This window comes from Balaenoptera borealis, assembly GCF_965194805.1.
Source record: "Balaenoptera borealis genome assembly, chromosome: 4".
Lineage (NCBI taxonomy): Eukaryota > Metazoa > Chordata > Mammalia > Artiodactyla > Balaenopteridae > Balaenoptera > Balaenoptera borealis.
Genome location: NC_138861.1, coordinates 113,551,328 through 113,622,106, shown reverse-complemented (window position 1 = coordinate 113,622,106; position 70,779 = coordinate 113,551,328). Strand labels below are relative to the sequence as shown.

The 70,779-nt window shown below is 51.1% G+C and overlaps 1 protein-coding gene and 2 long non-coding RNA genes across 4 annotated transcripts; 2 read left to right on the top strand and 1 right to left on the bottom strand.

Moving 5' to 3' along the window:
• Window positions 1–27,133: 27,133 nt before the first annotated feature.
• Window positions 27,134–42,514, top strand: LOC309627745. Its single transcript, XR_014243937.1, has 2 exons — window positions 27,134–30,670; window positions 31,628–42,514. It is a non-coding gene; the product is annotated as an uncharacterized lncRNA (long non-coding RNA).
• Window positions 42,515–51,731: 9,217 nt separating this feature from the next.
• On the top strand, window positions 51,732–68,747 carry LOC309628327. Of its 2 annotated transcripts, XR_014244422.1 has the most exons (4): window positions 51,732–52,064; window positions 65,082–65,292; window positions 66,220–66,320; window positions 66,844–68,747. It is a non-coding gene; the product is annotated as an uncharacterized lncRNA (long non-coding RNA). The 2 variants fall into 2 exon arrangements; XR_014244423.1 differs by having other exon boundaries at window positions 65,082–66,320.
• On the bottom strand, window positions 54,550–59,562 carry MSX1 (msh homeobox 1). The gene is made up of 2 exons (XM_082390966.1): window positions 58,843–59,562; window positions 54,550–56,498 (listed from the first exon to the last, which is right to left on the bottom strand). Exons 1-2 carry the CDS (start codon window positions 59,309–59,311, stop codon window positions 56,056–56,058), a joined length of 912 nt encoding a protein of 303 aa, XP_082247092.1. The 5' UTR covers window positions 59,312–59,562; the 3' UTR covers window positions 54,550–56,055.
• Window positions 68,748–70,779: the final 2,032 nt, after the last annotated feature.

Sequence of the window (70,779 nt, the reverse complement as noted above, 5' to 3'; positions counted from 1 at the left end):
CTCTTTTTACAGTGCATGTGCGCACACATACACACACACACACACACACACACACACACACACACACACACACAGCAAAAGCATTTGCTTTTTGTTAAGGCTGTGAGGACACAAAGATTAACCAGAGGTGAGATGTGCCTGGGACCCCCACTGGTCTCACAGGAGCCGATGTCTTCTGTGGATCTCCATTATTGGACCCCGTCCTAGAGATTCAAGGGCTCATCTGGTTGCTGAATCCCAGAACCTTGGCAACACAAAGGTCAACACTCCCCAAAGCCTGTGACTCCCGGGAAGTCACATTTCCCTACAATTTCCTGTGTATGTGTCTGCCTTGTACAATTCATTGTATTGAATGAATGAATAGGTTGATCAATGAATCAAAGGATGAAAGAATCAAGGAAAGGGTATCAAGCTGGAGTAACTCAAGCTACTATCAAGCTAGAGTTTGCTCCCCCTGCAGCAGGGCCTGGTGGGCATGCAATTTGTTGGTATTGAAGCATGGGCCCTGAGACCCTCTTGGTCCTTGTTGCCTCATGCTGATCTAGGATGGGTAGCCAGACCAATCATGTCAGACTCTAGCTTTTCACAGGCTGTTGGGTGGACAGGCAAGAGCATGGGCTTCAGGGCCAGTCAGATTGGGTTCCAATCCCAGCAGTCCTCTACTTTCTGTGACTCTGGGCAAATCACTTATTCCTTCTAAGACTCTTTAGCACATCTGTAAAATTGTGAGAAGATACCTTGTGGGATTCTAAAGAAGTATTTCATATAATGTATATTTTTAAATTGGCAGTTCCTGGCAGTGATGGTTATCCTTATTTTCATCCATCCCCTAGATGCACACAGAAATCTTAAGGCAGCCACAACAGCAGGAAATAGCTTTCAAGGTCATAAGAGCTTTCATCTGTGCTACTTGGCCTCTGAGATGTTTTCATAGACTAGCGTGAGTGACTGACAGGAGAGAAGTACAGCAAAGGACAGAACACTGGACAAGCTTCACTGAACTTAGCTGAGTCCAGATCTCTCCCCGCTCCCTGTTTCCATTAAAAGCAATGTTGCTCCCCACTTCCCAGGCCCCTTCACTGCCCTCCCATTGCCCCATTCTGTGCCCTCAGCTACCATGTCCTGGTGGTTTCGTTTTCATGTATTCATTCACCAAACACTGACTGAGAGCCTACTGTATGCCTGGCACTGTGCTGGCCACTATAGGTCTTTGGAGAACAAGAGAGAGGTCCCTGCCCTCTTACAGTCTGGTGGAAGAAGACAGACCCTAAACAAACACATACCAAATACACATTTCACTACATATCGTGGTCAGCGTTCCGAGGAGACAGGATGGAGAAGGGGGTGAGTACAAAACATCAACAGGTGGGAGGAGAGAAAGCCCTCCTGAGAAAGGAGTTGAGATTTAATTAGAGATAGAATTAGAAGGATCTGGCCAGGCAAAAGAACATGAGAAGGGCTTCCATGGCAGAGGAAACAGCACATGCAAAGGCCCTGAGGTAGGAACAAGTTTCGTGGGTGTGGCTGGACTATAGCAAGCAAGGCAGAGATGGCATAACAGGAGCTCACATTTACTGAGCACTTAGCGCTCTTCTAAGGGTTCCAGATGTACCGACTCATTTAATCCTCACAACAATTCCATGAGAGAGCTAGTATTATCTTTTATCATCATTTTGCAGATAGAGAAGCTGAGATCCAGAGAAGTTAGGTGGCTAGCCCATGGCCACCCAGATAATCAGTCATTGAGCCTGGATTCAGTCTCAGGCAGCCTTGCTCCAAAGCCCTGCCTGACCCACTGAGCTGCCTTCCACAGAGGAGGTTGCAGAAGCAGCCAGGGGACACTAGAGGCCACATTATGGAGTCAGTTTTCCTTTAAAACAGCTCTTGTCTTTGTTCCTTAGATTTGAATTCTAATTCTCCTAATTGCTAAGTGGCTGGTCTTGGACAAATTCCTCAACCAGCCTTTATTTCATTGTACATCTATCTATTGTATACCTACCAGGTGCCGGATACACTACAGGGGTAGGAGAAGAAACAGTGATGAGCAAAAGCAGGGGTGGACCTGCCATCAGATACTCACAGTCTACTTTGAGAAAGAGGCTAATCAAATAGTCAAACAGAGATAAGGGTTCTGGGGGCAGAAGCACAGTCCCGGGAAAAGCTGTAACAAGGGTCCAGTCTGGGCTAGGAGGCAGGAATGCTTTCCCTAAGGAATCTGCACACGAGCTGAGTCTGGTAGGATAAGTAGGAAATATCCAGGTGAAGTAGGAGGTTGAGGTGGAAATTGGGCTGCCAGATAAAATACAGAACACCCAGTTAAATTTGAATTTCACATAAACGACAAATAATGTTTAGCATAAGTATGTTCCAAGTATACATATGGCGCTCAATAAAGTTTAGGTGCCACCAAGCTACCTCCTCCTATTCCTTCTCTTCTTCCTCTCCACCATCATTTTCTCCCTCTCCTTTTTGACTGCATCCAACCAATTCTAAATCCTGTCAGTAGCCCCTTGCAATTTCCCCCTAACTGCCTCCATTTAAGAAAGGAGTGGCTGAGGTCATGGAAGCAACCTGAATGCCCATCGACAGATGAATGGATAAAGAAGATGTGGTACATATATATACAATGGGATATTACTCAGCCATAAAAAGGAACAAAATTGGGTCATTTGTAGAGACATGGATGAATCTAGAGACTGTCATACAAAGTGAAGTAAGTCAGAATGAGAAAAACAAATATCGTATATTAACGCATATATGTGGAACCTAGAAAAATGGTACAGATGAACCGGCTTGCAGGGCAGAAATAGAGACACAGATGTAGAGAACATACATATGGACACCAAGGGGGGAAAGCCACAGCAGGTGGTGGTGGTGGTGTGATGAATTGGGAGATTGGGATTGACATATATACACTAATATGTATAAAATGGATAACTAATAAGAACCTGCTGTATAAAAAAATAAATAAAATAAAATTCAAAAAAAAAAAAAAGACAGGAGTGGCTGGATTCTGATAATGATTCTGACAAAAAAAACCCCTAGAAGCGAGGATTTTGTCTGGTGTCAGCTTAAGCTATTCCATTACAATGTTCATGCTAGTAAGTATGATATTATACACCCATATTAAAAGACAATGACTCATGAGTAAAAATAGCTGCTACACACAGGGAACTCTACTCAATACTCTGTAATGACCTATATGGGAAAAGAATCTAAAAAAGAGTGGATATATGTATATGTATAACTGAATCACTTTGCTGTACACCTGAAACTAACACAACATTGTAAATCAACTATACCCCAATAAAAAAATTTAAGAAATAAATAAATAATAGGAGCGTGGGTAGATCATGAAGAACATACAAGAAGGGTGTGAACTACTTTATTGTTTTTCATGATTAAACCAAAATTGTTTGCATGTGAAAAAAAACCAGGTGCTACAGAAAGACCATACATTATCAGGTATGGGGTCAGTTACTGCTCAGTTACTTGAGCAGAGGCTCAGGATAAGCATTTCTTTCTCTCTCACATATGCCGGTTAGCCAGGCAGCTACAAGTCTGCAGGGACCCAAGCTTCTCCTAGCTTGTTGTTGGATCATCTCTATGATGTTGCTTTATCATCTGCCTCTGATCTTTCCAACATCTGACAAATTTGTAGGTCTATTTCTATTGTCTTTTATCTCTGTGGGTTATCCCTTGTGGAGTCTTGTTTGGTTATGTTCATTAAATGAATGAACAAATGTTTCTGCTGAGTCCACCAGCACCACGCTTACGTTTGAATCAGTGGGAAGGGAAGAAAGGATGCTGAAGAGGGTACAGCCCTCCCCTGAAGGGCACAGCTCAGAGCTTGTACAAATCACACTCACACCTTTTGAACAAAAATACTTAGTCAAATAGCCACAGCTAGCAGCAAATCTGAGAAATGTAGTCTTCACTTTGAGGGTGGTCGCGGCTCGGCCAAAACGTCAGGCTTCTCCTACCATAGAAAGAGAGGAGAATGGATATTGGAATACACCAGTGGTTTGCCAAGAGCCAAGACTCAGAAGCCACTCAAAATAGACTCAGCTGGCACGTCCTTCCGCTTGGGCTCTGTTCTAGCTACAAAGAATGAGGATACAGGGGCCTTGGAACCAGGGTGGCTGGGAAGACAGAGGTGCTGGGGAGTAGCAAAACACAGAAACAGGTCTTAGGCTAATTAGGACAAGCAGCTAAATGTGATGTTTCATGCCAGCCACAATGAAAGAGCAAGTTTTCCACTGCAGTTGCTCATAAATTCAAAACAGCTTCCATGAAGGAGAAACAGCTTGAAAAACTTCTGTGAATATAAATGTATTCACAGAAGATATGTACACACACACACACACACACACACACACACACACACACACGCAGAGAGAGAGAGAGAGACAGAGACAGAGAGAGCGAGCGAGAGAGCGAACAGCTTAGCCCAGGCCTGGAAGAACACCAGAGATAGATTATGTCACATAATGAAGGACAACAGTTGATGTTAATGAGAAAAGTTACCACATTGTACTTGTATGTTTGGAGTTCTTTTAAAACTGGTCCTTATTTTATGTCTGTATTTATGTCTGCCAATTATTGAGTCGCTGAACGTTTGTGTTGCTGCTTAAATGAAAGCAAACCCATGTGTGATCTCGCCTCTCATTCACGCCGTGAAGCCTTCGTGGGTCCCGCTCTCTGCCAGGCAAGGCTCCAGGCCAGGCAAGGAGGCAGCTGTTGCAAAGACTCAGCTTTCTCCTTCACGATGTGTGCACAGCCCCTGGAGACGTATAACCATTAGGCCTACCGACCCATTCACAGCAGCGCCGCAGGGCTAAAGGCATTCTGGAACCTTCCACCATTGTGATCTTATAAGAAAAAGGGACTCTGGGGAAAGACAGTCTTGGGTTCAAGTTCTTCCTCCCCATCTTCCCACTGCATGGCCTTGCGTATGGGCTTCACCCTGACTGTGAGGACCTCATGCGGGCTGGAAGCTAGCAGCTGGCATGGTGTAGATGCGAGAGCAACGGGCTTGGGAACCAGTTGGACTCAGCTTTAATCTTGGCTCTGACTCCTCTGGGGTGACCAACTGTCCTGGTTTGCCCAGAATGGAAGGTTTCCAGGGATGTGGAAATCTTCGTGCTAAAACCAGGACCATCCCGGGCCAATCGGGAGAGTTGGTCACCTTCTTACCAGACAGGTGACCCTGGGTAAGGGACACAACCCCTCTGAGCCTCAATTTCCTTGCGTATAAAAATGGGAATGATGGTGTCTGCCTTACAGGGGAGCTGGAGAGAACAGAAAGGGTGCCTTGTGCAAAGTAACCATCATCGTTACTATTAAGAGTATTCACCACTCCACCCCTACCCACTACTGAATTCGGTGTTGAGGCAGCTCCGGTGTGTCTTTCTGGCCCTGCCTAGGCCCCGCCCCTCCTGGTACTCTTGGGGTCTCAGGTGTGTGAGGCCCCGACCTCCCCCTCTCCCACAGGCATTGCACTCTGGGAGGGAGGGTATGTGCGTTTTGTAAATAAACATATTTGCCCTTGGGGGAAAAAAAAGAGTATTCATTTCTCCCCTCATGGACTCCTATTTTATCATGACCAAGGCCCTAAGTTTACCAGGAGGGTTCGCACAGCTCTGCCAGCCCATCTTAAAGCAGCCAAAGTGAAGGACTTTCTCCCTGATGCATTGTTTCTCCAGGGAGGGGTCCGGGAAGGCTTGCAGCCCCTGAAGTCCCCCAAATCCTGGATCTGGGCCCTCCTGTCCCACCGGCAGGGCTGAGGCCTCAGGTCAGTTATAAACCTTCCCTCTGGCCATTGTTACAGCCATTGATGGGCTCTGCAGCTCCAAGACAACCCCAAGTGTGACCTTGTCCAACCTCATCTTAACTGCACTCAAAAGTCCTTCCTAAAATTAACTACCAAGAAAAAAAGAAGGCCAGATACAGGCTGGTGTTTCTTTATCAAAAGAAAATAAAATTCACCATTCATTCCAAGTAAAATTGCTTCACAACCCAATGATTTCATCTGGTCTCCCAAGCTCCCAGAAGGAGCTGGAAGTCCTTAGGACACCGCTAACTGCAGTGCCCCAGTCCTGTCCCAGACAGGTGCGAATATGCAGGAATGTGGAAGCTTCTCCAGCCTTCTCAGTTCCATCACAAATGACTACCTTCCTGCTTTCCAGGCCCAGCTCTCCAGACCTTTAGAATGGGAAATATGCAACGTTGATTGCAAATTAGATCAGTTTGTGGAGACAGAGAGGGTGGCTCTAAAGGAAAAATGCCAGAGCATTCTTTTTTCCTTCTTATGCATATTGATTCTGTGGGAAGCTTATCTTGGAGCTAAACCTGTGCTCTGGTTCCTCTGCTGAAGGAAGTTTTAGATACAGAGCTATCAGACTCAAGCCATCTTCTTTCTAGAAGTTACTGGAAGGTGCCCCAGCCACCAGGGGCCACCTGAACCATGACAAGGTGGCAGCCCCTGCCCCAGGAGTGATTACAGACACAGAACATGCAGAGGCTTTCAGGAGACCATCTTCCTGAGCCCCTCCCAGGAGCCAGCCTCCTCTTCCTTGTGTCTCATGGACCAGAAAGTCATCCCAGGTCCATGCCTAAACCAATCACAGGCAAGGGGCCCGGGGCACCATGATTGATTTAGATCAACCAAGACCCCAGCCCTGAGGCTGGGCTGGCGGCAGCCTCCCTTGAAGCCCATGATGGCTGGAGAAGGTTCTGCTGGGGACAGAGGAAGTTGGTGGATAGAGAGCAATGACAGCAAACAGCTCTCTGATGCTCGCCAAGGCCAGGCATGGTTTTTTCCTCTATTACCTCCTGTCACCCTCACACAGCCTATGAGGTGGCATAGCAGTCACTCTCAGCATCCGGCCTGCACCCCGTCATCTGGCCCTGGAGTCCCCTGGCTTCCTGCATCTGTGCCTAAGCGTGTTCTCTGGGCAGGTAGGGCATCGGTGGCCCACACATAGACAGGCAGGAAGTTCTGGGGCATTAACACCCTGAGAGCAACTCACAGTTGGTAGACAAACACCAGTTAGGTTCCTGGCCCCCTTGTGGGGTGACTCTGGGTGTGTTCTGCACCCTCTCTCAGAGGTTCTGGGGGATCCTCCCTCCTTTACCCCCTTCCCCATCCTTCCTGGGTTATCACCAAGTTATTGAATCTAATCTATGAGTTGAGGGTCTGCTTTGGGGGATCCCAACGTAATTACTGGGCAAATTCACTACTGCCCCTATTTTATGTTCGGGGGCCACCAGATTTGGGGATCCATCTCGATTGCAGAGGTGACAAGTATGGTGGCGTTTCATTCCTAAGTGCTCTCCACTGCATCACATTGGGAAAGTGTGCCCACCTTAACCACTCCCCTTTTCAACCCCATGAATGGACTCGGGGACTTGTCACAGCTTAGTGCTGCCATTGCTAAGTAACCACGGCAGAGAGATAGCATCCCCTGCACGAGTCCACGATCTCTCACAGACCAGGAAGCCCCTGCCCGCCCATCATCTCCTTTGGGCCTCACACCACCCTATGAGATGGGCAGGGGTATTTCTTTCCTACTGTCCTGCCCCTGGGGACATAGAGACCTTGGGATGTCAAGTGACTTCTCCAAGGCTACACAGCTAGGAGGTGGCAGAGCTGGGACTGGAATGCAAGTCCCCATCTTCATCATGATGGGCCCTCTAAGTGGCAATGGCGTGACAGCCCATCACAATGAGAGACCAATCCCGGAGGAAATTCTAGCAGGAATAGAGAACCCCACTCATGAAGACTCAACAGTGATGAATGACTTCCAAAACCTTGAGTCAGTTTCAGGGAAGGCAGCCTCCTTCAACCAGCCAAGTCAGAAGGAGCAGCCCAGCTGCCAGGGAAGCCAGGCCAGGTCAGATTCCATAACATCCTTGGAAAATGGGAAGGCCACAGTCTCAGCTGGCATGGCCAGTGATATGGAGGGAGTCTCAGCCTCATGGTGGGTCCTGAGCCAGCATTCCATGGTTGCATCCTTTGGGGAGAACTTTGCACCAATCTGATGGGACCATGCCCCACCCCGTCCCCACAAAAAAAGTACAGTTTAGTCAAGAAGAAATGGGATGTGCAGGCTTCTGGAAGGTTGGAGCTGGCAGGGCCCTTGAAATCAGCCAAGGCCGAGGGTCAAGACTCTTATTCATTGATAAGGAAAATGGGGGCCCAGAGAGGGTGAGTAACCCGAGGGCCCATCTCTCCATGGATCAGAGAAAGCCAGGGCTCAGATTCACACGTCCTGGCTCCTAGCCCGCTGCCTCTTCTCTACTACTCATTTCGCATTTAAGAGGAAAATAATTATTTCTCACGCTTGAGCTATTTGGTCTTCACCGCATCCCTATGAGGATGGCAGAGAAGGGACTATCTCTCCATTTCCTAAGAGGGGAAACTGAAGTCCAGAGTCACTGCAGAGATCACCCAGGGACAATTAGGACCCTCATGGCAACGAAGGATGCTGGGATGGTGGGCAGACAAAGAAGAGAAAGAAGTGGAGACTGATCAAACATGGGTCCCTAATCTACGCTGACCTGGGCTGGGGGTCCCAGAAGTCTAACTCACAGGGTCCTAAGAGCCTGGCAATCTTTTAGGGAGAAGAGTCTGACTTGGACAAATCAACCACTTTAGTTTTCAGTTTCCAGGGAACCAACCTGGTTCCCATTTCCAGAACTCCAACCTTTGGTGTATCTTTGAGTAACTTAAAACAATTAACCCTGAAGAATCTTAGAAGATGTTCGTCAGCAATTCCCACCACCTGCTCCCATATCCTCTGCCGACCTCACTCTCATGCCTCCCTACAAATGCACGCACAACAGGAACTCAAAGAGAAAAGCTGGCAAAAGATTTCATCAGCTGAAATATCACAGTGACTTTCTCAGGCCTCTTTCCAATTGCACCTCTCTCTTCTCTCTCACCATGACAATCTGCATAATAAATTATAGCAGGAAGCCATGTTCAATGTTCTTTGATGGTCCAAGGTTTTCAGCTGGTAGCTGAGCCGGGCTGGATTTGGGTCTTCTCAGAGCCAGGGGTCCTTGGTTGGAAAGTGAGGCCTGATAGGGTCTGGGCAAAAGATTGAGGGTAGCAGCTTTGTTCTCCTAACTGGGAGGCCATTGTTGCCCCATCTCCAAGAGTCCTTCATTTAGTCTCTCAAAAAGTGTCAGAGGACACCCCCTACAGGTCCACCCCAGTGATGCAGGAATTCCCTGAGGTGCCGGGGCTCACAGCCAGAGAGAAAACCAGAGGTGGGCACAGAGCAGGGACATGGGGGCCCTGGTGGGGGATGTATGTCCTCGTCTCACTGGGGCACAGGGGAGGCTCAGCTAAAAACATCTGGGGGGCAGGTGAGGTCATGGAAGGCTTCTCAGAGGAGGTGATTTGAGCTGAGGAATGTCACTTGCCTGGGTTGATGGGAGGCCAAAATCTCACCCTGTCACCTCCTGCCACAAGAGGAAGATGAGGAGTTAGCCAGCTGAAGAACGTGGGGACACATTTGAAGGGAACAACGTCAACAAAAGCACAGAGGTGTGCTTGATGGGAAGTGCCATGTCTATTCCAGAGCCTAGAATGTTCTAGAATTCTAGGGCTTGGAATGTTCTTAGAGTTCTAGAGCCTAGAATGTTCTGGATTTCCAGGGTCTAGAATGTTCTAGGGCCTGGAATGTTCTAGAGTTCTAGGGCCTAGAATGTTGGGGGAAAGTATGGTGAGAGAGGGGCTGGAGAGGGTGCTAGGGACCAGGTGGGGTCTTTTGAGGAACTTAGATGTCCTCACACTGTGGCCAGTGGGAATGGGGTGACAGATGAGGAGGGCAGATGGACGGCACGGATGGAGAGACTGAGGCACCGTGGAGCACCAGTGTTACAGGGCACCCCCTCTGTGCTGTTCTAGGCACTGTCCCTGCCTGCTCTCACTCAGTCTTCCCACAGGCCTGGGAGGTGGGTTCTGCTGTTACCCGCTCTTTTGTAGATGGGGAGATGGGGCTTAGAGGAACAAGTCTATCCATGCACCCAGAGCTTGGAGCTGGCCACCCAGAGCCCACCACCTGGACATGGACCTGGTGCCCTGCAGGCTCTCCCCTCAGACTCACCCCACCCTGCAACCCAGTTTTAACCTGGCTCTAAATGGACACATTCCTTACTTGCTTCCCAAACTCCCATCAGCCTCTGACAACAACAAGAAGAAAAAGGCCCAGAGGATCTGATGCATGCTGTGAGGGGGTGCCAAGTTCTTAATGTTACTCAGCTGTGCAGAGGGGTTGGCCAGGGACCTGGCCCGGGCAACCAGAGGCGCCATGATTCAGATGGGCTGGACAGGGGCGAGTGAGTCAGGGCCTGAGCACCCAAGCAGCCCATCTGACCGTGAGCTCCCTGTAGGCAAGGAGGGAGCTTTCTGGACGCCTGGCCCACAGTGGGTGCCCCGACAGGCTGGGTGGCTGCCATTTCTGCCACGCTCTCAGTACCTTATAAAAGGCACTCACCATCCACAGCCCCCACCCCCCGCCTCGCTTTCAGCCCTGGTTCTTTCTGCCCTCTGAGAGCTTCCCATCCTGGCTGTTCACCTTGGGTCCTCTCTGGACAGTTCTGAGTGGCAATTGGCAGGCAAGACTTGGTGCAAGAACTCAACGTTCCTTTGAATGAGGTAAATCCAGGCGAAGCTGCTCAGGGAGTTGGATTCTCAAGGACGTCCATCTCCCAGGACCTCTGGGACACCAGGGCCTGGAGAACGAGGCCTTCCTCTTTAGCAAGACGGGCTCCCCAGAGCCTCCGAGGTAATCCGATGAAGGGAGTACATCTGAGCCCTCACCCAGATCCTTCCCTTCAGCTCCACTAGTTTTCGAGCCCCATGATGTTTGCACATCGTTCACCTGGGTTCCTCTAAGCACAGGGAGCAGACGTGCTCCAGAGCATGGATATCACGTGGTCCTGCCCTCAGTCCCTCAGGGGGGCCCCAGCTCAGAGGCCCAGGGAAGCACACGGGGACAGGGGCTGCCACAGCCCAGAACACCTGAGGATGGAGAAACTAACTCTTAGCAGTTTGTTCCCTGGGGAAGGGGACCCGGGGAAGGGGACCCAGGGAAGGGCCTGCCGGGAAGCAGGTGGAGCTGCGGCAGGAGGAGCCGGAAGCAGGAAGCAGGAAGCAGGAAGCAGGAAGCTTGTGAGGCAGAGGTGGGAGCAGGGGGCATCTAGGCTCCAGGACAGGGCCGGAGGCATGATGTGCTTACAGACCTAGATCCATGGTAGCCACCGCAGACACCCCTTCAGGTTGGCCCAGCCCTGCTTCTTCCCTCTCTGGTCACAGCCCAGGTCACGGGAGGGGCGTGGGATGTCCTGACTAGTGCCTGACCTTCTGGACCGAAGTGACATGTCCAAGGCAGAGCTCTCAACCCAGCTGAGCCGACCGCAGTCCTTCCCTAGGATTTATCAGGTGGGAGTGAGAGAACAGATTCTTTTTTCTCTCAGATCTCAGGGTCCCAGGGCCGTGTCTCCCCCAGTGACCGCAGTGGAAGAAAATAGACATACGAGAGACCCGGAAATAGACCCCGGAGAGAAATAGATACACAAGGTTAAGAAAGAGAGACCTGGGGTTTCTGGTCGTGGCTATCCCTTCCCCAGTCCCTACTCTGCTCTTCCTGTAACTGATGCCTTGAGCCAACAATGTTCCTCTTGGACTTAATTAAACTGGTTGAGTTTGGTTTCTGGCACCTGCAACCAAAACACAGTCTCACACCCAACAACCAGCCAGGATCCAGTTCCTGAAACGATGTGACCTTGTTGGTCTCCCCCAAGGCACCTTCAGGACTGGGACTGAACCCCAGCCCAGCAGGGACCTCATACATGGTAGTCCGCCTATCTGCTGGTCTTTCTCTGCCCCCTCCGCAAACCCAAGATGGTAAGCTTAGAGGGCAGAGCCCAACCCATTGGAGGGGGAACGTTTTGTTGCATTTATTAATTAATCTGGGTGGCCCATGTTGCCCAACCCAGTAGGGAACATGGCTTCAGGGATTCCAGAAGGTGGCAATGACCAAAATCAGGAGGCTGGCAGCATCTGGTTCAGCTCTGAGTAGATGTAAGGCCAGAGGATAGGACAGGACTGACAGCACGGTGCAGGACCTGTGGGGGCAGGTGGGGACGGGTGAGGGCAGGGCACTGAGGACGGGCAAATACATGTCTATTCACTTATTTAACAAATACTTTTGAGGGCCTACTATATGCAGGGACTGTTGTGGGCATGGAGGATACCGTGTTGAGTGACAGGTGCCGTCCTGCCCTCATAAAGTTTACGTTATGACGAGGAAGCAAACAATGAAAAAATAAGCAAATAAACCTATCCTGTGGCTAATGGTGACAAGGGTTTTGAAGATAAAGCTGTGAAGAAGGTGGGTTTTAGATGGGGGGGGAGGCGGTCAGGGTGGACCTTTAAGCAAAGATATGACTGAAGAGAGAAGGGAGGTATGCCTCCAGCCTTACCCCAACCTTGCCAGGTAGGACGTCCTGTCCCCACGGGACAGATGAAGGAGCTGATGACCAGGGGGTTCTGAGAAGAGCCCTGGGTTCCACAGCTTGCGTGGAGGGATGCAGGATTCAAACCCAAGCTCACCTGACTTCAAAATGCGAATCTCAGGTCTTCACAGATGCAGGTCAGGGGTCCAGGCTCACAGAGACGGGCGAGGTGGCAGATCTGTGGGTAAGCAGGTGCCGAGGGGCACTCCAGTCCCCCTGCTGACCAATCACCGGGAGCCTGATGGGGTCCCACCATGCAGGAGCAGAGGGAACCCCCGCTCTATCAGGCGGCATCCAGCTCAGCAATGCCCTCATCCCTCTGCTGACGGTGATGCATCGAGCAGGAATCACACATCAGAAATGGCTGGAGTCCTGGCTCTCCAGGGACCCAGAACGTGTGATGGGCAAAAGCACACCTTTTCTCTGCCCTGCCCCAGTGAGCATGCACAGAAGGTGTTAGCTACTGTTCCACCTTGAACTGGAAATGGGGGAGAGACAAGTTTCTGGAGCTGCGTAAGGGTATCTCAGTCTTGGACAAGACAGGACAAGAGCTGTCCAAGAGGTCAAGGAGATCTTGGAATGGGGTGGCTAAAAGGGCAGCACTGACCCTGCCTCAGCAGGCAGTAGGTTCCAGACTGGAGCTGAGATCACTGATGGAAGCCTCTGGATGCCTGGGTTGAGAATGCCTGGCGTGGATGGGCAGTGCACAGCCTCACACCGCAGGGACAGGTGAGGGTGGCGGCATCCGAGAACACAGAAGTGTTGTCCTAGCTTCTCTGTGGGTCTGGGGGCAGCTCCCCGTGGCCCGTGTCACTCAGTGAACGGACAGGGGTCAGACATGCTGCCAACTTGGGGAAACCAGAAACCTGAAATTGGCAACCCTTCCCCATACCCAGTGGACCCTGTCACTGGGGAGACACTGGCAGTAAAACCCCAATAAGACAAGTGGGGCTCAGTCCCAGCGCAGCCTCAGACCCCACTGCACATCTGTCGGCAAATCATTTCTGAGCCTCTCCTTTCTTACAGAAACAGGGTGATCCTGAGGGCCTTGGCAGGGCTGTCGTGGAGCTCACAGGGGGCACTGGCTGAGGGACACTGGAAGTGAAGGGAGGGATCTTCATTGTTAAACACACGGAAACAGAGCCCAGATTCCTGAAGATCACTCTGGAGACTTGGGGGGCTGGCTTCTCCAGCTGGATGCCTGGGAAATGCTGACCTGACGTGAAACGTGAGTCCTTGGTGTGGACTCAGAGAAGGGTGGGTCCTACAAGGGTCATGGCCCACAGAGTCCCAGACCCAGTTGGGACAGCAGCGTGTGCCTTGAAAGAATGTCCAGCTGCGGCAGGACCTGCATGGTGGTCCCAGCTCTGGGGACTTTGGGGAAGTCACTTCTCCTCGCTGGCTCTTGTTCCCCCACCTTTCCTGTGGCCACATGACAGACTCCAAGGCCCAGACGGGAACATCAAGGACAAAGGGGGCCTGGGGTATAAGACGAAGGAGTAGGGCTGGTAAGCACACCACCCTCATGTAAACGGGCAGGTAGCTCTGGTCCAGCCTCTCGCAGCCAAGCAGAAGTGTAGGACCAATGGTACCAATGCTTTTTCAAAAGAAGCCTGGAATTCAGATTTTTATGTGATGGCTCCAAATTTTAAGTATTGGCAACTAAGTCAGTTTTTTTTTTGTTTGTAGAAAACACCATTTGGTCCAAACTAGACATATATTTGGGAGTTGACCCATAGCCTGCATCATTCAAGGGCCTGTGCATCCCAGCTTCTGTGTGGTGTCAGCCAGTGCGGGGCTCTGGCAGCGGTTGGTGGGGGGAGGAAGAAAAGGAGAGGGAAGTTGTTTTCCGATGACCAGGTTGCAATTCAAACAGCTCCAGGGACTGGGCAAGTTCCAGCAGTGACTGACACCAGGGCGGCCCCTAGTCCATGGCTACAGCTTTTGCCAGGCTCCAATGCTCCTGCGTCCTCCCCTTGTCTCTTCAGACCGGAAGGAGACAATGATTGCCTGAATTACTATTGCCAGGAGCCTGTATATCGCTGCCAGTGTCCTTAACCCTGCCCACAGCTCTGTACATGGCCCTTCATTAAAACAACTGAATGGGCTTTTTTCAGTGGAATTCTGCTTCCTGCAGAAACCTGGCTGTACATAATATTATATTCATTTACTAAAACATCTTGCAGGTTCCCAGAGGAAGGAGGAAAAAAGCTGGATGCAAATCTATGCTCTTCCCTAACTGCTTGTCACATAATCGTTCCATGCCTCAGTTTCCTCATTTGTCACTTCAGAGGGCTAATGGACCAATGATGACTCATGATATTGTCAAAAGCCTCCAGCCAAGGTGGCTGGGCAACGCGGCTTGCTTTGAGCCTGAATTTAAACAAGGTAGTATCTGCACGGTGATGCCGATTTCTGGAAGTGAATGGCCAGTGATCTGCAGACAGTGACTGTCATTTCTGAGCAAGCCCTTGGCACTCTGTGTCCCCCTCCTGCTCCACCACCACCTTCGATCCTTCCACCCTGGGCCAGCCCTCCCACTTGATGGGCAGGCTTGAGAGGTGGGGAGAAAGGGACTGGTTTTCCTGAGGCCAAGGGTCAGATCCCAGCTTGGCCGCCCGCTCTCTGTAGGATCAAGGGCAAGTCCCTTTCTGTCTCTGGCCTGTTTCCACATTTACATAAGAGCGTTTGTCCTTGAGCTTCTGTGGTTTCTACCAGCTTCCCCCCGTCAGGGGTCTATGGTGATTCCTACGTCTACAAGCCCAATGAAAGTTCTTCCACACACCCTCGAAGACACCGTGTCATAATTAAGCATAAAAATTAGGAATTCCAAGCTAAGCTTTCCTGAATCGTGTGGGTAGAAGAAATGTTTAAATCTCCTTTCTTGGCTGAGCCTTTGCAAGGGAAGCGTTTCCAAATGTTTGGCCCAGTCCCCTTGCCTGCACCTCCCCCTGACTGCCTGTCCTCAGGAGGAAGGCCCCAAAGATAAGGGGGGAGGGCCAGACCTCGACCAACCAGGAGGCTGCCCGGCTGACCGCAGATGACCCATTGGCTGGGCCTCCCCAACACCTGGATGATTGTGATTCTGGACTTCCTTTGGGCCAGATGTGTTTGGCAGTCGCTCACCGTCAATCAGGGGGTTTGGGTTTGGAAAACTGGAGATCTGCAAACAAAGGCAAGAGTGAGAAGGGCGAGGCCTGGTTAGAAAATGTTGAAATTCATCCTGGTTTCTTTCCAGCCAAAAGAACAGGCTGTTCCCTGGGTTCCCGGGAACCATGGGGGAGAGAGGAAGTAGGGCCTGACAGCCGATGGAAGTCGCATGGCCGCCATTTTGTAAAACTAGACCTGCTCACCCAGAGGAGCAGAATCTGAGTGAGATGGTACAGGGGAGAGACCAGAGCTTTGGGATCAGACCACCCTGGGTTTGGAACCCTACTAGTTTGTTACCTACTAGTTGGGTAATTTGGGCAAGTTACCTAGTCTTCTTGGCTCCCACTGGAAACGGAGACAGTAATACTTGTCTCACAGAGTCAGTGGGAGGATTAACAAAGACCAACTTGGATGGCTGTACAAATGGACAGGTTGTCCATACATCATTACCACCATATAATAGAACTCTAGGGCCACCACACAATAGTATCAGAAGCCTGTTGAGAGAAAAACAAAGCGCGGATGGAAGAGTTCCTGGAGACTTAGCATCTATCCATTCTCCTTAATACTCTAAATTGTATCCCACTCAATCCCCACCCCACAAAGGTGTTACTGCACTTTCACTCTGGTGTGATCCCACACGCCTGCATTCAGGGATGCTGTAAGGAACGGCCACTGCATTTACCTTGAGGACAGGGCTGAGGACGGGGCTCCCTGCTCCCCACTGAGTCATCCTTCTGAAGCCCAGAGGGGGATGTTTCTGTCCACTTCAGGACCAAATGTAGTTGTGTTACTCTCTGTCTAGTACCAGCTTCTCAGCAACCAGTTTAGTTTCACCTTGTGGACACCCGACATCATGTGCCTGGTCACGTGTCCCTCGGCACTGGCTGCTGGAGAGGTCAGACCCAAACCTGTGACCCACCTCTGCCAACGCTCCAGAACCTCACTGTCCAAGCTGTGGACCAATTCACCTTGCCTGCCTTGGATTTTTCCTGCCTTCGTTTCCTCTTTGACCTGATATTTGTTTTCTTTTCAACCAGGTTGGATTTTGAGTATTTGTAAGCCACTCTGGATCTTCTGAGGGAAAGCTGGAGATGGCTTATTAGGTGATAACTAGACAGGGAGATAGAGGACTCAAAATGGAACACGCCACACAGTGGGCGGTACCTAATGTGCTCAGCAAACATTGGTCCCTGTGCCCTTCTCCTTCGTGGTGTAAGCCACACTGACACGGGTAGAGGAGGGCCAGAGGTGGCTTTCCTTCCACAGAGCAAGGATCTGGCATGCCTGTAGGCATGTCCTGCACATGGCCATCGACTTGGGGTTCCCTGCTTTCACCTGGTGTCACCTGGACATCATGGTAGCTCGGGCACTGTCCCCTCCGTGCCTCACTTCTCTTAGGTGACATTTTGTCCGTCACGAAACTCCACGTGACTGACCATCTGCTCCGTGTCTGACTTTACTCTCTGCGCAGAGCAGTGGCGAGGGGGCCACCCGGGGGGAAGAGGAGGGGTTGTAGGCAGCTGAGGCCAGGCCTGACGGGGGCTGGGAAACCCCACCTCTGTGGCTTTGTGGGGAGAGTGTGAGGAGTCAGCTGTGCAGTCCAGGGAGAACCTTCTAGCCCCACCCCCTCAGTCTGTCCCCTCTCCTGTCACACTGCCTACCTCCCAGTGGGGAGGGGCTGGGTAGCTTAGAAGGATCATGGATATAAGAGATTCTCTTCAGTAGGTAGTTACTGAACACTACTATGTGCCAGGGCACTAGGGAATCAGCAGTGAACGAGGCAGGTCCAGGTCCTGCCCTCAAGGAGCTTACACTCTAAGGGGGGGTGGGGAGGGAAGAGGAATTAGACAAATCAATACAGAACCTAGAAAATGATGGTTATGAGGGCAAGACAGAGAATTAAAATGGGTTGTTGAGATAGTGACCGGGCGGATGCTCGAATGTCAGGGTTCCCAGCAGAGAGGAAGCCGTTCCAGAAGGATGACTGGAGAGGAGCTTCAAGATGTGGTCCAGATTGTGAAACAGAGGTCACTGGAGTGGAGGAATTACACAGCCAGGGTGGGAGGAAGGACCGTTGGCTGGGAAGTTAAAGTCTGCAGTTTTCTATCATCTGGAGAAGGGGAAAAGAGTTACTGGCCCAGTTTGAAGGGTGGAACATGTCAGGGAGATACTGTAGTGATTTGCAGCTGCACATAATGCAGCAGCCGTGAGACAGCTCCCTGGACGCACCACCCTGCCTGCCTCCAGACCGAGTTCTTTGAGAAACCTGCCTACTGTTCATGCGGCCCATCACCTGCCCTGGCTCTGCCAAATGGCTGTCAGCTGGTGACGGAACCATATGTTTCCACGAGTTAAAACACCCAACTCTCTTCCCCAGTGGGGGGAAAAGCAGATCTTGATTTCGACCCAGAAAGGGATGGACAGATAGGAGGCCAGAGAAGCAGACTACTTGATTACCTGGCCATCGTCTGTATACAAGTAGAGAAATAAACTTCTGTGGTTACCTTTAAAACTTGCGTACATTCACATCTGTAACGCTGAAACATTCCATCACAGTTCAAGGAAATCATACCCCATGATGGCTTGTATTTTCCTCTGAGTGAAGGAAAAAGTGTGTGCTTAAGATCAAGTGATGGCCCCAAATGAACATATAGAAGTCGACAGGGTCAGGTAACTCTGATGGAAGGTGCCAGAACCTGGCTTCTCTCTCTGGCTCTACCACTTACCAACTTCGAGGCCTTAGAATAATCACTTCACTCCTCTGATGACGAGGAGGCTCTCCCACTCCATGGTTGCCGTGTGGGTCATTTGAGTCAAAAAGCTTTGAGAGTGCTTTGTAAACTGTAAAGTGCCAAGGAATAAAATCAATTTTTAGTTAACAGCTGGACTCAACATCTGATTCAAAACATTTTCCTTGGCCCAGCTCAATCCCTCTTGTATCTTCTGTCCTATTTTCCTGGTCATCCTTTGATTGGTTTGAATTCATTTTAGTAGTTCTGGGATGAAAATCGAAAATGCTGGTGAAGATGCTGACTTTAAAAAGCAAGAGAACTAAATAATACTTACTCAGAGATGAACTGGAGTAGATGCTGATAGTGGTCAGCCAGACCCCATTCACTGGGTGGGCACCCATCCCTCTTGCTGCTGTGATGGTGACCTCCGGTGACTCTGAGTTGCCCATTCCCTGGAGCACTGCTCTTTGCTTTTTGGAATATATTTGAGGAGTTACACCCTGTCCCCTTCCTGGCCAGGGTCCGTGTGCAGCCAATTTCTGACTAATATGTATATACAAATTCTCATCTACCTTGTGTCAACATGAAACACTCAAGAGCTCCCCACGAGATCAAGCCGTGGCTAGAATTTAGCTGAACCTACATCTTTGCCAAGTTGTGTCCCTGGCTCTGTCCCTCTCATAGACGTCATCTGAAAGTACTCTCTCAACATATCAGTTGCACAAGAGTCCCTATCACAGGCTTTGATCCTGGGGAACCCAACCAGACACATCTGGTACCAGTTTCTAAGAAACAGCTTCTTAGGACAGAACCTAGATTTGGGTCTCTCCCCATCCAGATGGTGATGAAGACCCCATCATTGGTAGTAGCGGGGAGTCCCTGGCATGCTGTAGCGGCGCAGTTGCTGAGAATTTCACCCGTGTTAATTATGATACTGTACAAGCAATAGGGAGATGCATTAGCCTGTGCATGGTCACTGAAGTTTGGGAGGTAGCGGAGAAACAGTAACTGTAAGATCTGTGCAGTCGAGTGACTGTTGCTAAACACCAGTAATGAATTAAAGGGAGAAAAGTGATAGGCTCAGATTGATTAATCACCAGTTAAAAGTCAAATGTGGGAGTCAGAGGATCCCCATGGCCATGTTTCAGAGACTTTTATCTCTGCAGCTGGAGGGCACCCTGAGCTGAAGGCCAAGACGAAGCTTAATTGTCAGGTAGCAGAACTTCAGAGAAGGTGGAATTCTCAGCTGGGTGAGTCTCCTCTGCCAGTGTCAGGGCAACGATAAGGAAAGTCCGAGACTCTTGAGGCCTGAATTGGAGACACCTCTGTAAGTACAGCTGAGAACTTAGAAATTCCCTTGAACCCCCTGACCCTGGAGAGGGGCCCATCCCCCTCATTAGAAGGTCATGGTGATCACCTGCTTGAAGCCTCAAGAAAGGGATGCCTTATAAGACAAAATTCCCTCACCTCAGAATCTTCCCCAAGTCCCCTTCTAGCCATCAGAGCAATAGTTAGGGTCAATCTCAGCATGACCCTCAACTGGGGAAGTGCTAAGTGTTCTAAGGGAGGAGAAGGATAGTAAGTCCAAAAAGAGTGTCAGGACTGGCTAATGTGCTCTAGCAGGAAGCTGACAGTCTCCTCTGCAGTGGACCTGAAGGTACTGGGTCAAGGAAATGGAATATAAAGCTGAGCGAAGGGGATTTTGTTGACATGGTGAGCGGGGGGAGAAAGCTCCTTATATACAGGCTTTAATATCTTTTTTTTTAATCTTTTATTTCTTTTTTATTTTTTTACAGTTTATTGTATGTCTCTTACATGTCTTTAATCTGTACATTCTCACTCAATCTTTTTCTTTTCACACACACACACTGTATTTTATTTTTACAAGAGATAAATAAACTGACACCAAGCATTGTAAATGGATGACCACAACAAAAGCAACAATGACTGCAATTACCGAACATGAAATACACTCATACTATGTCATAATATTGACGTTCAGTCCAGTAATCCTCCACTGTAACAGCTCCTTTACTTTGCAGTGAAAATTGATTTGTATATTTTTTGCCTCTGAGTCCTTGTGGGATTGTTTTTTTTTTTATTCAAGCAGAAAGTCACAAAAATTATTATCATCCTCATCAGTTCACTCAGTCCCATGTAATTAATTTTGTTTTTCATCTTGATCTTTTTTTAGCACTTTTATGAATTCATCAGTTTTCCATTAGAGTTCTGAAAATGCTTATTCATTCAGCTCAGCAGTACAGTCAGTTACCAGAAACTTGTACTTATCAGAGTCTTTTCCATGAAATCCTTGAAGATGAAACCCTTTTATAGGAACATTTTTGCAAAAGCATCAGAGTATACCCAGAACTGTCTGTAAATGACAAAAGACTTAAAAATGACCATGGTTAAAGATTTGATGAAAGTTCATAATAATGCAATTGACAAGGAAATTTAGTTATTTCTGAGATATACATTTTAAAGTAATAACTAGAATTATGACTTATAACATTATATCAGAACATATAAGATTTTTAGAAATTTCATGTAATGTCTGAAACATTTATATTAACATATTTCCATACAAATAACCCAGAGAAAGTTTAGTATTAGTTGTTTTTTTTGTTTGTTTGTTTGTTTTTTTATACTGCAGGTTCTTATCAGGCTTTAATATCTTGACAAGGGACCCAGGAAATGGTTCTAACATGCTTTTCTTAGAAGCTCTGAAAAAGTGATGGACCGCATTACATGAAGTAGAGATGTCAGACTGTGATGGAAGATTCTAGAAGAAGAGAGCAAAAGACTGAGAGAAGAGGACATGCTATAATGGATCTATATATCAGACCAGAAGACCCATTGGCTGACTATATTTTCAGAAAGGCTTGAAGGACCCTGCATCTACCAAGGCCATATGAAACGCCCTGGAAGAGGGACAGAAGCATCAATGAGAAGCTCCGTAGTGGTCATCCTCTGTAATCTGGGACTGATGGTAGGAAATGCTGTTATAAAGTAGCAAGGGGGATGATGGGATTCCCAAATAGTAGAGGAGCGGCGGCAGCATTTTACTGTCAAAAGAAGGTGGGGGCTTCCCTGCTGGCGCAGTGGTTGAGAATCTGCCTGCCAATGCAGGGGACACGGGTTCGAGCCCTAGTCTGGGAAGATCCCACATGTCGCGGAGCAACTAGGCCTGTGAGCCACAACTACTGAGCCTGCGCGTCTGGAGCCTGTGTTCCACAACAAGAGAGGCCACGATAGTGAGAGGCCCGCGCACCGCAATGAAGAGTGGCCCCCGCTTGCCGCAACTAGAGGAAGCCCTCGCACAGAAACGAAGGCCCAACACAGCCAAAAAAATAAATAAATAAATAAATAATAATTAAAAGGTGCTAATAATTAAAAAAAAAAAAAAAGGTGGGAATAGTTACCCTAAATAGGCAATCAGGGACCCCTAACCCACAAATATCTATAAATATATCTAATGGAACATGGTATTCCTAAAACAAGAATGCTAGGAAGCCCCCCAAAAAGGCATCAATTATTAAATTAATATATAATCAAAAGAGATTAAGCAGAAAGATGAGTAGAAAGCTCATGTCAGCCATTATGACTTATAAAAAGTCATAATCCTTTGCTGATTTTTAAGAATGGGTTTTCAAGAATCCATTGATTGAAAAAAGCTTGAGTCCCCAGGAGGAAGGACCTTGTAATAGCAAGGTTATACAGGAAAGATTTCCTGAGATCTTCTCAAAAAGAACCTATGGCCATTTGTGTGGCTAATCATATACTAGGGGAAAGAAATACCCCTAGGTTTTGAGTATTGTTGGATACATAGTTCAAGTTGACAATGAAAAGCGCCAAAGTGCCATCATGGCGATCCCATGAGGGTAGAGGATGTGAAAGTCAGGCTTGGCCTCTGGGAAAACCAGATGAATCATGGCAGAAGACCATGGATTACTACAAATTTACCCAATTCATTGCTCTGGAGCTATTGCTCCAGACATTGTATCTTTACTGGAGCAGATGTAATCCAGCTTCTGATGTGTAGAATGTGGCTGTTGATATGCAGAATGCATTGTTTGTGATACCTGTTAGGAAAAGGGATCAGGAATGGGATGGACAACAGTATATACATTCACAGCTTTTCCCCATATCTAGATAAATTTCCCACTTTCTGTCACAGTGTAGGTTGAAGGAACCTAGACTATCTGGATATACCTCAGATTACCATACTGATCCCCCATACCAATGGCACCATGTTCTTTGGACCTAAAGCCTTGCTAAGATAAATGAGCTCCTGGGCTTCCCTTGTGGCGCAGTGGTTAAGAATCTGCCTGCCAATGCAGGGGACACGGGTTCGAGCCCTGGTCTGGGAAGATCCCACACACTGCGGAGCAACTAAGCCCATGTGCCACAACTACTGAAGCCCGCGCGCCACAGCTGCTGAAGCCCACATGCCTAGAGCCCGTGCTCCACAACAAGAGAAGACCCCACTTGCTGCAACTAGAGAAAGCCCACGTGCAGCAACAAAGACCCAACACAGCCAAAAAAAAAAATATATATATATATATATACATGTATATATATATATATATAATATACATGAGGTCCCAAGGGTGGGGGCAGCCTATGGATGAAGTTTTCAGGGGTCCAGTGGTCTAGGGCATGCTGGGACATCCCCTCAAGAAAATGACAAGACATTGCACTTTGCAACTTCAACCAGTAAGAAAGAAGCACAGCTACTGGTAGACCACTTTGGGTTTTGAGGTCAGCATATTCCACACTTGGCAATACTGCTTCACCGACTTCTCAGGTGAAGCAAAGTTTTGAGGGGGTTAGTTTTGAGGGGGACCCAGAGCAAGGGAAGCCCAGCAGCAGGTGCAGACTGTGGTACAAGCAGCCATTTGGGCCAGGGACCTGTGGTTCTAGGGATACAATAGCAGGAAAAGACACAGTGAGGGCTCTGACAAACTCCAGTCAGAGAGCCACAGTGCAGACCCCCAGGGTTCTGGAGCAAGGCTATGCCAATGCCAGTGATGGAACAGTTGGAAGAAGGACCCCGGTCCTTGTCTTCTCTGAAGAAAGAATTCAGCAAAGAGACCAAGATTGTGAAATAGAGACAGCGTTTATTAGTCGCAAAGTACGTGTGGAAGACCACACAGGTGAACTTGGAGTGAGTTGTGCACAATGGGCGTGGCTTAGGTTGCTTATATGCGGACAGTTTTCCAGGTGGTCTCTGGCCAATCATCTCGAAGTGTCCGCAGGAGACTGGTCGCAGCCGCTCAGCCTGGGGCCTATCTATCTCCTATTTCAATGCCATCTGCAGAAGAACACGTGGGACCATTTGGAAAGTAGATCCTACCAGGCTGTTGGGCCCTGGTAGAGAGCGTCTGACTTTAGAATATCAAGTGACCACCCAGCAGAAGTGCCCATTGCATGCTGCGTGCCCTCAGACTTGCCAAGCCATATGGTCAGGTGTGCCACGCTGGCCTTCATAAGCAACCCTTCATGAGATGGACATGGCACCTCTGAGACTGGGCTTAAGCACATCCAGAGGGTACAAGTACACTGAACAAAGAGGTGGCACAGACCCCCACGGCATGCTCAGCCCACACTTCCTATTCATGGTTGTCCCCTAAGATGGATGGAGCAGGAAGCTGACCATGAGAGACATTCATGTGAGACCAAGAGCGCAGCCACAGTACCCAGCCTCCCTCCAGATGGCCCTGAGGACACCGCTGTGGAAACTCCTGCCAATCAGCGCTGCACAGGGGCCCGCAGGAGGGCCGGGGGTTACATGGCACCTGTGGGGCCCAAGGACACAGCCAGTCAGGTGGTCACCAGGGGCCTCAAAGGCATTGTCTGGGGGCAGGGGCTCCAGAGGGGAGCCACTTGGATTCAAACCTGGCTCTGTGGCTCCTTAGCTTGTGCGACCTTGGGCCAGTTATACAACCTATCTGGACTGTATTTTCCTTGCCTGTAAAGTGGGAACAATGCTAAGAGCTAGCCTGCTGATATGAGAACTCACAAGTTAAGGCCTGTAAACTGCTTAGAACAGTTCATGACACACAGTGACTCCTCGGTCACCATTAAGGGTAGTTTATGAGGACTCTGGTCTCTGGCGGTAAGTCAGGGAGACAGCTGGGGCTGGGGAAGAAGGCAGCTCATAGCTAGCACTAAAAAGAGGTCTGCCTTGGTTTTGGGGTCCCCCGAGAGCATAACCCGAGAAGGGTAGTTCACTGGGGGTGACCCCGGGACGCAGGGGGAGGAGGGAGACAGCGGGGCAGGGGAGATGGGGAAGCTGTTAGGAGAATAACCAAAGCGGCCGCTGCGAGCAGCAGGAATTCCATTCCTCCAGGACCTCCCGAGAAGGGTACGGAGCCCTCCATGCTGGACTGAAGGGTGTCCCCGAAATTCATGCCACCTGGAACCTCAGAATATGACCTTATTTGGAACTAGAGTCTTTGAGATGTAATTACTTAAGATGAGGTCATACTGGATTAGGATGAACCCTGAATCCGGTGACTGGTGTCCTCAGAAGAGGCCACGTGAAAGCACCCAGAGAGCAGAAGTCATGTGATGACAGAGGCAGAGATTAGAGTGATGTGTCTGGAAGCCAAGAAACACCAAGGATTGCCGGGAGCCACCAGGAGCCAGGAGAGAGGCTGGGGATGGCTTCTCCTTCAGAGTCTCCAGAAGGAATCAACCGCACCAAAACCTTGATCCCCAACTCTGGCCTCCAGACTGTGAGACAACAAATTTCTGTTGTTTTAAGTCACCCAGTTTGTGGTAATTTTTTATAGCAGCCACAGGACACTAAAATAGTCTCCCAGAACTGCCCACCCCTGGGGACAGGAGTCAGGGCATCTCTGCATAAGCCCCCACTCTCCCTGGGTGAGTGAGACTGATAACTTTCCTGCACCTCTGGTTTGCACCAGCAACAGAGCCAAGGGAGGTGCCAGGACACTGGAGAAGGCCCTGGATGGATGCAGAAAGATTCCCAGAGCTGACCGGAGCAGGGATGCCTCAGAGCGAGGTGAATCTGAGCTTGCAGAGAACTGGGGGCTGTGGACAAAATCAGGAGGCCAAGGGCATGTGATGGGACTAGCCATCCGCTATAGCCACCACCACGACCGAGCGGCTGGGGAGGAGCTCCCCCTCCTCGTCCACTCATACCTCCTGCCATGACTTGTCCAACCTTGTCCAAGATTATTTTCACTCACTCATTCATTCAGCGAGCACAGACTCCCTAAACTCCTGCTCTGTATTAGGCCCGGGAATATACAGATGGATGAATAGATCCAGTCCCTCGGCTCAGTGAGCCCCCAGTCCAGTGAAGGAGATGTTCAGACCTTCATGACACAAAGGGGTAAGCCTTGATTTATGGAAGCGGAGTAGGTCGTGGGAGCACGGAAGGCAGACCCAGCTTGGCCAGGGCTGGGGGCTGCAGGCAGGGAGAGCTAGGTAGGGACGGGCAGAATGGCTTCCAAAGAAGGCTGTGGAGGCAGCGGGAAGAGCCTGTGACAGCATGGAGGCTTTGGGGAAGGACACATTGGTGTGGTGGTGGGGAGTGCAGTAGGACAGACAGCAGGTGAGTGATGGGGTCCTGTCATCTGCAGCCCTCCAGCACCCCGCCCAGCCCTCCTTCCAGGAACAGCAGCCTCTCTTCCCTTGCAGACTGTCCTTCCCCTGCTCCACGGGGTCCTCGTGGGGCTTGAATCCTGGTATCCCACACCCCTGGCTAAGGGGTGGGCCCAGGGATAGACACTTGACCCAAGTTGGGCCAATAGAATCCTTGCCTGACACCTCATCTAGCTTGCCAGAGAAAATCTCTCTCCCTTTTATCCGACATGGCAGGAGCTAGGAGTGGCCTGTGACTCTGCTTTTTCCCTCCTACTTAGAGGAAGCATAGGAAGGGGCCAAGGCACAGAGAAAGGCAGAGGAGAGAAAGAGAGAGAAGGGTGTTGCCCCGCCATGTCTGAGGTCTGCTCCGCTCCTGGCCTTCCCAGTCATATGTCAACTCTTTTTTTTTTTGCAGCGGAGAAAGGCTTATGGCAGGGCCAAGCAAGGGGAATGAGTGGCTTGTGCTTAAAAAACCAGAACTCCCCGATGATTTTTGGGGAGAATTTTTTTTTAATTTTTTATTTTATACTGCAGTATAGTTGATTCACAATGTTGTGTTATAGTTGAAAAAGAGTCATGTATCACCATGTTCATTGCAGCTCTGTTTACGATAGGCAGGACATGGAAGCAACCTAAGTGTCCATCGACAGATGAATGGATAAAGAAGATGTGGCACATAGATACCATGGAATATTACTCAGCCATAAAAAGAAACGAAATTGAGTTATTTGTAGTGAGGTGGATGGACCTAGAGTCTGTCATACAGAGTGAAGTAAGTCAGAAAGAGAAAAACAAATACCGTATGCTAACACATATACATGGAATCTAAAAGAAAAAAAAATCGTTATGAAGAACCTAGGGGCAGGACAGGAATAAAGACGCAGATGTAGGGAATGGACTTGAGGACACGGGGAGGGGTAAGGGTAAGCTGGGACGAAGTGAGAGAGTGGCATGGACCAATATATACTACCAAATGTAAAATAGATAGCTAGTGGGAAGCAGCCGCATAGCACAGGGAGATCAGCTCGGTGTTCTGTCTCCACCTACAGGGGTGGGATAGGGAGGGTGGGAGGGAGACGCAAGAGGGAGGAGATATGGGGATGTATGTATATGTATAGCTGATTCACTTTGTTATAAAGCAGAAAGTAACACCATTGTAAAGCAATTATACTCCAATAACAATGTTTAAAAAAAAAATGTTGCGTTACTTTCAGGTGCACAGCAAAGTGATTTAGTATACATATTCATATATTTATTCTTTTTCAGATTCTTTTCCCATATAGGTTACAGAGTGTTGAGTAAAGTTCCCTTGTTGATTATTTTACATTCAACTCCTTTCCTATGTAAGTGAGTTGGTGTTGGGTTTCAGACCCCTAAAACAGAAAATGTCCAGAGAAATTTTTTAAATGAAAGCATAGTGGGTTGAATGCTGGCCCATAAAAGACATGGTAGCCCAGAATGTTAGAATGTGGCCTTATTGGGGGTAAGCGTCTTTACAGATGTAATTAAGTTAGGGATCTTGGGATAAGATGATCCTGGATTAGGGTGGGCCCTTAATCCAATGACAAGGTGACACATAGAGAGAAACACAGTGGGGAAGGCCATGTGAAGTCAGAGGAGTGAGGCAGCCACAAGCCAAGGACTGCCTGGAGCCACCAGAAGCTAGATGTGGCAGGGAAGGATGCTCCCTTGGAGCCTTCAGAGGGAGCACGGCCCTGCTGACACCTTCATTTTGGACTTCTGGCCTCCCTAACTGTGAAAGAAGAAATTTCTGTTGTTCTAAGTCCCCCAGTGGTGGTATTTTGTTACGGCAGCCCCAGGAAACTAACGCAGTGGGCATCATGCAAAAAAATAGGGAAGGACGTTAAGCAGCTGAGGATAGGACCCAGCTGGTGTCCTCTGTCCATTTCCCCCCACCCCACCCAGGGAGTCCGATTAAGGCTGTGCGAGCAGCTACGGGACATCGCAGTTAGTGATGGGGAGGGCGATGATGGAGGGAGGATGGACTTTGCTGTGTTGACTCATCTCCTCTACTGATGTTCAGAGCCCCTCGCATGCACTTGAGATGCTCGTGTCTCCCCTGCCACTGAGCCCAGCCATGGCTGCACGGGCTCCGCCCAGCCTCAGGATGCGGAGACCTGACCGCCTCTCACCCCAGGGGTTCTCTATCGATGCTGGGCTCTTGATGCCACGGGAGCACCCGCTGTGCCCACACACGCACTACCCAGCAATGCAAGGAATTAACACCGCATGGGTTAACCTTTGGCCAAGGAGGGGTCAGGAGCCAATGGAAAATTGCTCTGCTCTCTCTCCCCTGGGAGATCCTTCTCAGATGATTCTCACAGAATAGTTGGAGGAGGTCGGGTCATCAGTCACCCTTAGTGGGGTCAGCGCATCCTTCCACCCAGCTTCACTCGCTGCCCCCTGGGATCACGCTCCCCGGCAAAGCTGTAGCACAGAAGCCTTTTGTCTCAGGTACTGTTTTCTGGGAATCCAGGCAAAGGCAGGACTCACGCATAGTTGTAAACAGAGACTGCATTTAACTCATCTCCATATCCTGCCGCAAGTGTTCTTCACAGCGAAAGCCAGTAAATAGCCAAGTATTAAATAAAATGCTGATGAAGCCATTTTAACAAGCAAACTTCAAGTACAGTGACTTCAAGAAGAAGAAGTTTAATTTTTGCTCTCGTAAGCATCTGGGTAGAGAGTCCAGGGCTGGTGCGTGTCAGGAGCCAGGACCCTTCTGTCCTGTTCTCTGCCATCACAACAACCTGTGGTCAAACTTGCTCCCATCACCTTCCTGCTGACAGGAAGAGGGAAGAGGGACAGGAGGTATGCCTGCTCCCTATGAGGGCATGCAACCCATCACTTCTGGTCACATCCGCTCGACCAGATTTGGTCACATGGTCATTCTTGCTACAGGGGGCAATTTTTGATCTGGGACTTCCCAGGCTCCAGAACTGGGAAGCCCCCCATTCTCTGGTAATTTGTTAGAGCAGAACAAACTGCCTAAGACACCAGCCGATACTGGGAGGCTCCATCAGCAAAGGGAGTCAGGGAGGATGGATGCTGGGAGACAAGGTATCCTCTGCCACAGATAAAACTGCTTTCTGGAATAGACTACTATAGACCCTCTACCACACAAAACCAACCAACATTTAAAGGGGAACCAGTGAACACGAGTGACATTGATTTAGGTTCTCCTGGGCTAAATCAATGACGCGGCTATGTCTTTCAAGTTCTGGATCAACTAGAAACCTCAGAATAGTTCTACGAGGCTAGGCCTCCATCATCCCCATTTTATGGGTGAGATAAATAGGTTTAGAGTGCTAAGCAGCTTTTCCAGGACCAGGAAGTGCCATAGTTGGAATCTAACCCAAAGCAAAGTTTCCAGAGCCAATGCTTTTGATTCTCACATCACACTCCCTCCTTGGAGTCATCTCATACCATCTCTTGTTTGTTCTTTGTGGAGAACAAACTCTAGGGTGCCCCATGATCTGATGTTCACACTCTTGTGGGAGCCCCTCTCCTCGAGTGTGGGCAGGACCTGTGATGCACTTCCAGACATAAAGACTGTGGAAAAGGTGATGGATGTGTGTGGTCAGGCCCATGTGATTACATTACATAAGACTGTGACATCTGTCTTGCTGGGTGTGAAGAAGCAAGCTGCATGTTGTAAGTTGCCCCATGGAGAGGGCCACGTGGCCATGAACTGAGGACAGCCTCCAGCCTCCAGCCAAAAAGAGAACAGGCCCTCAGTCCAGCAGTCTACAAGGAATTACCAACAGCCACAGGAGCTTGGGAGCAGATGCCCTCCCCAGTCAAGCCTCAGATGAAACAGCCCCAGCCAACACCTGGATTGAGGGATCTGGAACAGAGGACCCAGCCAAGCCATGCCGGACTCCTGACCCACAGGAGCTATGAGATAATAAATGTGAGTTATTTTAAGCTGCCAGTTTAAATGAGTTGGTAATACTGTTACACAGTTATACATAACTCATGCTGTCTTAGTTCCCGCTCTGAAAATGGGCACATACACCACCTTTCAGATGTTAAGCTCAGCCTGCAGGAAAGGAAGCCCTTCCCCTGCACCCAGCTATATTAGTTTTCCATTAATGCATAACAAAGTTCCTGGCTGGAAACAATGCGAAGTTATTCTCTTTACAGTTTTGGAGGTCAGAAGGACAAAATCCGTCTCACTGGTTCCTTCTGCAGGCTCTAAGGGAGAATCTGTTTCCTTGTCTTTTCCAACTTCTAGAGGCTGCCGTGCTCCTTGGCTCATGACCCTCCCTATATCTTCAAGACCATCAGCTTTGATCAGAACTGTCTCATGCTGCCATGTTATGCTGTTTCTCTCTTTTCTGCTTCCCTCTTCCACTATAAAGACACTTATGATCACACTGGACCACCCAGATCATCCAGGATCATCTCCTCATCTCCAGGACACTAAGGACCTTAATACTATCTGCCATCTGAACTCCTCATCTTAATGCCATGAAACCTGACATAGTCACAGATTCTGGGGATTAGAACGTGGACATCTCTGGCTGCCATGATGCTACTGACCACAATATGATACACCCAGTGCTGGCATTTCAAAATATCATCTCATTTCGTCCTCAGAAAAACAAAGTAAAGTAAGTACTATTATAATTCCTATTTTACAGATGAGAAACGGGGGCAGGGAGGGTTTAAGCAATTTCCCCAAAGTCTCGCAGTTGGCAGGGGTAGTATCTGAAAGTAGAAAGTTTGGATTCAAAGCCCGTTCTCTTGGCCATTGCACTGCATTGCCTCACAATAAATGCCCAGTGTGTGTCAGGCACTGCACTATATATATGTTGATATAAAGAAACCCTGAACTCTCAAGATTGCAACGATGGGGAGAGAATCTCCATTGCAGGATGGGGTGCAATGGTCCCAGTGCTCCTTTCTTCACAGACCTCGTGCTGCTGGCTGCTCCTACCATGGCCCACCTCTCTGGTCTGGCAGAGGTTGGGTGGGCAGTGTCCCCCTTAGACACACTCACAGAACCAGACTGAGGGCCAACAGCTGAGCACTTTGCTGAAGCCCACCCACAAGAGGGGCCAATCATCCCTGGGACAGTAAGATGGAGGGAATTGTGTTTACAGAACATCTCTCAAGGGAGGAGGGTCTGGAAAGAATCCCCACACGGGCTGAGGAATTAGACTCCCAGCCAAAGGTAAGCTTGAGGACCGACAGATGGTTGCTAAACTCTAAGTAGGGCCCAGTTAACTGAAGAAGTTTTGTTTTACTCCATGAAGCCTGCAAGTTTGGGCCAGAGCAGAACTGTTCTGACAGCAGAAGCGATGTCAAGACAGCCACTAGGGGCCCTCCTTCTCCACGCCTGCCACCCCCTCCCTGTAAATATTTACAAAGTAAATACTTAGAGAACATCAGTTCGAAAGGAAAATTGTTAGCCTGCTCAGGGGTCCCACACATTGTCACCCTCTTCACAGAAGTTCTTCCCTTGAATATCCAGTAGCCGAGCTCTATCCAGATTTTTTTCCCTAGAGACTGAAGGATTTCAAAATGGGAATAAATATGGGGAGTAACATAAAAGTATATTTTCTCAGCAGGCTACGTCATCCTGGCTTCTGACCTGCTTCCGTCCTGGTACCTGCTGCCTGGAAGACCACCCTGCCATCTACACCTGCCCTTCATGAATGATAATCTGAAGAGATACGGGCGGTCTCTTCCCCCATCTGCCCAAGGCTCACCCTCCAAGGTGCAGCTTCCCAGCTGAGGACCCAGCTCACACCACACTCACACACACACACACACATACACCAGAAAGAAGAAAGTGAGGACCAGGAGATGATGTGATTTGCCCAATCCATGCTACAACCAGTAACAGAGCCACAATTTGAATAAACGTTTTCAGACAGCAGAAACCTCACTGCCTCCCTATCAGAAAAGAAAAAAATAAATAAAATAAGCACATACAACTTTTCTTGGGCTGGCTGCCCCACACCCTTCTCATGTCACCACTTAATATTCAAATGTGGAGAATTTCCACGCTGGAGAATAAAAAGTCAAAAGATTTTCCCTAGAAGGCCTCGGAGCTTGATTTCTCACAAATGGCCCCAGGGATGGAAAAAGTCTCACAAATTGAGACTGGCAGGAGAGCAGGGCCCATTTTGTCTGATATTTCTTCTCTCCTTTCTTGGCACCAGTAGGCTTGACTTGCGCCAATGGAAAATTCCCAAGTGCCAAGCAGTTCTCAGATAATCTGCACGCAAGAAAAAAAAAAAAAAAAAGCCTTTCAACTAAGACAACTCATGAGGGATTAAGGTGGGGCTCCAGCCAAAAAATTTTTTTTTCAGATTCCTGACATTTTTTTTATGTCCATCAGGAGGTTTGCACCCAGCCTCAGTCTGTCACTAAGACCAGCACTGGGTCACATTAGAACCTGGATTTCAGGCTCCCAAAGTCGCCAGGCCTGGGCTTGGAAATGCCCCTGGGGAGGAATGGAGGCTTCCTGGAGGACCAAGGAGGAGGGTCCCTGCTTGCTCCCATCCAAACTGTGGCCAGGAGAGGTTATGGGCAAGCTTGGAGATGATCAGACCAAGAAAATGCCAGTGGCTCTGGGCCTGCGGGAGAGCTCAGACTTGAAGACGGAAGGATGGACAAAGGTAGAGATTCAGAGAGGGTGGGAAAGAATGAGAGAGATTGATAGGCAAAATATCCTAGCGCATAAAGACAAGATCTAGTACGTAAGGCTCTATCCGTAAGACAAAAGATGTTTTTTGAATCCTACATCATGCCATCTCATATTAACAATAGTGTTAGTATATTCATTTAGGCACTATTTCTTAAGCACCTATGTGTCAGGAATCGTGTAGAAATGGAGGATTCAGCAGTGAAAAGAACAGCCACAGCCGGCCACTGCTGGCAGGGAGTTTTTATCCCGAGGGTAAAGACAAGCATTAAAACTAACAGTAATAGAGCTAAGGGGTGCTGCTAGAGCTCTGTGAGTGCGTGGGAGCGGGAAAGCTGCTGTTTATTTGGCCTTGATGTTTTTATGACGCATGTTCACCCAGGGTCATTTTCAGTCTTTTAAATAACCTTGCGAGGTAGGGATGGCTGTTATAATCAGTAGGTTTTCCATGTTAGCAATGAAGAAACAGACTCAGAGAAGTTGAGGAGTTGGCTGGGGGTCACACAGGGCAGCCCAGAAGGCAGATGGGCCTTCCCCAGGTCTGAGATGCTCTCCCTCGGAGCAGGGCCGGGGGCCTCGGCTTCCAGGCAGATCCAGGTGGAGGTGCAGGCCTGCCGCAGCTGGGGCTGGCCGACTCCACTGTGTGGAGAGGCTGCTCACCTGGCACCCCCTTACTCAGGCTTCTGCTGGCCCCAAGACTTTAGCAAGTCTCTGCCTTTTCTGGGCTCAGCGTCTCAGTAACAGGGTTGGGTCTCTAAGGACCCTTCCAACCCTGACCTTCTCTGAGGTCAAGAACAGACCAAGACTTCCTCTGGGCCCTACTGCATCTCTCCTGGACATTGGGGGTGCCAACTCTGATTTCAGAGCTGTGATTCTTCAGGGACGGTGTTACCTGAGTCTTGCTTAGAACCTTGTTTAATATGCTCATGCTTGAGCCCCATGTCAAGAGAGGTAGCTCTGGGAAGGAGACCAGGTGATTACCTACAGTGAAAACTACAGAACCTGCGAGAAATGAGCCAAGCCTGCAGTGCAAAGAAACGTCAGCCCGAGACTGCTGTGTGGGTCTCCGGAAACAATGCCCTGCTTCACGAGATATCCACTTCTTTATAGGTGGGAGAATTCTGAGTTGCTCTAAGTGATACTTTCATTTAAAAAAATTTTTTTCCAAAGCATATATTAGTTTCCTGTGGCTACCATAACAAATTACCCACAAACTTGGTGACTTTAAATAACAGAAATTTGTTCCCTCATGGTTCTGGAGGCCAGAAGTCTGAAATCAAGGTGTTAGTAGGGCTCAAATAACAAATGCTGGAGAGGGTGTGGATTAAAGGGAACCCTCCTACACTGTTGGTAGGAATGTAAATTGGTGCAGCCACTATGGAGAACAGTATGGCGGTTCCTCAGAAGACTAAAATAGAATTACCATATGATCCAGCAATCCCACTCCTGGGCATATATCTGAACAACACTATAATTCAAAAAGATACATGCACCCCTATGTTCATAGCAGCACTATTCACAATAGCCAAGATATGGAAACCACCTAAACGTCCATTGACAGATGAATGGATAAAGATGTGGTATATATATACAGTGGAATATTACTCAGCCATAAAAAAGAATGAAATAATGCCATCTGCAGCAACATGGATGCAACTAGAGATTATCATACGAAGTGAAGTAAGTCAGAAAGAGAAAGACAAATCCCATATGATATCACTTATATGTGGAATCTAAAATATGGCACAAATGAACCTATCTATGAAACAGAAGCAGACTCAACAGACATAGAGAACACACTTGTGATTACCAAAGGGGAGGGGGAAAGAGATGGACGGGAAGTTTAGGGTTAGCAGATGCAAATTATTACATATAGAATGAATAAACAACAAGGTCCTACTGTATAGCACAGGGAACTATATCCAATATCCTGGGATAAACCATAACGGAAAAGAGTATAAAAAAGAATGTATATATGTGTATAACTGAGTCATTTTGCTGTACAGCAGAAATTAACACAACATTGTAAATCAACTATACTTCAATAAAAAAAAATAAAAATAAAAAGGTGTCAGTATGGCTAAGCTCCTTCCAGAGATCCTAAGAAAGGATCCTTCTTGTGTATTCCAGCTCCTTGGGCTGTGGGCATTCCTGAGAGTGTGGCCACATCACTCTAATCTCTGCCCCCATGATCACATTGCCTCCTCTGTGTGCCTCTTATGAGGACACTTGTCATTGGATTTAGGGTCCACATGAGTCATCCAGAATGATCTCCTCATCTCGAGATCCTTATCTTGATCATATCTGCAAAGACTATTTTTCCAAATAACACCCCATTCACAGGTTACAGGGATTAGGACATGGACGTATCTTTTGGAGGGTTTCCATTCAATGCTGTATGTGGCATATTTGAGTTTTCAACTGCTTTTATACTTTATATGATGGAATTGTACTGGAGTGGACCCTCTGTGATGCTTCCATTTTTAAGATAGGGAAACTGAGGCTCAAGAGGAGACTTGGTATACCCCAAGTCACATGGCTAAAAGTTGTGGAGATTAAAGATGACATACATGTCCCTCCATAGGGAGTAGTTAAATACATTTTGGTAGGTTTTGTTGTGGAATATTATGCTCCTGTTAAAAAGAAAGAATGAGGTTGCTCTAATGGGCTGGTATAAACAGATATCCATGACTGATGGTTGGATTAGAAAAGGAAGCTACGGAGTGATGCTCACAGCCCGATTGTGTGACATTCCACCCATTCCTGTGTGTTCTTGTGCACAGAGGGCTGGGAGGACCTGAACAGGCGGAGGTTAGGGACCAGGTTCCAGAGACAGACCTGGTCCTGAACTCCTCCTCTCTACTCATCAACACTGGTTCTGGGCAAATTACCTGCCTAGCAGAGCTTCCCTTTCCTCATCTGTAGTATGGGGACAAAAATAGTGTTTAGCTCCTGTGTCATTATGAGACAGTGCCTACAAAGCACTTGAACAATTTGAGTGATGGACAGTAGTTTTTATTATCTTCATTATCATCAATGGATTTATTATTATGTAAATGTCTCAAGAAAGGTTTCTATTTCCATATAAACACTGCAGATGAAACACATTTATTTCCACTTCCTCTAACAGTCCACTACAATAACAATAAAGGAATTTTTAGAAGGCATTCATCTATGAGAACAAAGGGTGCAGGAATCAAGAGATGTCCATAAGGTTTGGGAAGATGGTGAACGAATGGGCAAGTGATACGCAACCTAGCAGAGCCGGCTCAAGTGAATTCCAAGTCTTAGAGGAGGAAGTCTACACATGAGCTGGTCATGCCCAGAACCAGAGGCCCACCTGCCTCTAGAGATTGGGTGAGAGACGGGTGGAAGCAGAGGAGGACTGGTAGAAAGTCCTCCCTCACGTGCATCAGGATGTACACTCATCTCCCATTCTAGTGAACCACTAGAGCTTTCTTCTCTAGAGAAATGGACCCAAACCGGCTCTGGATTCCAAGATACCAGATACATCTGAAGGAGGCAGGCTGGTATCTGCCTGAAAACAGCATGAGGAGAAATTCTGCACTTACAATGATGAGACCACTTGGTGCCTTTCCATACTCAGCTCTCAGAAACCTATTGGCCGGTCTCTACCCTCGATGCCCTTCCCAGGGAAGAAACTGAAGGGATTCTCTCTGTGGAAACCCACCAGTTTAAGGGGAAAGATCCACAGGAACTGTCATCTGGGCTGGATCGCTGCCTTACTGCCCACCCAGGTAGCCCACCGGTCCACAAGACACGCCCATGCCCACAGAGCCTGTGGTCAACTTTTTTGTGCAAAAATGATCATCCCTTTGGGAAACACCTCTTAATGGGAAAGAAGAACTTGGAGAAAAAGAGAGACAATGCAGCAAGCAGACGAAAACTTCTAAAATATAATTCAAAGCCTCAAAGAGAGAAAATATTGCATCTGTGAAATAAGAACATAGTAAGATGCTATAAAAAGGGGACATTCACAGAACACAGAAGAGCTCTTAAATATTACACGCATAACAGCAGGAATGAAAACATCAAGGAAAAGAATGAAAGATAAAATAGAAGAAATCTCCTAGAAAAGCACTGTAGAACATAGGTGAGGAAAGATTTAAAAAAGATTTTTAAAATGTTAAAGTATCGCTACAGTAATCAAGACAGTATGGTACTGGCACAAAAACAGAAATATAGATCAATGGAACAGGATAGAAAGCCCAGAGATAAACCCAGGCACATATGGTCACCTTATCTTTGACAAAGGAGGCAAGAATGTACAGTGGAGAAAAGACAGCCTCTTCAATAAGTGGTGCTGGGAAAACTGGACGGCTACATGTAAAAGAATGAAATTAGAACACTCCTTAACACCATACATAGAAATAAACTCAAAATGGATTAGAGACCTAAACGTAAGGCCAGACATTATAAAACTCTTTTAGAGGAAAACATAGGCAGAACACTCCATGACATAAATCACAGCAAGATCCTTTTTGACCCACCTCCTAGAGAAATGGAAATAAAAACAAAAATAAACAAATGGGACCTAATGAAACTTAAAAGCTTTTGCATAGAAAAGGAAACCATAAACAAGACGAAAAGACAACCCTCAGAATGGGAGAAAATATTTGCAAACGAAGCAACTGACAAAGGATTAATCTCCAAAATTTACAAGTAGCTCATGCAGCTCAATATCAAAAAAACAAACAACACAATCCAAAAATGGGCAGAAGAACTACATAGACATTTCTCCAAAGAAGATATACAGATTGCCAACAAACACATGAAAGGATGCTCAACATCACTAATCATTAGAGAAATGCAAATCAAAACTACAGTGAGGTATCACCTCATACCAGTCAGAATGACCATCATCAAAAACTCTACAAACAGTAAATGCTGGAGAGGGTGTGGAGAAAAGGGAGGGAACCCTCTTGCACTGTTGGTGGGAATGTAAATTGATACAGCCACTCTGGAGAACAGTACGGAGGTTCCTTATAAAACCTAAAAATAGAACTACCATACGACCCAGCAATCCCACTACTGGGCATATACCCTGAGAAAACCATACTTCAAAAAGAGTCATGTACCACAGTGTTCATTGCTGCTCTATTTACAATAACCAGGACATGGAAACAACCTAAGTGTCCATTGACAGATGAATGGATAAAGAAGATGTGGCACATAGATACAATGGAATATTACTCAGCCATAAAAAGAAACGAAATTGAGTTATTTGTAGCGACGTGGAAGGACCTAGAGTCTGTCATACAGAGTGAAGTAAGTCAAAAAGAGAAAAACAAATACCGTATGCTAACACATATATATGGAATCTAAAAAAAAAAAAAAAAAAGAGGTTCTGATGAACCTAGGGGCAGGACAGGAATAAAGATGCAAACGTAGAGAATGGACTTGAGGATACAGGGAGGGGGGAGGGTAAGCTGGGACGAAGTGAGAGAGTAGCACTGACATATATACACTACCAAATGTAAAATAGATAGCTAGTGGGAAGCAGCTGCATCGCACAGGGAGACCAGCTCAGTGCTTTGTGAGCACCTAGAGGGGTGGGATAGTGAGGGTGGGAGGGAGATGCAAGAGGGAGGAGATACGGGGATATATGTATACGCATAGCTGATTCACTTTGTTATAAAGCAGAAACTAACACACCATTGTAAAGCAATTATACTCCAATAAAGATGTTTAAAAAAAAAAAAAGAAAGAAAGAAATGCAGGTTAGGAGGCCATGCGAAGCAGAGTTTGCAGTGATGCAGCTACAAACCGAAGGATGTCAGGGATTGCTGGCAACTGTGGAAGCTGGAAGAGGCAAGGGAGGATTTTTCCCTTGAACCTTCAGAGGGCGCATGGCCTTGCCAACATCTTGACTTCAGACTTCTAGCCTCCAGAACTACGAGAGAATAAATTTCTGTTGTTTAAAAAAAAAAAAAAAAAAGTTAAAATATCAGTCTAAGCAGCCTAACAACCAAATGATAGGACATAATAGGAAGTCTGAAAGAGAAATGATCAGATTAACAATTCAGGTGCTTTCTTACAACTGAAGGCCATGGGTTTCCAGACTCACCTGGGGCCCAACACAAAGAATAAAAAAGAACCACACCAAAGTACATGATGATGAAATTCCCAAGCAACAGGAATAAGGGAAGGATCCCAAATGCCTACAGAGAGATAAAATAGGAATCAGAATGACATCAGACCATCAGTAGCTGGAAGTGAGAAGACCACAGAGAAATGGTTCCAAGGTTGCTGGAGCACATGTACATGCAAACAAACTATCTTTGGAACGTGAGAGTGAAATGAAGACAATCTCAGTCATGTAAAATTTTGAAAAATTTACCTTCCATGCACCCTGCCTCAGAAAGTTACTGAAAGAGATCTACACCAACACAGGAAATAAACCAAGCAAAAAAAAAAAAAAAAAAAAAGGCATGGAACTCAGGAAATCAGGGATCCAACCCAGGAGAGGGGCAAAGGGAACTTCCTGGGTGATGGGAAAGAGACATTCAAGGCTGACAGCTGGGTAGTGGCCTAGATGGCAACCAGTGGTAAGAGGGTAATTCTCTCCAGGAGAAATGACTGCAAGGGGGGAGAAAATGGATCTGAGAGATTACCTGGTATGTGTGAATTTGCCCAGAAGAGTTTCCAGTTCTGAAAAAGTGAGAAGATGAATTAACTACAGACACATAGGAAATTAAATAAAACGTAAAGGCAATTATCAACCCCAGAAAAAAGAAAAAGCTATACAAGACAGGAAATGTAATTAAAGTTAGCATACTATGTGGTATGATTGTGAACACAATTTACATGGTCATAATAATAAACACTGAATATTGATTTAACAAAAAAATGAAATTAGACTGGTGGGAGGATAATTGGGGGAACTAGTGTGAGAGCAAATTTCATCTTGGTAACAGAAAGTCCACTGATAATGTTTGACAGAGAAAAAATCAAGAATTATCAGTGTAGAGATATTACTTAGAAAGAGGGAAGAAAATGCCAAAAGGAATAACTAAAAGTTGAAAATGGTTGCATCTGGGCAGAAGAATTGAGGTGGGCAGATGGAGGCTGCTCTCTGTCATTGTAAGCCTTTTAAACCATTTGACTGTAAAAACTATACAAACTTACTTCTTTAGTAAAAAGTCAAAATTAATTCTAAAAACTTTAAAAAACCTATCATCTCTGGGGAGAAGAGTGGAGATATGCTCTATACTCTTGAGTACTCTTGTTTATTTTTCAGTGGGAATGTCTTTAAAGTATGGCTTATATTAAAACAAAAACTAATTGTTTAGTGGGCAACAAAAAAGGATCTGGGATTTGAACCCAGGACTCTGGCTCTCTGTGGGGAGCAAGGCTAGCCTCTAAGACGGGAGAGGGGAAAGTTGGACCAGCAAGACGCGTAGGACTTGGAACAACAGAGAGACAGGGGGGAGGGAATTCCCAGCTGGGAAAAGACACAAAATATTTGGCTCAAAACAAGAAACCCACACAGAGATTTTGGTTTGAAGCTTTGGAAAACATTTGTTTTTGTTCCTCGTAAAAAGTGGATGACGAACCGAATTATTTGAAATGCGGTTTTAACAAGAAAAAAAACTAATAACGTTTCATTAGCATTCTCTTACCAGGCTGTTACTAACAAGTCCAAAGACTGATTTTAAGAGTTCTGGTTCTTTATCATCTCCAGTGAAAACCATCAACACCAGGAGAGAGTTTGGGGTTTGTTTGTTTGTAGTTTGCTTTTTTTCCCCAACATTCTTTCTTCTTCTTATAAGTGTTTTACTTGATTTATATTTTTGAAACCATATCCAGTGCTTTCAGAGCTTACTAATGTGTTTAAAGGCACTTAAAGCAAGCGTGGCTGGATTGAATGGACATGCGCATTCCAGTCACACAGAACTTAATTTGAATTCCAGATACAGGCTCATTAACTGCATGATCTTGAGCAACTGACTTACCCACTCTTGGCTCCAGTATTCCCTGAACAACTGGGACAGGATGCCATGTCACATATTGATGTGTACATTATATTAAAGAACAAGAGTAAAGAACCAAGTAGGTACTCAGCAAACAAAAATGATTCTTTCTTTACCCTAACCACATACAGAAAAGTACCCAAATGCTAAGGACTTAAATGACCCTTATCTTAATTTCATCCTAGCAGAATTTCCTACATTCACCTGTACTTTAAGAACTTCTGGGAAATCCTTGTCAAGAGTGATCTCACAGACATCACAGACTGAGGGCAAAAGCTTCTGTGAGAGCCTTAGCATTTAGTGGCCGTGCCCTGGCCCGGGATCAGTGGTAAAACAGGGTCCAACTCACTATTATGTCTTCAGGCTCCAGCTCATCCAAGTCCTGAAAAAACTAAAAAATAAAAAAGGCATCCAGCTGTAATGCAGAAGGCAGATGCTAGGAAAAGCAGTCCAGTGTGAAAATGTGATGGGAACAGAGCACAGGTCCAGGAATCCAAACATCCGGGCTAATTCTAGTCCATTCCTCCCTGTGCAACCTTAGGCAAATACCCCAAACTTTCTGGCCCTTGGTCTCCTTGTTTGGCAAAAGGGAGTTATAACTCCTGCTTTGTCAGCCTCGCTGATTTGGGGTGAGAGTCTACAAGAGGAGAGTGCAGCTGGGGGACATATCTGTGTGTCTTTTCCCCCGGTATTTCTCCTCTTCTCTTTTCTCTCCCACACTGGTTGATGTTGCGGCAGGGGTGGGGAGGAGAGCAGGAACCAAGCCTCAGGCTTTCTGGCTTCTGAGTCCAGGAACCTGATAATAGTGGTGAATTTTGAGACCTTACTAAGTCCCTGTCACTATTCCAAATATGTCACATGCATTGACTCATTTAATCCCCATACTGGTCCCATGAGGCAGGAATTACGACACCCATTACACAGATGAAAAAACTGTTAACTAGAGAAACAGACAAACATGCCCAAGTTCAAGTGGCCAGTTAGTGAGCGGCCAGCACTTGAACCCAAGCTTCCTGGATCCAAGAATGACGCTCAGCTCCATCAACATCAACTCCATGTGCACACCAAGCCCGTCCCTCCTTTGAATCTCAAGGTGTCCTGCCTTCACTCTGGACAGGGACGTAGCAGGATGTGAGAGCTGCCAGGCCTGCATGGAAATAATGGCCTTTTCCTCCTTTACCATTTTCCCCTAAATCTGTGTTCCCGGCGCTGTCAGATGGGAAGCTGCTGACTTCTCAGCACCCATGTTCCTGCCTCCTGGGTATCCAGGTTTCCCAGGGCCTCCTCTGAGAAATGGGCAGCAGTGTGGACAGAGACCAAAAACTGGGCTCATTGTTCAGGGGCCCAGTTTGCCAGCCAGCTGCTCCCCCAGACCTGCAGGGCCTAGAGCTGCCCACAGAACCTCTCAGGGCTCCACCTGTGTATGAGACGAGAAGTCTTCATTTAATTAATAAATACTGGGGTTTCCCTGGTGGCGCAGTGGTTGAGAATCTGCCTGCTAATGCAGGGGACACAGGTTCGAGCCCTGGTCTGGGAAGATCCCACATGCCACGGAGCAACTAGGCCCGTGAGCCACAACTACTGAGCCTGCGCATCTGGAGCCTGTGCTCCACAACAAGAGAGGCCACGATAGTGAGAGGCCCGCGCACCGTGATGAAGAGTGACCCCCGCTTGCCACAACTAGAGAAAGCCCTCTCACAGAAACGAAGACCCAACGCAGCCAAAAATAAATAAATAAATAAAAATTTTAAAAAAAGAAAGAAAGAAAGAACTAATGAATAGTTTTTTAAAAAATAAATAAATAAATACTGAAGCCCTACTATGCACTGAGCACTGTCCCAGGTGCTGGGGCACAGTCACTGCCTCATGGTGCTGAGAGTCAAGTTGGGAAGAGACAGGAAATACATAAACATGTAAACATACACTCTGCTCTCAGGTAGTGATTTATATGAAGAAAATCAAAGCAAGCTTAATCATGATCATGCAGTGAAAACAATGCAATTTTAGACAGGGGAAGTAGGAAAGGCTTCTCTGAGACACTGGAGCAGAAAACTGAAAGAGAGAAAGAGCATGCAGGCATACAAATACCCAGAGAAAAGCACTGCAGGCAAAGGCAACAGTAAGTGCAAAGGCCCTGGGGCAGGGGTATGTGTGCTGCGCTTGAGAGACATCCAGAAGGCCAGAGGAGTTACCATCGCAAGAGTAATTGGGAAAGTCATAGGGGGCAGTGGGGCAGATCACGTAGGGCTTTGTAGGGTTAGGACTCTGCACTTCACCGTGAAGGAGATGGGAAGCCATTGAGGCATTTAGAGCTGGGGAGTGAAATGATCAGATTTCAGTTTCTTAAAGATCCCTCCTGAAGCTGCTATGGAGAACTGGACAGGATGGACCAAGCAGCAAGCTAAAGGGTCTTAGAAGCCATTATATCAAAGCTCACTGAAGGCAGGGGAACAGCAGGGATGTTTGCTTCGGACTGAAGTTGGACCCGATGACCTGAGTGCCTGACCTCACTCTGCTCCTCCTCCCAGTGAGACCCCCAGACTGTCACCAACTCTCTCTGGGCCTCAGTTTCCTCCTATGGCCCATCAGGACCTGCACCCATGACTGGCTGTCTCCATGCCCAGCTAGCTCTCTGATTCTGAGCCTGGACCTCCCAGAACATGGCAGACACGTCACCCCTGAACCGAAGCCGCAGTTCCTGCTGGTGTGCTGCCAAGAGCACCTCCTTGTAAAGCTGGGGTTCGTGTGGGAGGCGGGCATCCCATTTTACGAAGACTTGATTATTAGCTGAGAGGTTGCACTTACCTCTGCCCAGACCCCTGGAGGACCAGCTCTGTGGGTTGGGTCAGCGATACTGAGCCTCCAGCAAGAAAGACCCACGAGCCACCCAGCACACGGGGGCAAGACTGGCTGCATAGTTTGTGGGGTCCAGGTCAAAGCGAAAATGCACAGCCCCTTTTTCAAAAAGCAGGGGGGAAAGTGTGCTAAAGGGGCTCACGTAGAAAGTGTTTGCCTCTCCCTGTGGCCTCACTCTTGCCCTGTAGAGGGGTTTCCTATGTGGTGTCACCCCCTTGCGTTCACAGGGACCCTGGCAGGTGTCTTGGGGGCCCCACGTGTGACCTGGCTGCAAGTGCCCACTCCACCAGCTGCCTGGCTCCCCCATCCTGCCAGCCACCTGACCTAACCAGCGACAGGGAAGTCGAATCGGTCAGGTCCCTCCTCTTCCCTCGGAACCCCTGCCCCAACCCTTGGCAAACGGGTGATCCCCAAGGGTGTTGCAATTTCTATGCTGGGATGTGCTGGGCTCCTGGATCAGGGTGGACAAGAGGCTCACCCCTCCCAAGTTGCCCATGGAACACATTCACCCACCATGCCCCACCTCCAGATGCCCTGGGGTGTCTGCGCACATTGGCACATGGGCCCCTGCCAGATGGAGAGCAGCAGCAGTCATGGGGAGGGAGCAGAGGGGAAGGCTGGCTGGGTCCTGAGTGACCAGGAAGGAGGGGAGCAGACAGCCAAAAGCTGTCCCGGGGAGGCAGCTGGAGGCAGGTCCAAGCCCCCAGCACATAAGACATCACTTACAAAATGTAAACTCAACGATCAAAATTACCAAGGACTTAGAGATGGGGACTGCAGCATTAAACCCCCAGCCTGGGACCCTTCTGAGAGTGGGTCCCAGTGTGACCACACTGGTCACAGGCCCATGAAGCCAGCTCAGCATGAGAACAAAATCAGAATGGCCTCTGCAGGCAGAGGTAGGGGGTGGGCTTCATTCCATCAGAGAATTTCAGAGCTCCCATTCAATCCTGGTGAAGCGGGCCTGAGTGCAGTGCTGGACCCACCCAGCTGCAGATGGAGACCAGTGGTAGGCACACCCTCCCAGGTGGAAACAAGGACTCCCCAGGCAACTTAGAATTCCACCCAGGAGGAGCAGATTTGACTCAGGAAAATGAAGACCCCCAAGATCAACGAACATCTGTAAAATTGTAGATCTTCAGGCACCAAGACTTCCTGAGCCTCTCCAGAGGCCACTCAACAAGACGGTGCTCTCTCTCTCTCTCTCTCTGCTCCATGCTCTGATACCTTCAGCCAGCTCAGGAATGTTGCTTGTGGCCCATCCAAACTGCATGCCTCGTCCTTCCTTAAATGGATGTGCTGGTGGAAGGCAGACGTAGATCTAAGCAGTCACCTGAAACCAGTCCATCTGGAGTCAGCTGGGGTGTCATGGAATGACTCAGGTTTGCCTTCTCACCCCAGATTTACCCTCTCATGCACTGAGGGGCCATGGCAGGGCACTGGGCCTCAGTTCCTTCATCTGTAAAATGGGCACAGTGAGAACCTGTCCCAGTTGCACGCTAGATGATGAAAATGAAAGGAGACCAGATTTGTGAATTCAGTTTAAAAGCAGAGATGTCCATTTTCCAGGCAAATCATGCCAGTGCCTTTCCACTGCTAAAGGATGCTCGAAGCCAGAAAATTCTACCCACATCAGTGATGGGGGACCTTTGCATTTCCTGGTCCCTTAGCCTGGAGGTCCTTTATTCTATTAAAATGTTCCCTACATCCCCCATCAGGCATCCCGTGCTCCCAGTCACATCCTCATCATACCACCTGGCTTGACAACATCTGTTTTCATGTCATTGTTAGTGCCAGCAGCCTCCACTCTCATCCCGAGCTGATCAGGGACCAGCACCTTGTCTTGTCACAGCATCGTCCCCAACACCTCTCCCAGCTTGCCTGGCACAATGAACACTCATCAAATGAGTGGGTGGCCCAGGGTCTCTAGTGGTCACTTCACACCTTTTAACATAAGAAATTATCTTTTTTTTTAAATTAATTAATCTAATTTATTTATTTTTGGCTGCATTGGGTCTTTGTTGCTGCACGTGGGCTTTCTCTAGTTGTGGTGAGCGGGGGCTACTCTTCATTGTGGTGCACATGCCTCTCATTGCAGTGGCTTCTCTTGTTGCGGAGCACCAGCTCTAGGCGCACAGGCTTCAGTAGTTGTGGCATGCGGGCTCAGTAGTTGTGGCGCACGGGCTTAGCTGCTCTGCGGCATGTGGGATCTTCCCAGACCAGGGTTCGAACCCGTGTCCCCTGCATTGGCAGGCAGATTCTTAACCACTGCGCCACCAGGGAAGCCCCAAGAAATTATCTTAATCACATTGAAAATAAAAGGTGAGAAAGGGAAAAGTATTGGGGCGGGGTGAAGGAAGGGTAAGAAGAACGTCCTTTCAGGGTCCTCACCACCCTTCCTTGCCTCCTCCAACCCGGCTCTCAGGGGACCTATGGAGTCAGACTGAGGGCTCCCCTTCTAGAAATCGAGGCCAGGACGCAGGCGGTGCACCTGCCCCAAGCTCTCATCCACGAACCCGGTAGCGTTTACTGGGCCAGGGGGTCCGCTGACCGGGCCTCTCGGATCCGCCGCCCTATCCCCGGACCCTGAGCAGTTCGATTTGACCTGGAAGAGCCTCAGATATCAGCCGACAGGCGTTTCAAGAGAGCAGAAATATTCGCCGGGCGCCTCCTTGCGTCCCCCGCCCAAATCAATGCGCCGTGAAGTTTCCAGCTTAGGCCTCACCTCCCGAATTTCTCCTTCGAAACCACCTCCCGCCCCCGACCCTGCCCGGCCCCAGCGTGGAGGAAAACTGGGTATCCCGGTCAAGAGTCCAGGTTCCTGAGGGTTCACCCGGAAGCTGCTTAGTGACCTTGGACGGGTCACTTGACATGTGTGGAGCACAGCAGACCCGTCTAAGAAAGGGAGTAAAGACAATATTTTCTCTGAAGGTCACAGGGTGAATTAAGCGAAATAGCGCATGTTATGTGCCTGGCACAGCGTCTGGCTCAGAGTAAGCGCTCATTTAGGGGATGCGGCACTTGCTTCCCCACCCGGGGCTGTACTGGGCGCTGGCATAAAAAAATCTATCAAACCACAGCCTGCCCTCAGTTCACAGGAGGAAACGATGTTGACAGATGTACTTGGTGCAAGACTTGAAGCATGAATAAAGTGGGGGGCAGGGCAGGGAGCTCAGGCTCCACCTTTGTTAATAACACCAAAGGAGCAGATATTATTCAGATGATTGAGGGCGGGTATCTTCACTCTCTGGACATGTAGTCCCTTCCCTCCATGTGCCCACCCTGCACTTAACACAACCCCGAGAGTGAGTGCCTCCCCAACTTTTGCGCCCTGGGCACCTGGCTTGACTTCCCGGGTGTGGGCTGGAATCTTGTCTAGCCACGTGGCCCTGGGCAAGTACCTTCACTTCGCTGGGCAGCAGTGTGCTGCTGCGTGCAAAGCGGTAACGATAAGAATCCTGTCCTCGGCTCTCGTGAGGATTAAATGGGACTGTGCAGGGCAGGCGTTGGGCGGAGAGTCATGTACCCGCCCCTGCCCAATAGCAGGCAATCCTCTTCCTTCGCTGGCGTCCGGGCCTCAGTTTCCTAAACTGCGAGATGGATCCAGGGCAGGCCCTGGAGGACGGCTGAACTCCGGGAGCGCACTCCGGGGCGGGACCGCACAGCTGGCGCACAGCTGGGCCTCGGGAGCCAGGCCGGGTGTCAGAGGGAGGGGCGGGGGAGCTTAGTTGTGAGCTGCGGTCGCCGCGGGGGGTGTCCGCGGCGGACTCCGCCCCACAGCTGAGGCCTAGCTGGCTCTAGGGCTGGCTCGGCCGGGTTCCAGGGACTCCAGGGCGGGAGCTTGGGCGCCGGGGGGCGGGGTCTCGAATCTGAATAAGCTCGGAAGGGAAGAGAAACTACAGTGGGGCCTGGGGCTTGCCTCACCCCGTCGGGTTGCCAAGCTTCTCCAGAAACTCTCCGAAGGTGTCGGAGTGGGGAGAGGCGCAGAAGAGAAGGAAGGTTACCAAGAAAAAAGCATCTCTGCAGCGGTCACCCTGGTCCAAGTCGCCATCACTTTCCCTGTAACTGGGGCCCGCGGTCCCCCCTATTCCGCCCCCACCGTTCTCCTCGCTAACATCTCCCAGAGCTTCAGAAACTGCAAAGCGGACCGTGTAGGCCTCCTGCTCTTAATTCGACAGAGGCCAGTTCCAGCCTTGGCTAGCCTCTTCCCGCCTCAGGGCCTTTGCACTTGCTTGTCCCTCTCCATGGGAGATACTTCCCTTGGCTCCTCTTCGCCCTTCGGGTCTTAGCTCACAGGTCGCCTCTGTAGAGAGGTCCACCTTGACCGCTCCCATTGTGCTTCCTGTCGCCGTCCTGTTATCTTCTCCCTTCAAGGCATTCATCTCTGCCTGAAGTTCGTATTTGTTAGTGTGTCCGTCTTGTTCAACCATTGAATGAATTAATGAAAGTACACTAGACACAGACTTTCAGTCTGTGACCTTGGCCAAATAGCACAACCCCTTCAAGCCTCAGTTTTCTCATCTGTAAATGAGGACATTGATCCCATTGGCGACAACGGCACATCTCTAAGGCAATGTCCAGAATGGTTTCTCCAAATCTGACCTGGGTTTAGGGAGGCACCGAGCACCTAGAGCAAGGCAACCTGGTCAGTTCTGACTGTGGTCCGAGGGGGATTCTGCCAAGTGCTCTGGCCCAGGTGCCGGTGCTTCCTGGTGGCTTTGTTGCCATTCAGATCAGTTTCTGCATTCACGCTGGAGGTATCGGCAGTGGTTGGTGGAAAACACTGATCCAGTCTTAGGCATTTGTGTGACCTTACCCGCCCTGTGACTTGGTTTCCTCACCTGTAATATGGGTTAACAGTGTGTCTGAGTCTTAGGGAGAGGATTAAAAGGATTAATTCTGGGTTCACAGTGGCACAGAATCTTCCATCCTTCCCATCACCATCTGAGGACAAGAACACCCTTGCCACTTTTCACCCACTCATCCCCCACCCTTAGGACCACCCCCCCATGCCCTTGGGGGATCCAGGCATCCCGACTTCCAATTGGCCAGCCATAGCAGCCAAAGAGGGTATCAGCACGACCAGCACAGAGCGTGATCATGGCCATCCCTCCACTGTGCTGCGTGCTCTCCTGCTCCCCAGGCACGTTCCAGGTCGAGTCACCCCAGCCTCCTCTGCATTAGCCTGGATGTGACTCCATTCCCGGGACCAGAAAACTGAGGCTCAGAGAAGTGAGAGGCTAGGTGACAGCGCCCAGCAAAGGCTGCCTCCTTCAGAAGCTCTGCTCCAGCTCTCATTAGCTGTGTGCTTTTTCCTGAGTCACTCAATCTATGCTGCAGTTTCCTCGTCTATGAAATGGGGATACCAATGGTGCGTGCCCTCCTGGTAGTGAGGATTCGTTGGCATAATCCACATGGAGCGCCTGGAATGGTTCTTGTACATGCAAGGGCTCTACACATGTTACCGCAGTCACATCAGGAAGGATAGGTCCATCGTTAGTTCCCAGCCCCAGCTTGGGAACGCAGGTGATATAACAGACCAACAGATCTGGGGAGAGCTCTTTCCCTTTAGCTCTCTCCAACCCTCCCAGGAGTCATTGTTGTGCCCACTTAGCAGACATGGAGCCTGAGTCTCAGAGAATGGGGGGAGGGGGTGTCACTCAGCCTACCCCAAATATTTACTTCCAGTAGGTGTGGCCCTGACATTGGCCACTTCTTTGGTAGAAGAGCCCCAACTGCCACTGGAGGACAGAAGCAGGGAACCGGTCATCAGAGAGAAAACGGGGTATCTTTTTTTAAGTAGCATCCCCAAACGCAGAGTTCAGCCTTCCCTCGGGGTAGCTCACCTGAGTGTCGACAAAGTGACAGGGGCCGAGGAGTCCTGAAGGTGCCTGGCTGGGGAGGCAGGGAAGGGACCCCGCGCAGAGGAGGCTTTGAGGTCGCGCCCCCATCTACCCAAACCTACCCACCCAGCTCCTGGTAAACAGGGCAAAGACAGCCTGCAGCGCCCCGCGTTGCAAAACCCGCTTCCCATGGGTGGGAAAAAGACTCGCAGCGCCGAGCACAGAAAACCTCACTCAGACCGCAGCCCCGCGCGTCTGCAAAACCCGCTTCCCGTGGGTGGGGAAGGAGGCAGCCCCTGCGGTCCCACAGCAGCGAGTTGGGATCCAGCCACCGCTCGGCGCCCGCCTGGAGCCATAGTTTCCTGGACTAAAAAATGGGCAGCAAAGGGAGCCGTGGCGGGGCTGCTGCCCGGACCCACTCAGCCTCCGATCGGGGCCAATCATTCTCTCTGCTCCCAGTCAGGCCGTTGAATTCGCTTTTACTACCCGCAAACACAGGTCTTTATTGCACCCCGCCACGATGCTCTAGGTCCTGCGAGCCAGGCTTTAGGGGCAGATTCCATAGGTTCCGAGAGGAGCATCAACTTGCTAGAATTCACCATCCAGAAAGGCATAAACCTGGATTCCAGCCCCCATGTCTGAGTCGTCAGTCCTGACTATTTCGGATTCTCTAGGAAAGTACACACACACACACACACCTCTTTTAAGTACTCATAATCAAGGGTAATTGCTGGCAGTGCGAAGCATCTCACAAGCACTTTATTTCATTTTATACTCTTAATAATTCAAAGGGATTGTTGCCACATTCCACACTTTCTCTACGGGGAAAGTAAGGCTCAGAGAGGTTAAGTAACTTGCCCAAGTTCACACAGCTGATAAGTACCAAAACCAGGATTCTTAAGACCAGATGGTCTGACTCCAGCGGTAAACTGGCTGCTTCTAGAAGCACCGCCTTCTCGGTTGGGGGCAGGACGGGGGTGTCTGAAAGGATATTCCAGATCTTGGGCCTGGGTTCAGCGGAGCACGAGCAGGACGTCGGATCTGATTGCTGGGAAGGCGTTGGAGACTCTTCGGAGGCGCAAGGCGGGTGTGTGAGACGGAGGGTTGGGGGAGGGGGTTTCCAAGGAGGACCCCCAGGATGAGAAAGAAGAGCTGAAGTCACCCCGGGGTTTTTGGGAGTGCCTAGCATTCCTGTGGGCGATTCTTGATGCCTCCCAGTAAAAGCTTTTACATCCTGGGACTGATCCCACGCACACGCGCTGGGCACATTCCCGCACGGTGTCCTCCACGCAGCAGATCTCCCCCCAGCCGCATCCGCTGTGCTCTAGGCTATGCGGCTCCCTCCTCTGTGGAGACCAGTGGCCCAGTATCTGAGTGGCTTCTCTCGGCCTCTGCCTGAAGTCTCTTTCTGCGAGCTGGAAGTCTCTCAGTACATCATTTCTCAGAGTTTATCTCCCCCCAACCAATGTCTATCAGTGGGTCTCCCCCCCGCCCCAAGATTATGTGTAAATATCAGTGTCACCCGGTCCTAAGTGACAGAACTCCCGTAGGACGTTGGAGCGTAGCCTTGACGTGCCTCTATGAACTGGAGCTGTGTTCATTGGAATGCGTGTATGTTGATTGTGGGCGCTGGGTGTGTGCTGTGTGTGTTTGGTTGGGTTATATGTGTTGGTTTTATGTGTACACAGTGTGCAGCGTATGTTGGTTTTGTGTGGTTGGGTGTCTGTGTGGCTTGGTTGTGTATGTGTTGTGTGTGTCGAATTGCATGTGTTTGGGAAGTGCCGTTTGGGCGTGTGTGTATTTGTTGACTGTGTGGGTCTGTGTGCTGGGTGTGTATGGTTGGTGATGTGTGCTGGTTCTGTTTGTGTGTGTGCTGAGTGTTGATTGGATGTGTGTTGGGTATCTGCGTTGGTTGTAACATGTTTTGCATGTGTCATTTCTGTGTGTGTTGTGTTAGATGTATGTTTGTTGTGCTGTGTGTTGGTGTGTTGTATATGCGTTGATGATATATGTTCGTGTGTGTGTGTGCATGCGTGCTTGCGCGCGCGCGCGCAAGCGCTCTCTGTCGCCGAGGGAGCCTAGTCCAGCGTCAGGCTCCAGCGCAGCAAGGGGCAGGGGCTGGCGAGAGCAGGGGCTGTGGGCCTGCGGGGCCGCGGGAGGGCGCTGTGGAGGAGGCAGGCCAGTGTGATGAGAGGGTCGCCGAAGGCGTGGAGCGGGCGTGATGTGCACGGCGGCAGTGGGAGCTGAGTGGAGCGGAAGGAAATCCAAGAGTCTGGGGCAGGCGAGCTGGGGTGCTCTGGAGAATGGACACTGGGCGGGGGTAGGTTAAGGTGTTTGCCCCGGCGGCGGGCGGCGGGGCTGGGGGAGTGTCCCGGCCCGGCCGCGGTGTGAGCTGCTGAGAGGGCGGGGACAGAGCCGGGGAGGCCGCACAGCCCCGGGGGCCAGGCCAGGCCGGCGCCAGCCGCCTAGTTGAAAGGCGGCCGCGGCCTCTCCTCGCTGCTTCCCGTTGCGCCCCCGAGGGCTCCAGGCTGGGCGCAGGCCGAGGCCGGGCCGGCCTCACCTCCGCGCCGTGGGTCACTAGGGGGCATCGGTCGGCGCGCGGCCCGGGGCCAGCCTCACAGCGGTAGGATTCGCACTCATGGCTCCCGCCTCGTGCCTCGTGAGTAACTGTCTTCACTGGGTCTCCTGAGAGAGCTGGGCCTTCAGCCCCGGGTCATCGAGCAGAGAAAGGAACCCTAGAACTAGGACCTCTTAGCGCGAGCACTCCAGCCCCACCCCAGCCTCGCAGGTCCCTGGCCGTCCGGGCCCCGCCGACCTGCACCCAGAGCTAGGAGCGCCCCGGTCCCCCGCCGCCCGGTAATCTCGGTTCTCCGCGGGCTTCCACGCCATGGGCTTTGGTCTCGCCAGAGTGATCAGAAGCTGAGTTTTGCAGATTGGGACTTCCGTCTCCTCCCCAGCAAAACGAAAACGCATTCACAGACAGCGTGCAGGGCAGGTGAGATGCCCCTCTTGTTCCCCAAGGGGCAGAGCTTACTTGTGGTCAGGGCTGGAAGGAGTTAAATTCGTAGAGCTAAGGCCTGAGTTCTGAGCGGCCAGTTTTCCCAGCCCCAAATTGCTGGCCCGGACTCTGTGACCCTCAATGAGAGGGAGCTGGGCAGTACCGGGAAAGCGTGGATCCCCGAGTGGAATCTGTGTTCGGAATCCTTGCTCTCCCCCTTATTGGCTGTGTGACCTTGGGAAAACCGCGTAACCTCTCTGAACCGCAGTGCTCTCCCTTGTAAAAAATCTCCTAGGGTTGTTGGGAGGCGCGGGGGAAGTGGCGTGCGCCTGAACTCCAGCGCACAGTAGGCTGCGTTAAGTGCTGGCTCCTCCTCCATCACAACGTGCAAGCGAGGTAGGTGGCGACTCCGTCGTGATTGATCCGATGTTTCCTGCCAGGCAAGGAAATTGATCCGTAAAGGACCAGGCCCGGGAACCCCTGCCCACTCCGCCCTCGCTTGATAAACAAGCAACTGCGTTGCAAGGACTGGGCTGGACAAGAAGCAGTGCCCCAGCCCCGCCTCGAATTCCCGCCGGACCCGGCTGAATCTGGCTCAGGGTCCTCACCCCACAGCAGCGCGCCGCCCTGATCCAGCAAACATTTATTGAGCACCTTATGTGTGCACGCCCTATCGAGGGAGGGAATTCAGAAACAAAAGCAGGGAGGCAAAGAAAAGGCTGAACGAAAAGAAACAAAAATGGGGAAACCAGGGGACATAGGAGTGGAAGGAGACCCGGACCCAAGGCTTGCAGAAGGGCTGGGGTGCGCGCGGAAGCGGGCTCGGGCGGGGGTCCCAGGGCGGTGGCCGGTTCCATACTGGCTGAGGCGCTGGGTGGGGGAAGGGGGCGCGCCCACTTCGCCTGCAGCTACCGCCAAGCTGGAGCCTCGGTGCGTCTGCCGAGCGCGAACAGTTGCTCATTACTGCAATTATGTTGCTCTAAGGTTGCCTCGACCCTAAATTGCCAAGTTTCGAGGAGCCAGGAGGCCCGGGAGTCCGGGCCGGAGGAGATACCCGATCCTGCCCCGCCATTCCCCTATCCCGCACGGGTGGAAAAGATTCCAGTTTGCCGACGCACCGTGAGCTGAGAAAATTCAGATCCGCCCCGTATAACCCGGGCGCCCTCCCGCGCAAGGGCTCGTTGACGCATCCCCAAAATCCTGGGGGCGGGGGAAGGATTCCCAGGCCCATTTCGCAGATGAGAAAACTGAGGAATGGAGAGACTGATCTTCCCTACCCAAAAAGTCAGGCAGCCAGGAAGTGGCAGGACTGGGATCAACCACATGGGCTTCTCTGACTTCAAGTTCAGTACAACCTCCAAGACAGGAGAGTCGCCAGGGGTGTTCCAGAAAGGAACCCGGAAGATTTGTGGAAGCCAGGGTGTCCTGCGCGCGGTCACTCGGGATGCTGTGTTTATAGAGGGGGGAAATATCCTTTCAGTGTCTGCAAGAAATAGGGATGTACCTAAGCCCCTTTAAGGGGCCGCGTGGGCATACGGAGTCCAAGACATTTTAAAATGTAACTCCCCTCTCTTGGGGATGAAGAGGCCCAACTCGGGTTGTGGCCGTGCTTGTGCCAGCCCAGAGGCCGGGGACTGCCTGGTCATCGGAACTGCACTCTGCAGCAAGCTTGCTTTCTTTTCTTAGGGGAGTTGTGACAAGTTCAGGCTGCAGCGCCAGCCGCGGGGACAGAGCCTTTGCCGGAGCTACCTAGACTGGAGGATCCGAGACCCAGGGTACCCTGGAACTTGCCCGGCACTAGACGAGAGCTCACCTGGGGTGCGTGCGCGCAACCCTGCTCTCTCTTGGAATTCGAGGCTGACCTCCCCTAGGGCTAGAAGCCGCGCAGTGCGCCACAGACTCGGTTTCCACATCGTGAGACGGTCTCTATCCGTGGAGACGTCCACCCTCCCCGAGTCCAACGCCAGGTACTTCGGGTTCTGACAACCCTTGGTTTGCTGGCTTCCCATCGCAAAGGCTCGAGCAAAGGCTGCCGGGGGGCTGCCCAGCGTGGAGTTTGGAGGCGCCGCCACTGCCGGACAGAGGTGGAGGCGGGGAGGGGCGCAGATCTGGTGAGAATTAAGCCAGGGCCCCCAACTCGAAAGAGAACAGAGCGGGGCCTGGAACATAGTAAGCTTTATTTGCTGGAGGTCATTTTCTGCCTTCAACATCCTCTCAGAATTGCCCCCAGAAGGCTAAACTTGGCGCTCGTTCAAATATATTCTCCTGGTAGCCTGAATATAACCTACTATATAAAAGAAAAAACAAGTTTGTAGGCAGGGCTCATGCAAAGGACACACTAAGGCGGGAAGTGTATGGTCGCCCTGGGTTTTCAGTAAAGATTTTTTTTTTTTTTTTAAGGGTTGCAATAGGAAGTGTGAAGGCGCTCATATTCTGGGAGCTCAAAAATTAGTTCCGCAAACCGCGTCTACACGGGCGCGGCGATTTAGAGAAGCAAAGCAATGCGTCTCCATCCCCCACTTGGCCTCCTGTGGGAAAAACAGGTTTGCGGGGGTGGGAATTGTCTGGATTAGCTGTCTGCAGTCATCAAACCATTTGGGTGATTCGCTTTGTTTTCACAGACAGGTTAAAAGGGGAGAAAAAAGAAAGAGTCGGTTATGGGTCGCCTGAGCAAGTGTCGATTTCAGCTTAAAGTGAATTGGAAAATTGAGCCTAATTATCCTAGGTAATTGCTTCAATTCTCCACTTGACTCTGCTAACGCAGATCTGTCCTGTGTTCAAAAAGACACCCCCCTCTGTCCCTGAATATCCTGTTGTCACCTTTGAAAAGTTGCTGGCATCAAACTACCATCAAACTGAAAGCAACTGTACATGTGAAGAGATGGCAAGAAGTAAAATTAAAAGACTAAATCAATACGGAGATAATTTCTTGTAGCTTAAAATTAATTTATTTAACAAATATAGCTATAATATAAATGATAATAAAATTTCAAATATACAGTATATTACAACAATCCCTTCCAAAGGGAATCTTGAGAGCCACCCAAATGTACTGTTAAATAGAAACAGAATTTTTAATTTTTATTTTACAATTTCTGTCTGGTACTGGTAAGAGAGAGGTCCTTTCAACCTACCTTTGTCACGCATCTGTGTATCCCTCCCCCCAAAAGCAAATGTTTTACTGTTGAAGTTCTCTTAAGTTTTCCAGTGGAAGGACCTGGGATCCGTCTCCCCTGGAAAGTTCTCTTTCTCTCCCACTGTTCTCATTTCCCACATCTTCAGACATGAATTTCTCTGTGCTTTTTCCTGCCTGGTGCAGGAGGCACGGCCACTAGTTCTGGTGCAACCACTAACTCTGCTGGGGACTGTGGATACATTTCTCAGCCTCTCTGGCCTCGGTTCCCCCATCTATAACTCGAGGGGGTAGATCTAGCTTCTAGAAGAGCGTTATGGGACCCTTCTAGCCACTTTGGGGGAGGGGATCAGACTTCAGAGAGTGAACTCAGGGGTAAACCGAGAGGAGAAACCAGAGCAGTGTAGGGGTTAAAGGGAAGGAGCCAGGCGGGGCCGAGCAGGGGAGCGCCCTGGGGGAAGGCTCCTGCTGCTTGCTGGAGAGATCGGCTGGCACCACAGGTAGGCGACCCTGGGCCCTCTATGTCAGGTGGTACATGCTGTAGCCTACGTGGGCTGTGTAGAGTCCCACGGGCGCCACGGGCAGCGCGGCGCGCTGGAAGGGGCTAGAGGCACCGTAGAGCGAGGCGCCCGCGGCGGCCGCTACGGCCGCGGGGCCGCCGAGGGGGAAGGAGAGACCGAAGGCTGCGGGGGGCAGCATGGGTTTGGCGGCCATCTTCAGCTTCTCCAGCTCTGCCTCCTGCAGTCTTTTGGCCTTGGCGCGGCGGTTCTGAAACCAGATCTTCACCTGCGTCTCCGTGAGGCTGAGTGAGCTGGAGAACTCGGCGCGCTCGGCGATGGAGAGGTACTGCTTCTGGCGGAACTTGCGCTCCAGCGCCAGCAGCTGGGCTGTGGTGAAGGGTGTCCGCGGCTTGCGGTTGGTCTTGTGCTTGCGCAGGGTGCAGGCCGGGGGGCTCAGCCGCCCTAGGGGGCCGAGAGAGAGAAACGCAGGAGGTTAAGACACCGGCGCGGGAGAGTCATCGGCCCATAAATGGGAATAATATTAAATTACAACACCCGCTCTTCATTTGCGTGGAACACCTCAGCGCCAGGCACCATGAGAAGCGCTTGGAAAATATTTTCTCCAATTCCCACCACAGCCCCTCAGGGTAGACGTTCTTGCCTACCTTTCGCAAATGAGGAAACTAAGATTCCAGGTGACGCGTACCCATGTTCAAGGCCCGAAATAACTGGAAAGAGGCGGGACAGCCCTTAAAGCTAGATGGCCGCTTAAGAAGGCCTTTCTCAGTGGGGCCTTCTCCACCGCCACGCCACGCACATTGGGATGGTGGATGTTAGAATGGTGAAACGCGCGGAAAGAGGCCCTGCAACCCAGCCCGGGATCACGTTTAGTTTTAGGCGTTGGCCGAACATTTCTCCTTACCCACTAAGTGGTCAGCGCTGGGCTAGGCCGTTCTGTGGCCTGGAATCCAGATCTCTGATTTCCACTCTTTCCCTTGGAACAGTGCGTTCCTACAGGGTTCTAAGCTCGGTCCCTGCTGACTGGAGGTGGAGCAACCCCGGATGTCATGAATGTCACACCACGGCCAAGTCTCAAATACAAAAAGTGCCATGGTTTGAGGAGGCGCTTCATCTTAACGGGGCTGCTGCTTCTGATTGTCTCAATTGTCTCCTGCGCCTCTCCCACCCCCAGTGCCTTGGCCTCTGGTCACTTTCAAATGTGTGTGTGGGGGGGTGTGCGTCAGTCCGCAGAGATCAAGACTGCTGGTGCCGAGGTGTGTTTTTCTTACGGCTTCAAAATATCCCTCAAGGATGGGCTGTGAGCGAGCACCACCTCAGAGGGCTCATGCAGGTCCGGGACAGGGTCTGCTGGGCCAGTCAACCCCTGCCACACCCAGCAGCTGCGGCCAGTTAAAACAGGGACCAAAATTATTCCCAGGACAACAGAGATCCCGTCGACTTTGGGTCGGGACCCAGGCCCTAAAAGAATCCTCAAGTCCTGGAAAGGACGCTTTGCCTATGCAGCAGCTGCTCTCGGGGGAGAAATTAATTCAAATCGAGAATGTTTCAACCAGGCGGGTTTTGCCTAATTATGCAATGCTTTTTGCACGCTTTAAAAAAAAAAGATCCTTTGGGCTCTCAGGCCACCAGGATGTGAGTCAAACGAAATCTCGTGTTAACATCCCCGCTTCTTCCCTGGTCGAGACCATTGAGAGTCCGGGAAGCAGTTGGCCCCTGACTCGCTTTCCGCCGGGCCACCCGAGGGGCGGGCGCCGAGGAAAACGTCACTCCCTTCGGTAGCAACAGCCCAGCGCTGGGCCACCTTCTCCGGCCGTTAGGCACAGGGAGGGGCTGGCCTTTCAAAGACGTTTAATCCCCAGATAAAAATCATTCCTCAGCATCACGCCATTGAATTCGGGTTGCTATTATGCCGCGCAAAATAATCAGAGGAAACGAGGAAAACTTGGGAATTTCCCGTGCTCCTGAAATATCTCCGAGTGTGTTCGCTGCGCAGAGAAGCCAGGGGGCCGGGAGGCCTTGGAACGACCCCGGAGGCGTCTTTGGCGGCTGGAGTCAGCTTCCATGACCCAGTCCGAGACATTTGGGAGCTCCCTACCGTGTTGGAGGGGGCGCCTCCCACTAACTGACTTGGTGCCCCGCCCCCTCCACTGGAACCTGAGCGCCCCCTCCCCCTAAATGATCCATCCACCCAGAGCACCAAGTGTCTACCTGAAACACGAAGGGGGGGGGGGAAGGATTTTGCAAGAGATTCGGAAATACTTCGGGCAAAGAAATACTTTGGGGGAGGGGTTGGAGAAGGGGAGGGGGCGAACCAGGCTTCTACTATGAGAAAGTGAAACTCTGCGCACTGGAAAGGTGTCCGCACCCCTAGAACCCACCCGTTGCAGGAACGGCGAAGTAACAGGGCTTAGGGTCTGAAAGAGGAGCCAGGCGGGACTCCTGGGGTCGTTTGGGGGGGTGGGAGGGGCAGGAGGAGAGGGTGCCCAGACACCCGTGTCCTACAAGTGAACTCCTATCCACAGCGTCGCCTAGCCAGGGCGAGGAGCCTGCGAAAGTGGACCTTGTGCTGGGCCTCAGCCAGGCCTCAACCCTCTTCCTGGGTGGGAGTGGGGAGAGGCATCAACCGCCGGCCTCCCCGCCAACCCATCTGCAGCACGGGCTCAGGGTACCGGGCTGCAGGTACGCAGACGCCCGAGACAAGCAGGCGCCAGCGCGCGGCCTGGCGCCCTCGGGTCCCGCACCCCCGCCGGCCCCCTCCCCCGCCGCCTGGGTTCTGGCTACTCACTGGCCGGAGGCGGGGAGAAGCGGGGGTTCTGCAACCACGGGGTCCTCTCGGGCTTCTCGGGGCTCTCGGCTTTGACGAGCGCATCTTCTGGCAGCTTGAGTAGTCCTCCCACCGAGAAATGGCCGAGCGGCCGCGGCGAGGACGGCGCATCCGGGGCACCCAACGACCCGGGCCGGGAGCCCAGAGGCTGCGCGGAGCCGCCCGCCGCCTGTGCGCCCTCGGAGGCCGCCAGGACGCTGTCCTTGGCCCCGGGCTTCCTGTGATCGGCCATGAGCGCCTCCACGCTGAAGGGCAGAAGCGAAGGGGACACTTTGGGCTTGGCCCCCTCCTCGTCTGCGCCCATGGCGGCCGCCGTGGCCGCGGTGGTGCTGGGGGTCTGGCCCCCACCGCCCCCCGCCGGCTTGCCGAAGGCGGAGTCCTCCACTTTGACACCGAGTGGCAAAGAAGTCATGTCAGCAGCCGGGGCCATGCAGAGCTGGGCCCCCCCTCCAGCCTCAGCTCCGGCCAGCCGCCGGGCATGAGCTTCGGGCGGGCTGGGAGCGCGGCCGGCCTCTGGGATTGCCCGGGGCCCTGGCCGGGCGGGCCCTCCTGCGCGCGCCTCCCGCCCCTCCCCAGAAGACCAGCTCCGGCGCTCTGGGCCTGGTTATCCGCTGGCGCCGCGGCGCAGGCCGAGTTCCCGGGCGCACCAGCCGGCTCCGGGTCGGGCCGCAGCTCCCCAGAGAACTTGTTAATAAGGCGAGGCCAGTGCGGCGGCGGCCAATCAGAGCGCGAGGGGGCGGTCCCGGAGCGATCCATTGGGCCCCGCTCCGGCGGACTCGCTCGGAGGCGCGCTGGGCCTCGGGGCGCGCAGGGATGGGTCCGGCCCCGGGAGGGCAGAGGAGGGGAGGGGGCGCTCGAGAAACGTTCCTCTGCGCTAAAGCCCGCGCCGCCTGTCCCTGTGTGGTTCCTCCTGGGTCTCTATTTTACTGTGTTCCTGGGGGACTTTCCCTTGTTCTCAGTCCTTCTCTTCTGCTCTTCCCTCTCCTCCCCTTCCTTTACCGCTCCTCTTTCCCAATTGCTCCCTTTTTTCTATACTCCTTTCCTGTTTCTCTCTCCTACCTCTCCCCTTACCTTTCTGTTCAGTCAGTTGCTGTGTCTGTTTCTACCCAGTGGATAGTGGAGGATAGTCCTCCTCCAATATCTGCCTCCCCTTTTCTCTACCACGATAATTTGTGTTCAAGCCATTTCTTATATATTCTTTTTATAGTTTAAAAAATCTGCAGGGTTATTTATTATAGTAGAAAGACATAACATTAATTTCTTCTTTAAACATTCATTTTCTTCTGTTTCAATCTTCAAAACTTTACCTCTGCGTAAAAGTGGGCCTTTGTCTCCTAAGCGCTGGACTGAAGTTTGCCCAAGAAGCCACGCTCCCGTGGTGCTATGGATGTTAACAATAAGAATACATTATGTTATCTGGAACGGATAATCGAGTTTCATACCCGATGTGTGCTTTCCTGCTGTGAACTTTCAGGAGGATTACAGCACCTATACCGACGACCGGCTCGGGGACGAAGCCGGTCCTTTTGATATAGAACTTATTGAATATAAAACCAACAGAAACGTCAACAAAACACTGATCTGGCCTTAACGTAACCTCGATCAGCGTGTCCGCAAAAACAATAACAGTCCCTATCTCTGGATCGCTGATCTTGTGTGTGTGTGTGTGTGTGTGTGTGTGTGTGTGTGTGTGTGTGTGTGTGTTGGGGGTAGGGGGAGGCGCATTTGGGAGAGACGGCCAAGAAAAGAGGACTGCTCCTGGGACGGATCCTTGGTGCTGGGCTTGAGAATTTTTATTTTGCCAATTTCGGAGGAAACGTGATTTTATTTTTGCTGTTAAAAAATAGAGGAAAATGAGTTGGGGGTGTGGGGAGACGGAGGATCTACACAAACTCGGGTCGGGGCTCGGCGGTTTTCTGAACCTCTTCTTTATGGCTTCTTATCCCGGGGCCCAGGCCGGCGGCTCCCGGGGAGTTGGCGGCAGTGATTGGCGGCTCACCGGGACCGGCCATTGATGGCTGCGGGGTTCTAATCTCCAGGAAACACAAGGGGCTGCCGTGGCCATTTAGGGCTAATTATCCGAGCGCGGAGGGACAGCGAATTCCCTCGCCTTTTAACTGGGCGCAATAAAAGCTGTAGATTAGGGGCATCCAGATTAAGGAAAATGAATGACTAGAGAGGGAACTTTATTACCCGGACGGCGTCCGGGGTCTGGCAGGAGGGGTCGGGCTGCGGACGCTGGGGCCATTGGCAGCCTCCCATCTGTCCGCAGGCTCCACGACGTTAAGGCCTTGGGCGGGTTCGGGAATACTCTCGTCTGTGAAATTTACGCAGCCTCTCCAGACTTCTTGCGCTCCCAAAACTGCAACACAAGCACTGGGCAGGGTCTGGGGCCTCCAGCTCGCGTCCGGCCCAGCTGGAGGCGCGGCGCACGGACGCGGCCTCTCTAAAGGCACCGTACCTCTGGGGGGCACGGAGAATAGAGAGTCCTTCCTCCAGGCAGGGGAACCTAGGCCCTGGAGGTTTGCCTGAGGGTGCAAAGGATGGAAGGCCAGAGCTGAGCGACCTGACACTCAGCAAGGCTGTAGGCCGAACACCTTGCTAGCAGCCCAGACCGGATGGCCGACTTCTATTGCCCGCCTTTCCAATTAAACTCTCGCTGGAACGGGCGAGCCGGAATCTCACTCTGCACTCGGTTGAAAGAGGGAGAGGAAACCGAGGCCCCTAGGCTGTATGGGTCAACATTTTAAAAGCGAGCAGTGTGACTTTCGGTTGGGACTTGCTGTGTTCCTCCCTCGTCTCCCATAGCAAAATGTTACGGGATCACTTTGAAAATCTAATATAACTAAGAACTTTCTAACTAGAAAATGCACATTAACAAAAGCAACTTAAAAGGCTCTTTACCCACTTGGAGTCCGCCAGATAAGAACCCCTGCTTTAGGGCGGAGCTGGGGCTCGAACCCCGAGAGTGCAGGCGCGCGGCGTAGAGGGGGCTCAGGGCTGTGTCCGGCGGGCGCAGCAAGGCCAGGCCGCGGGCCGGGGGCCGGGCGGCGGGAGAAGGGCCGCATCGCTAATTGCGGGGATAAACAATCTGTCACGATCCCTCAGCGCGCCTAATAGGCAGACGAGGATGTTGTTTTTAGGCGCCAGCGGCGGCCCGATCAAAGGCAGCAGCCGGCGCAGGGGCCCTTGAAGTCGCGCCCCCGCCTCCTGGGAGCAAACCGCCTGCGCCCGCAGCCCCCGGCCCTGCCGCCCGCCCCTCTGCTTCGCGAGCCCGTCCCGAACCCCACGGCATCTTTTTAGGTTCGGTCTGGGTTCGTGTCTGTTCTGGCTCGGCGCGGCGGGTTGACCGCAGCACCCGTGCAAGGCGAGAAGAGTGTCTGCAGAGGGAAAGGGGTTCAGAGTGGATTCCACGTGGAGTCCGTGCTCAGAATCGCGCGGGGTTCTTCCACCGATCCGCCACTGGGCTGCGGGAAAAAGATACCCACGGTCTCAGAGAAGGGACTTAGAGAAAAAACCCAAAATATCCATCTGTCTCCCGGGGCGCGTTGTTCCCGCGGGAGGAAAGGCACAAGTTTGGGGCAGTGAGAGGGAGCCTTCTCTGCGTTTATTTTCTTCTGGGCCTTTTCGGATTTCCCGGTTGGCGGGTTCCGAGAGCTGACAGGGCCGGGGGCTGCGCCTGTTATCTCGCCGCCAGCACTAACCCCCAGGCGCTTCTACTCCCGGCATTTCTCCGCGTGGCCGCTGCAGCCAAGAAAGCCAGGCTGTAATTCATGCCTGGCAAGGGCAGGGCTGGCCCGCAGCAGATAAAGCTCCGGGACTGGCGCTAGGCTTCCGTCCTCGCGCACTCCGCTCCCCTCCCCACCCTCCTGCCTGGCTTCTACTTCCCTCATTCCGGGGCATCTTAAAGCGCTCTCCATGCCCCGAACAGATCACCTCAGCATTTCGGTTCCTAAAGAGGGTGTGTCCTGCGGCCACTCTCTGGGCAACTGGTGGTGGTCTTTTTTTCCCGCAAAACGCCTATTTTACGGGACTGCGTGGCTGCAGAGGAAGGGTGGTGTTTTAAGACTCCCCCCTCGTGGGCAAAGATTTGTTTTGAGAGGGACCCCATTGTAAAGACCGCCGTCACTATCTGGGTATTGCGCACGGATTCGAAGAGCCTGCAGGCTGGTCCCTCACTTCGGCATTCGTTGTCACCTCCGTCGGGTTTTTGTTTACGTCCCCTCCCCCCCTTTCCCAATGCATTTTGTGGCCTCGACCCAGGAATCCCGCGTGCATTTTTAAAATGTGCAGCTCAGTGGGATCCCCCGGCAATTAGCGAGCCCCAAACAGTCCTCTTTAATAGAATGAATGTGCTATGAAAACCGATTACCCGGAACGATTTATTTTGGTGGGAATTCACCAATCTCCAGGAGGGCGACGGAGGGGGAGAGAGGGGAGGTATTTTGTCCTGGAGGTAAGGGGGGTTGACGGGTAGACAGAAAGCACCACCCCGGGATCCCCCAACTTGCGGAGGGGGCCTCCCGACCGGAGTTCTCCAGTCTTTTGGTCTCCGTCGCCTAGAAGTGAACGGCTAGGAGTCAGAGGTTTGGGAAACTGTCCGGGAGTCACTGATGGTATCCTTCGGGAGGATTCAGCTTTCCAGAGAAAGACTCCGGAGAGCTAAGAACTCCAGGGAGTCTTCAGCTACTGCCTGAATATCCACGGCACAAATCCGGAGCAAAAAGCTTTCTGTTTTCCCGGGACCTGGGCAGAACTTATACCTTTTAAGAGTTGTGGTGCTCTTTTTAATGTGAAGGGTGGGGGGGGAGGTGGGAAAGCTACTAGTAAAAAACATTTTCTCCTTCTTGCTCGTTCCTTCGCTTAAGTGGGCCCAACTTGTGGGTGGAACTGCCCAAGAGCGGAGGATTTCACTGGGAGAAATCGACAAGCCCGACTCCCTGTTTCTTCCCCCTTCCCGCCCTGCCCTTCCACCCCCTCCCCCCTTACTTCCTTCCTCCTGAGCTGGCCGGGGCTTCCTTGTGTCTTTAAATTCGGAAGGGGGTGAGGGGGTCTAGATCCGCAGGGGAGAGAGGGGCCCCCCTTTCAAATGGCCCAAATTAATGTGATCGCGACATGAGGGTGCACTTGGGGAAGATGAAAGCGGAGGCCGGCCGGCTCCTCCTAGAGCTCTATAATTATAGATAATATATCCCATTTCAAAGCAATTAGACCAATCAGGCGTAACGAACCACTTTGCTGCCGACGAATAACAAAGGCGCACGGTTATTTAAGCCTGGAGATGTCAGGCAGACCCCGAGGCTCCAGGGGCCGACCAAACATCTTCCATCCCGGCTCTGCCCACCCTGGGCCGAGGAAGGCTCGCCCTTCTCCCCCCAGGCTCTGCCCAGCCCACCGAGGCCCCCATCTCAGTTCCGGCAGGGGCCTGGATGTGCAAGGGTTGGAAGGAATGGGAGGAAGAGAATTGACTTTTTTTGAGTTGGGTGTCAGGGCTCTTGTCAGAGGTTTCACAGACTTTCCCCGATTTAATCCTCTCTACTCTGGGAGATAGGTATTACTATAGGCTTTTTTTCCCCTTCCAGATGACAGAATAGAATCAGAGAGGTTAAGTGTCTTGCCCAGGGTCACACAGCTAGTTGGTGGTGGCGCCAGGATCTGGACACAGGTGGTCTGAATCCCCAAACCACTCTTTTCACTCGCTGTAGCGGTCTCCTCTCACTGAGCTGTCAAAAGACGAAATGCATTAAAATACAGAGGGTGCTGTCAGGATTTGGCGGCACCACCTCCCAGTCCCGCCCCCAATCCAGGAAATGGGTTTTGGGTCCATCACTTACTACTCTTCTCTCCTGCTCCTCTCCTCCCCCTGCCCACCACATTCTCGAGTCTTGAAAACCGTCCAGATTTCCAATGAATTTATCAAATGTGGAGGATCTCAGAGAAGAAAACAGATCTGGGCTGCGAGCTGCTTCACCAGCTGAAGGCCATTTTTTCCGAGCCTCGGTTTGTCGGCTTTAAAATGGGAACTCTGTCCCCCAGCTCAGAGACGCTGAGCTTGGCCCTCCCGCAGCGGCCATACCGCCGGACTTCGCGCTGTGGCAGGTTCCCAGCGCTGTGAGCCCTTGGAGGTGCCCTGAGGCATCCAGGGGGTTCTGGGGCCTTCCTCTAAACTTGCGAATTCCTCCTCTAAGGTGTCTCTGCAGCTGGGGGACCTCGTATTTCACCCCCAGCTCGACAACCCGGGGAAAGAGGCTGAGCGAAAGACCAGACTGGGCGGAGATGGGCAGGAACAGTGACCAACAGACACAGGCAAAAAGACACACAGCCTCGGAGATGACGGAGGATACAGCGATGGATACAGCGATGCCGAGAGCCGAGGAGCCTCTACGATCCTGGGACTTTTGAAAGACCTAGGTATTGAGTGGGATGGAAGGCGAGTTTGGGATGCCTAGGAAGGCCAGAGCTGAGACGGGAAAAGAGAGCAGTCGAGGGGAGCTCAGGGCGTGTCCTCCTAAGTGTGGCCCTCACCCCGCCGTGGCTGGGCAGCCGACGGGACTGTGCCAAGTTCGCGGGCACGGGAGCCGGCCTTTCCTCGACCAGGAGGGGTCCCTACAATCTGGAGAGGAACGGGGGTGGGGCTAGGTGGTCTGGGAGGCCCCCGGGCCCCCTCTCACGGCGATTCCCACCTCCGCTCCTCTTTCTCTCCGTGGTCTCTCTCCCTCGGGTCCCTGGCTTTTGACATTCCTCCTCTGCATCCTCTTTCCCTCAGTGTCTTTCATCTGTCTCTGGGGTGGGTCTTGGTCTCAAGTGTGTCTCTCTTGGTCTCTTCCGGTGGATCTGGCAGCCTCCATCTCTTCATCTCTCCACTGTCTCTGTGTCGTTCCATCTCTATTACCATGTTTCTTCCCACCCCTCCCCTCCTCTTTCCCTTTTTCTGTCTTTCTTGCAGCCTCTCGCCTCCCCCAGCCTCCCCCCGACCCATGATTCAGTAGGAATCACTGCCTTCAAGTCGCTCAGAAGCTAATGCGACTCCCGCGAGTTCTTTCTGCAGATAGTTTCCCATTTCTGGAGCAGCAGTTGGCATCTTTGGAGCTTCAGGAAGTGCTCCTCCCCACCCACCGAGCTCCTGCCTCTACTGCCCATGGCCCGGAGCTAGTAATTTCTCTTCTGAGCCTCAGTTTCCCCATCTGGACCGTGAGCCGCACAATATAGCTTCCCTCTAGGGTTGTCAGGAGGATGGAAAAGGAGGGTGACAGAGGCCGAATGGGGCTCTGCGGACACCCAGCAGGCTCGGCAGACCTCAAGGTGCCAGCTAAGAGTCCTTCACTCCCACCATTCCAGAACCTGAGGGAGGAAACGGCGTGCAAATGCAGGACACACTGACGAGAGGGCAGGAGTGGCCGGGGAACCCACGGGGAACAGTGGAGAACAGCAGGCAGCAGGTCTGTAGGGAGAAGCGGTTGGCCCTGCCCCTGCCCTTGACCCAGCGCGGGGCACTTAGATCCGACCCCAGCCAGCTCCCTCCTGGCTACTCAAGACTCCTCCTAAGGGCTTGCAGGGGCCCGAGCCAGGCCGCCCCAGGTCTCTGTACTCTTACTACCCTCAGCTGTTCGGAAAAGGCGGTGCCTCGCCTCTACCCGATACTGTTCCCTTCCTGCCTTCGCAATCCTTGGACCTCCCCTTCCTTGCCCGTGAGCATGAACGAGGGACGCTCATCATTTGAAATGAGCTGGGTGCCACCCTCCTGGGTAGGGCGGAGGGCTAGGGGGGACAGTGGCTGGAAAGCCTCCGGCGTGCAGTAGGCGCTCAATCAGCGCATTATGGAACACATGTTCCATAGACAGGGAAACTGAGACCCAAAAAGGAGTCATTTTCCCACAGTCTCTGAGCCAGAAACGGACAGAACTAGCACTAAATGTAGGTTGCCCGATGCCTTACCTTGTGCTCATCCTTCCCGGCCCCCAGGAAGGTCGGGAAACCCGGATGTTCCAACTGTGACCAGTGGCTGGCACCTCTGCGACCTCACAGAGGACCCTGTCCATTTTCGAGGATTCAGATGCAAAAGACTGTAAAGTGTCGTGCACCCTGGCACACTCTGACCCTGGTAGGTTCAGGGAGTGTCTGCCCCCTCTCTCCAGCGAGGGCTGGGGCATGAGCTCGCGGAACCCTGGCACAGGGTTTGGTTCTTGGAGCCAGGGCGGGCTGGAGTGAACCCGCTTTGACTGAGCATCTACTACGTGCTAGGTGCTTTCAATGCATCACCACAGTTAATGCTCACAACAGCTCCCGAGATGGCCATCCCACTTTCCAGATGAGAAAACCGAGCACATTCCAGGCCGCACAGCTGGGCATTGGGGACACCAGGACTGGAAACGGCGTCACTGCTCATTTCCACTGCGCCACGCATGTAGAGACGAGGGGGAGTTTTTGTTGTCCCACTCTCAGCCTCTGCACGGCGTAGATGGGCCGTGGATGTTGTAAATGCCTGAGGTTTTGATTCAGTTCTGTTTTTCCCCCACTGCCAGCGAGTTTGGGCTGGATCCGGACTAGACTTCTTCACACCCTCAAGTTCTAAGTGCGCTTGGAAGGGGCAGGTCCACGACTCCCTCTAGGGCCACGCCCCTCACCGTGCCACGCCCCTCTGGACTCCGGGGAGTCCTGGCCCTGCCCATGGCCTCAGAGGAGGCGTGTAACAGGGTGAATGACAACCCCTGCCTGGACCTCAGTTGCTGCATCCGTGTAATGGCCGTGCCAAGCCCCACTTTGCCGTCCTCCCTGAGGTTGTATGAGGAGGATCTGAGTCCAAGGAAACTGGAGAGCTTGAGGAGCCAAATGCCAGGATGAGGAATCCTAAGTCCCACTAATAATAAATACCTATTGACAATTACTATTGCAAAGCACTGTTCTGAGCTCTTAAGGTGTCTTAATTCATTTAATCCTGACAACAACTCTATTTTTATCCTTGGTTTACATATGAGAAAGCTGGAGTTAAATCGTTGATGAGCAAAAACCAACATAAAAAATATAAAATGTTCTAAGATTTCTCATGGCACCCAGGGGATTCTCAGGGTGCCCCACTGCATGGAGATACCTCACTTTGGAGCCTCCTGCTCTGGACTCCCTGATGGGGAAAGGGCAAGCGAGCTGCAAAGCCTGGCCCACCCACAGGGCCTGGTGCTTCCAGCTGCCCCAGCTCTGATCCCTGGGAGTGCCCTCCGGGGTGGCCCTCCAGAGCAAGCTTGTGCGGGCCCCCTGGCACTAGGACAGGGCCTGGCATAAAGAAGGGACACTTCAGAGCAGAGGTGAATGGATGACTAGCAGGCAGTGTCAAACGTTCAGCACCAGACAGACCCCTAACCCAGAGCATCGCCGTCCGGTCAGACACATTAGGGCCAGAGACCCGAGCCTTGGGGTCAAGGGTAGAAACAGTCCATTTCACTGCTGATCAAATAGTTCTTGAACGACGTTTTAAAAAGAACACTCAGTTGCTGGCTCTGCTGAGTTTAAACCTCCTTTAGACATGAAGTTGAGTTCTAGCTGCCTCTCCCTCTGAAGATAGGGAGTTGAGGCCCAGAGGCATCAAACAACACGTGCTTGGTGTCACTCAGAAAGGCCTGCATGGACTCCAAGTCCAGCGGCATGCCCCTGGCCAGCTGGCCGCCTCCATCCGGCGGGACCTTCCCTGGCTGCGTGTTTCTCCCTGTGTGTCAGACACTGACTGTGGTGACTGCTGGATGCTGGGAGGAGGTAGCAATGTGACTTTCATCCAGAGGCCCCACCCTTCCGGGAAGGCCGAATTTCCCTCCCTGGGCCGTCCTGGTGGAGGAGAATTATGCTCCCGACAGCCTCTTCCCCAACCTTTCCTGCAGGAATGAGCAACCTCTCACGGAGGCCCTCCCCAGCCGGGGGCGCCCCCGATGCTCTTGGGCTTCCCAGCCAGGGATACAGGGCAACCCCACCTGAAAGGGACCCTTTCCATCCCTGCGGAGACCTCCTATCTGATCAAATCGTGGGTCCTGGGACGCAGCCCAATTAAGTGAAAATAGATCCGGCCTTATCAGGTTCAGGCGTGGTCCCAGCGGTGGTCCCCCGGCGGCCCTGGAGGGTCCCTGTCTGTTTGATTTTCCTGCTCAGACACACTTGTTTAAACAGACCCCTCAGGGCCTCCTGTAACTGGAGCCAGCCCAGAGCCTGATTGCCAGGTGAGGGGAGGCCAGCTCAGATGGTGAGTGGGGGAAAGGCGAGCGAGAGAGCCCAGGCGGAAGCCACCGTCGGCACCTGCAACAGCCTCCTTCTGGTAGTATGCTCCTTGGGTTCAAATCCTGGCTCCATCCCTTCCAACTTTGTGCCCTTGGAGGAGTTCCTGACCCTCTCCTGTCCCCCGCTCTCATTCTGGGAGAAGCTTAAATGAAGAGGAATACCTCCTAAGTGCTCGGAGGGATTTAGTGATCTGGAAGTCGGGTTCTGCCATCACAACAACCCCGAGGTGGGTCCTCCAGACCTGGGAGGTGGGCACTGTTGTGTCCACTTAATGGGTGAGGAAGGGTCCTGAGAGCTACAGTGACTTAGATGGGCCAACATCTGGAGACAGCAACCCAACCCAGCCCTAAGGCCCCAAAGCCCGTGTTCTTGCCACCCCACGGTGCCCTGAGGACAGTTCCTAGCTCAGGGTCAGGGTCAGGGTCCTGCATCTGTGGGGTGTGGCGAGGGGCAGAGTGCAGTGACACAGTCAGCGATCGCCTCGCTTGTGCCCATGGGGCTCTACCTGCTCTGCTCTCTCCTCCCCACATCTCCCAATGTTATCTAGCCCCCTCTCCCTTCGCCTCCAAATCTGCTCCATGAGCGGCCACCCTGGGCCCCTTGCTGGTGCCCAAACACTCCCGCCCCAGGACACCTGAAGTGTTCTCCCTCAGGTGTCCCCATAGCTCCATCCCTCACTTCCCTCCCGGTCTCCATTCATGTGTCACCTTTTCAGAGAAGGCTCCCCTGAGAACCTTCTCCCACTCATTCACTCCCTCCAGCCTGCTTTATTTTTTTCCATAGCATGCATCGCCATCCAACATTTTATTATTATCTCTGCTATCTGTCTCTCCCCCTTCAAATTCAGCCCCCTACGGGCAAATGCTTTATTTTGCTCTCTACTCTCTCTCCATCACCTAGCACGCGGCCCAGCATATAGCTATTGCTCAGTAAATACTTGTGAACGACCGAATAAATCTCCTGCATAGTTGCCATGATTTTAGGAAAGTGACTGACCTCTGCATGTCTCTATTTTCTCATCTGCAAAACGGGCTTAATAAGTCTACCCACTTTCTGCTGTGAGAAATAAGACAAAGCATGTGCGGTATTTGGTGCAGTGGCTGGCACTGAGGAAGCCTGCATTGAAAGTTTTTTTCTGACCAAAAGAGGTCAGTGGGCTTTCCAGAAGATTCTTGTCAGCAAATAGAGTGATGCAAAAGGACCAGCTTTGATGCCAGGTTTTGATAACTCACCCCAGAAGATAAACCCACTTCCCATCTGCTATTTCATCTGAGCCTTGCAATGACTGTCTGACCTGACCAGGAGATATTGGAGCTTTTTGCAGGTGCAAGGCCAAGGCCCAGAGAGATCAAGACATTGCCCCATTGTCGCACAGCTCAGGAACCTTTCACATTCCCAAGAGAACTCCCTTGTCCCTGCCCTAAGTCCCCAGCCAGAGGCTGGCAGCTCGTTGACTGACATTCTTGGACTTGATCCAGGTGCTATGTTTGGGAGGATGGTGGTGTAGGTTCAAACAGGGTGTTTTCTTCACAGGAGCTGGTGCCAGAAGGACACTGGGGTACAGGGCAGCCTGTGCCAGAGTGTGGGTGTGGGAAAACAGACAGAGTTTGGACATGCTGAGTGGAGGAGAATACGCCGGTC

Bases quoted from the DNA above. Each gene is read 5' to 3' on its own strand.
- MSX1 (XM_082390966.1), bottom strand. From the start codon at position 59,311: ATGGCCCCGGCTGCTGACATGACTTCTTTGCCACTCGGTGTCAAAGTG. The intron at 56,499-58,842 runs GTGAGTAGCCAG...TCGGCCCCCTAG, and splicing joins CTTCTCCCCGCCTCCGGCCA to GGCGGCTGAGCCCCCCGGCC.